This window comes from Xyrauchen texanus, chromosome 44, assembly GCF_025860055.1.
Source record: "Xyrauchen texanus isolate HMW12.3.18 chromosome 44, RBS_HiC_50CHRs, whole genome shotgun sequence".
NCBI lineage: Eukaryota > Metazoa > Chordata > Actinopteri > Cypriniformes > Catostomidae > Xyrauchen > Xyrauchen texanus.
In genome coordinates this window covers 16251018-16323106 of record NC_068319.1, presented here as the reverse complement: position 1 = coordinate 16323106, position 72089 = coordinate 16251018, and the positions used below count along the sequence as shown (strand labels likewise).

The 72089-nt window shown below is 39.4% G+C and overlaps 3 protein-coding genes and 1 long non-coding RNA gene across 5 annotated transcripts; 2 read left to right on the top strand and 2 right to left on the bottom strand.

The window, feature by feature from the left end:
- Nucleotides 1-32816: 32816 nt before the first annotated feature.
- Nucleotides 32817-37498, bottom strand: LOC127636735 (superoxide dismutase [Cu-Zn]). The gene is made up of 5 exons (XM_052117430.1): nucleotides 37346-37498; nucleotides 36355-36451; nucleotides 35513-35582; nucleotides 33491-33608; nucleotides 32817-33136 (listed from the first exon to the last, which is right to left on the bottom strand). Exons 1-5 carry the CDS (start codon nucleotides 37418-37420, stop codon nucleotides 33029-33031), a joined length of 468 nt encoding a protein of 155 aa, XP_051973390.1. The 5' UTR covers nucleotides 37421-37498; the 3' UTR covers nucleotides 32817-33028.
- Nucleotides 37499-38208: 710 nt separating this feature from the next.
- On the bottom strand, nucleotides 38209-62257 carry LOC127636724 (SR-related and CTD-associated factor 4-like). Of its 2 annotated transcripts, none has more exons than XM_052117414.1 (20): nucleotides 62118-62257; nucleotides 48302-48385; nucleotides 47800-47844; nucleotides 47507-47668; nucleotides 47238-47367; nucleotides 46914-47056; nucleotides 46535-46693; nucleotides 44441-44529; nucleotides 44180-44273; nucleotides 43940-44092; nucleotides 43016-43092; nucleotides 42660-42850; nucleotides 42467-42567; nucleotides 42237-42350; nucleotides 41912-42068; nucleotides 41703-41806; nucleotides 41154-41313; nucleotides 40953-41033; nucleotides 40407-40493; nucleotides 38209-40266 (listed from the first exon to the last, which is right to left on the bottom strand). In XM_052117414.1, exons 1-20 carry the CDS (start codon nucleotides 62145-62147, stop codon nucleotides 39383-39385), a joined length of 3045 nt encoding a protein of 1014 aa, XP_051973374.1. In that variant the 5' UTR covers nucleotides 62148-62257; the 3' UTR covers nucleotides 38209-39382. The 2 variants fall into 2 exon arrangements, with proteins under 2 accessions (XP_051973374.1, XP_051973373.1); XM_052117413.1 differs by having other exon boundaries at nucleotides 38210-40266; nucleotides 46535-46711.
- Nucleotides 62258-66185: 3928 nt separating this feature from the next.
- Nucleotides 66186-68192, top strand: LOC127636737 (uncharacterized). The gene is made up of 3 exons (XR_007969634.1): nucleotides 66186-66253; nucleotides 67590-67653; nucleotides 68041-68192. It is a non-coding gene; the product is annotated as an uncharacterized LOC127636737 (long non-coding RNA).
- Nucleotides 68193-68451: 259 nt separating this feature from the next.
- On the top strand, nucleotides 68452-70808 carry ugt5d1 (UDP glucuronosyltransferase 5 family, polypeptide D1). Its single transcript, XM_052117424.1, has 2 exons — nucleotides 68452-68483; nucleotides 69170-70808. The coding sequence occupies exon 2, from the start codon at nucleotides 69175-69177 to the stop codon at nucleotides 70771-70773; it is 1599 nt and encodes a 532-aa protein (XP_051973384.1). The 5' UTR covers nucleotides 68452-68483; nucleotides 69170-69174; the 3' UTR covers nucleotides 70774-70808.
- Nucleotides 70809-72089: the final 1281 nt, after the last annotated feature.

Genomic DNA, 72089 nt, shown 5'->3' with positions numbered 1-72089 from the left:
CCTAACTACAAACGAGAAACATGGCTTGATATAAACATGTTACCAAACACACAATACCTGAGAAGGGACAATGGAAAATATGAGGGCTTAAACATATGGACATAGGAGAACACATTACAAATGGGGCTTTTCCACTGCACGGTAGTGCTCAACACGAATTTTGGGTAGTTTTCCACTGTGGATAGTACCTAATACTTTTTTTAGTACCAGCTCAGTCGAGGTTCCAAGAGAGCCGATACTAAATGTGATGTCAAAACCCTGCAGATCACTGATTGTTCAGAGAGAACCATCACTATCAGGGTCACATTATTTTCGATACGGGACTCACTAGTTTTAAAGTTAGCTACAGCGATAGCAGTATCATTTGTTCTCGTGGCCTTTGAATTGTAAAAAGAAATGGCTGTGCTCAAAACCACACCGTGGTCAATAAACGTTCCTCTCGTTAGTGACGAACGAAATGACACAAAACGAAAAAGTCTTTCAGTAAGTGTCTCAGCTGTTGGTTGCACACGGCTACCACCGGACCTACCAACAGTGTAGGGAAAAGTAAAAAATAAATAAAAGTGACTACAGAACCATCAAGGACCACAACAGCCAGACTTCAAACAGAAGAAAGTGGAAGTGGTTCGACCAAATGAACGCTATCTATGGCAATAGACCGACGAGCAATGGAGAGTGTCCGGGACTCGGCAATGGTGTTATTGGAGTCCATGATGGAGGATGGTATGTTTTGTAACATTAACTCTATATTCTGCTTGAAAGCTTCACTTTATTTAGTTGACCAGCTACTGGAAAGCTTGCTTCTAAAACAACCAGGCCAATTTAAGGGTTACACTTGTGTAAAATCACTATGCAACAACTGCTTTATGCAGCACAATGAGCTAGTAGCTAACCGCTAGCGGTCATGTTATTGTTTATGGCCAGTACTGTTTGTGTCACGTTTAAGATGATGCCACATCAGTAAAAGCAGTGCAACTATGACAATCAGCCTATAATTCCACCCACGTTGAGGCGGCACTAAACTGCAGTGGAAAAGAAAGCTCAGAAAAGTAAAGCGAGCAGTGTCGAGTCCAACCGTAACGTGCAGTGAAAAAGTGCCAAAAGATGACCAATGAACAGACAGGACTGATAACAAGACAATCAACCAATGAAAACAAGACACATGAACATGGAGGGAAACATGAAATCACATGACAAGGGAACGACATGACATGAAACAGGAACTAAACTTTTCAAAATAAAAGACATGAAAAATATGAATCAACAAAATACACATGACATTACCTAGGTTACTATCGTTAAAAATGGGTAACTTTGAAGCCAAGGAACAGTACAGACATGTATGACTCCACACATAGTATAAACAGGCCTTGTTCACCCAGGGTGAACAAGGTTCATCCAGCAGAAAAAAGTTTGGCTTCTTCCATAGTATAAATTAGACTTTACTGTTTAACCACAATTTTTATTGTTTTATAAATAAAAGCGGGATGAGCAGAATTTTTTTTTTTTGTGGTAAACAACATTATGCCACAAATGTTGTTGAATCAGCTTAACTTGCATTGTACTCATTGTACTAAAACATTTCATGAAGTGTCTAAATACTTTTTTGGGCCCCTGTATATGGGCCATGGTGCTAGGGGTTGGTGAATTTGTTTCCATATATAGTTCCATATCTGATTCTAATTATTTTTCCTCGCTCACCTATCCCAGGCCTATCTTTCCGGTTAGTCACACACCTATCTTTATCTCTAAGCAAATATACAGTGTGAAATACAAAACATATGTAGGGTTCTCACTTTCTCACTCAAACACAAATGCTTTTGTCTCTGGTCTCAACCTTGCCACAGCTAATAGAGCTGTACACAGCAAGGGCAGACTGCAAGGTCAAGGTAAGTCATAAATAGACGAGAGAACAAAAAACTGAGTTAGACCTAAGTCTAAGTCTAATCTTTTTACACTTTTCATACCGAAATGGATATATGGTTGCTCAACTCCCTTATAATCTGCATCCATACACAAACACAAGCCAACAAACAAGATGAGTTAATTCACGGCTAAAACAAAGACCGCTGGAGACCATTAAGATCAAAGTGTAAACAGTCTCTCAATAAAACTGCTTGTGGACTGTCCAAACATATCAGTGTCCCAATTAAAAATTACACAGACCACACACACAGGTAGAGCACGGTAACATTCATGTGATGAACTCTGTCTCCCTGTTATGCTCACAGCAAGGTTGGTATGGTCAGCCTGCAGCTACAGAGGCACCTGGATAAACAACTGAATAAATTATCTTAAGGACACCTGCGACTGGTGGGAGACTGAATCACAGAATGAATTCTAAAAACAGAAACAACTTATTAATGAGCATTTGTAGAGAAAATAAGCAATACCAATGTAATTTGGTGTGTGTGTGTGGGGGATTCATTGTTTGTAGAATTATCATTGCATACTAATTATACTGTACATTTACAAGTACTGTGCAACAGTCACTGTAATGTAAATATTTAGCAACATAAAATCACTAATACATGTATATCAGAATTATTTGCAAAGTGATAAGTGCAAGGTTTGACATGACCACTGATATTAACTATTTTTTTACGTGTCTTCCTATTGTACAGAAGATGAGGATGCAACAATATGATTCACATAAGCCAGTCATTATAGATACTGTAAACATAAATTCTAGATGCCCTGCTTCACTGCACAGTATGTAGCAGACACAACTTTCTACTTACAGATTGGTTCCTCATGAATTACACAAGCCGATGGGCACCTAACAAGACATGCTAATGAAGGAACAGTACTAAATGATTACATCTGACAGTAAGCTGAAAATTTAGTGCAACACTATTGAGGGCAGGAAACCACTGTCTTCATCGGTCTTCCTCTACAGGGAGATGTATTATTAATGGGATAAATGTATGGAAATGAACAAATGTATGAACAGAATTTGTGTTTAAGTGATAGTTCACACTAATGTTATTCCAAACACATATGGTGAGTAAATGACAGAATTAAAATTTTAGCGTGAACTATCCCTTTAAGAAGAATATGTGTCTGTGTGTGTGTGTGTGTGTTTAGATGCAGAAACAGAAAAATTGACTGGAGAGGATGAAAAATTGAATTTAGAGAGAGAAGAGAAAAAGAGGTGGATTCTAGAGAAGGAGGTCACACAGAAAAAAGAAAGAGCGGGCGAAGATCGAGACAAAGGAAGATGCGGAGATGACCCAGGCCACACTCATTAGGCTGGGCGCCCAGACTGAGTGTCCAAGTGCTGCGATTCCCTCCAATTTACATCAAACCCCCTGGGACACAAGTCCAGTGAGCAAAAGGCTCAAACGCTTAAGTGATGCAGAAGAAAAGAGGTCTGTCCATTAGGGGTTGAGAAAAAAATAATTTTGAGAGCACTCATGCCAATATGGATTTGTTAGATTTGACCGGACAACATCAAGCATGAAATATGCAAATCTATTCAGAGGGAATATGAAGGGCAGGGACAGGGACTGGTTGACTTTGATTGAGATCCTCAGCATGGAATCTGTTAATCTGTGAGAAATGTTGTATGCATACAGTCAGGGTGGTACATGAGGAAACAGACATCCTTACCCTTAACCAATGTCTAAACCTAACCAATAGTGTCCTAAAAGCAAATGCGACATGAAAAGCACATGTTGTCAACATTGTGGAGCGTACTTTAAATACATGACTGCTCACAGGGAAAAGCACAGAGGAAATACTTTAACGCTTAAGGCATAATGCAAACTCTCCATATAGAAACTCCATATAGAATGAACACTGTGCTCTTGGAATTCCAGTGGACAGTGGATCTCATTACCCCAACACAAACACATATTCACACATGAAGAACAAAATGATAGCTGATAAGGCACCAGACCAATGGTGAACAGAGCTAAGGTAACTAAACAAATACATAAATAAATGTGTGAATATGTAAATTCAGTATGTGAACAGCCTGTGGTTTATGTAGGCTGAATCAACATAGTGAATTTAAATATCTTCTGAACAGTATTCATAACCAGCTGCCAAAGCGCAGAAGCTATTCGCTTCACATATTTCGATTTCTGGCTGGTCAAAGAGAGGCTGAAACCAGAATGTAATAGAAACGATAAGGGCCTAAGCTTTGACTTTATGGTAATAATAATCACATATCTGTGACTGGCAATACAATATAAATGTAATTTCACTCTGTCCCTGCACCATTCAGAGAGAGGATAATATAAAAACTAATTTGAGACCAGTTGGTATCATCAACAGTTCAGTTTGAGAGGGGATGGATGGAGGATACTGAATCTATATCAGAATGAGGATTAGCGAGTGAAGCATGTAGTAAATCAAGATAATCAGTCAATTTGGTTGGGTAATCCCTAGTCACAGAAAGCACCTGGAGTTATGATTGAGATATGGAAGTGTGCAGCACTCAGTAGTGCTGCACACACACACACACTAAATGGAGAATTAACTTTGGTTTCCATTGTTCTTAAAATAAGTTAATTCTAATTACTAAAGATATACTCTTTAGCAGTTAGATACATATATTAAGCAAATGTGTCAGCAGATGCAAGTGCTTGGCCAACACATTGCCAACATGCAGTCTGGTTGAACATACTATGAATTCTTGCGTTGATGTGGCGATAATAAACCCCAGTAATCAAAGGGATGATAAAGTTTTAATTCAGTGCAATTAATTACATAAAAATAATGCATTGAAACACTATTAATCACATCCCCGTATGGTAATAAGTAGGGGTGCACCGATACCACTTTTTCTCTTCCAATCCGATCTCCAGGAAGTCCTGTTTGTGTCTGTTTGTAGGCAAGTTCACAGTAGATTAATTCACATCTTACTCAAATTCTGGTAAAATGCACCTCCAGTCCTGTTCTAAATGCAAATTAGAAGTGAACCGAACTATTGAGCATCTACATCTGAGATGTTGTTTGTGAGTAGCGCTCAAATATTGCGCACTGCGTGAAGGATAAAAATAGCCACGAGTGTGTGAGTAAACAGAGCAGCGCCATTCACAGATGCGCTGGAACAGCATGTGCATTTGATATATTTACTTATTAAACACAGCCTTTTGTGATTCACAGAGCTATCACACGTCTTCAAGTGGCTTTGAAGAACATGCATGAGTCATATGAACTACTATAATTGTGTTTTTATGGTTGTTTTATGTAATTTTTGGAGCTTAACAGTAACAAACATGACTAACACACAGTATCAGATTTGGTTCGTGCTCGTCGGACCGATACACGATCCGTCTAAAATCTTCAGTATCGGATAGGTGCATCCTTAGTAATGGAATTTTACCACCAATCAGAGCCATTCAAGCTTGAATTACCACTTTCATTCTTTTAAGAGTTTTTGTAAGGAGGCAGTAAGCGAAACTCCAGCTGTACAAGCAATGCACTTCTGTACAGGCAACAAACCCCACTTTCTAACAGCAAAAAGCACAAGATGAGGTCACGTTCTTGCATTCAAACACAGCTGGATAGAGTGCAACTCTGAATGCAGGGGTCTCGATACATGGTTTTCTAAGTTTCAAACTACATCTGAATTGACAGCATCATAAAAATGCTGTTTATGACACCATGCAACCAATGTAAGACACTTCAAAAGCGTCCATTTGATGCATGTGTACATAGACCCATCCTTAGAAAGTCCTTATAGTAAGTCTACCTCTGACCAATTGACAAACTCATTTGCAAAATGTTCAATGATATGTATCATGTAATGAATGCTTTGCTCGTCTGCCACAATAATGTAATGCATTTTAATTATCTGAATTATTATATTTACAGAGACAAGAAAAGGTATGTGTGGAATTAGCTGGTTTTCTGCATTAATTGGTAAAAAAATGTGAACTCATCTTCATCGAATCACAAGTATATAAGCTAACAAACTGTTATAATCTTTCATGTCTTATTGAACACATCCCATTAAACATTCACAGTGCTGTGTAAAATGTAAGTGAACCCTTGGATTTAATAACTGGTCGATCCTTCTTTGGCAGCAATAAACTCAACCAAGCATTTCCGGTAGCTGCGGATTAGACCTGCACAATGTTCAGAAGGAATTTTATACCATTCTTCCATACAGAACTGCTTCAGTTCAGCCATATTCTTAGAATATCTGGTGTGAATGGCTCTCTAGAGGTCATTCCACAGCATCTCTGTTAGGTTAAGGTCTGGGCTCTGACTGGGCAACTCCAAAGGTGGATTTTCTTTATCTGAAGCCATTCTGTAGTGGATTTACTTCAATGCTTAGGGTAATTGTCCTGCTGCATCATTCAACGTCATGATGCTCTCGCCACTGTACTTCACCGAAAGTATCTCTAAATCACACCTCCAATCTTGTTTCATTAATTGGATTCCGGGTTTATCAACTCCTGAATCTAATTAGCTGTTGTTGAAGTCATAAGCCTAGGGGTTCACATATTTTTTCTAACCTACACTGTGAATGTTTAAATGATGTATTCAATATGTACAATAACACTGCAATAATTTGTGTGTTATTAGTTAAAAACAGATTGTGTTTGTTCACTATTGTAAATTATATGAAGACAAACCAGTTTTTAAGACAAATTCATACATAAATGCAGGTAATTCCAAAGGGTCCACATACTTTTTCTTGTCACTGTATAATTTAAATATAATTAATGGTAAGTATTTCATCTTAATATATTGAACAATAAAATTTTTTGGGCCTTTTAAAATTTGCGATGAATTGCATATAAAGGTGTTGTAAGTTATTTTTTTTACGAAATGACACACAGAAAACGTTCCAATTACCTGTTAGATATCACTGAAATAGGTGCCATGACTGTGGGCTGCAGTAAAATTCTTTGTTTAGATAATCAGAAGACGGCTAAGTCTCATGGAAGTTCTTGAATGGCTAACATCGCTAACAGCACCTTTAATTCGATTAATTTATCGGCATAGCAAGTAAATGATTTAATAAAAAAATACAATGTAAATGCATTTGACAGCCCTAGTTTTTATTCATTAAGTTGTCTTAACTTTTTGTAAGTTAAAGTCTTAACTTACTTTCTCAGCAATATTCTCTTCAAACTGTTGCTTCAAAATAACAGTTGATTGAAAGAAAAAATTCACAATAGAAGTGGTCAGTTTACACATTACTAATTGATGGATTTGATTGGTGGATAATTCTGTTTAAACTTTAGTCGTGAACTACTTTTTCTCCCAATTTGGAATGCCCAATTGCCAATGTGCTTTTAAGTCCTCGTGGTCGCGTAATGATTCGCCTCAATCCGGGTAGCGGTAAACGAATCCCATTTGCCTCCACGTCTGAGACTGTCAAACCCGTGCATCTTAGCACATGGCTTGTTGAGCATGTTGCCACGGAAACATAGCCACAGAGGCTTCACAATGCAGCATCCACGCTCAACTCACCACGCGCCCCACCAAGAACAAACCACATTATAGCTGTCACGGTATTTAATCCTATGTCTCTTCCTTGTCTCGTGCCTTGTTCTTAGTGTGTGTTGTGTGGGTGCGTGAATGTGTGGGCGTGTTGTTTGTACCATGATTAGCGCTCTGCCGCAATCACTCCTCTCACCAGCTGTTACTCATTCCCATTCCCTTTAAATTCTCACCACTCTCTCATCTCCTTGTCAGATCGTTGTTTGTGATGTCCGGTGTTGTTCGCTCTTCAGAGTTCCAGTCCAGTTCTCTCGTTGTCCCTGTTTCGTGTCCTGTTTGCTGTTACCCGGATTCGCCGTGTCTGTTCAACACTTCTCTTCACTCTTCTCACCACGATCATCTGACCATTGGAGACTCTACGCCACTAGACCATCACCCGGACTTTTCCCCTATCTTCTCAATTTGACTGTCAATAAACTAATTGTCAACTTGCAACTTGCTTCCTAGCTTCATTACGTCACAGAACGATCTGACCACAAGATGGAAGCAGCGAGTAACAATTCAGACAGCCTAGAAGAATTCGTGATGAACAGCAGACTTCGTATGGAGAACCAGGAGAAGAATCTCAATGACACGGCTCACGCTGTCCAGGCTCTAGTGGCGCAGGTGTCCGGACTCACCCAGCAAATTCAACTTCTGCGAGCTCCCACTGCGCCACCCGCACCGCTGATTCCTCAACCACCACCAGCGCCCCCTCCCAGTCGGAGCCCCGCCTACCGGTTCCAGAGCTATATTCAGGTGAACCTAATTTTTGCCGAGCTTTTCTAACACGATGCTCAATGCATTTTTCTTTACAACCCAGAACATTCTGTGATGAAAGAACCAAGGTCGCGTTTGTCCTGACGCTACTTTCTGGGAGAGCGGCCCTTTGGGGAACGGCGGTGTGGGAGAATCAAGATGAATGCTGCACCTCTTTTCAAGCACTCTCCGCGGAGATGAAGCGAGTTTTCGACCGTGCTGTCTCCGGTAGAGAGGCAGCCAGAGTGCTGGCCGACTTGCGTCAGGGGAGAGATCTGTATCAGACTTTTCTATCGAGTTCGGACGCTAGCGGCGGAGAGCCAATGGAACGAGGAGGCGCAGTGGGACATGTTCCTGCATGGGCTGGCTGATCGCGTCCAAAAGGAGATATACGCCATGGATCTCCCCACCAAGCTAAACGATTTGATCGCCTTGGCGCTTAGAGTGGACGCTAAGGTTATCCAGAATGGAACAGCGAGTACAAACCAACCGCCCCTTGAGAGGATTAGGCGGTCAATGTTCTGGAGGCGGGGACGCGTTCAGCCCCGTCTGTGATCCCGAGCCCATGCAGGTGGGTCGAGCCCGGCTTTCCGGGAGGAGAAGGAAAGGCGGAGATCCCAGGGACTGTGTTTGTACTGTGGTGATGCTGGACATTTTGCCTACAACTGTCCTTTAAAAGGATCCGCCCGATAGCAAGTATGAGGCTACTATCGGGTGGGATCTCCGCCAGAAGACCTCATCCACATCTACCCTCCTTCCGGTAAGTCTTCAATGGTCTAATCACCGTCCACGACTGTCGAAGCACTTCTGGATTCTGGGGCCGAAGGAAATTTCATGGACTACACTTTTGCACTCAACCACCAAGTCCCCCTCAAGTCTCTCACTCACCGGATCGCTGTTCACGCCCTCAATGGCCAGAAACTTCCCACCATTTCCCTAGCCACTGAAGACATCACTCTCGTCACGTCAGGCAATCACACCGAGACCATCTCCTTCTACATACTGGACACTCCTCTTGCCCCCATCGTCCTTGGTCATCCCTGGCTCACCCATCACAACCCTAAAGTGGACTGGCAGTCTAAGTCTGTGTCAGCGTGGAGCACTCAATGTCATAAGTCTTGTCTTGTTTCTGCCTGTTCGCCTGTTTTTGTCCCTGTTTTTCAGGAAGAGGCGGTGGATTTATCTAACGTGCCCGCGGAGTACCTGGACCTGAAGGAGGTGTTCAGTAAGTCTCGGCGCTTCTCTCCCTCCACATCGTCCCTATGACTGTGCCATAGAGTTATTGCCAGGTACATCTCCGCCTAAGGGCAAGTTATATTCACTCTCGATTCCAGAGAGGGAGGCTATGGAGAAATATATTTCTGATTCTCTAGCTAATGGATTCATCCGCCCTTCCTCTTCTCAGCGGGGCGGGATTCTTTTTGTGGGGAAGAAGGATGGATCTCTGCGACCTTGCATTGATTACCGGGCTGAACAACATCACGGTAAAGAATACTTATCCTCTACCGCTGATGTCTTCAGCTTTTGAGAGGTTGCAGGAGCATCCATCTTCACTGAAATTGGATTTACGTAATGCTTATCATTTGGTCCGCATCAGGGAGGGGGATGAATGGAAAACCGCTTTTAACACCCCCAGGGGCACTTTGAATACTTGGTCATGCCGCTCGGCTTGTCCAACTCCCCAGCGGTCTTCCAGGCACTCGTCAATGACGTGCTGCGAGACATGGTTGATCAGTTCATATATGTTTACCTGGATGACATATTGATTTTTTCTTCTTCTCTCCAGGAACATGTGCAGCACGTCCGGCTAGTGCTTCAGAGATTGCTAGAGAATGGGCTTTTGTCAAGGCGGAGAAATGCGCTTTTCATGCACAGTCTGTTCCTTTCTTAGGGTACATCGTGTCGGTTGAGGGAATGCGCATGGATCCTGAGAAGATCAAGGCTGTGGTAGATTGGCCAAGTCCAGAGTCTCGTAAGGCCCTACTGAGATTCCTGGGGTTCGCCAATTTCTACCGGCGCTTCATTCGCAATTTCAGTCAACTAGCCACACCTCTGACCGCCCTGACCTCCCCAGAACAACGTTCAGGTGGTCAGACGCAGCTGAGGCCGCGCTTGCCAAACTGAAAGGTTGCTTTGTTTCAGCCCCCATCCTGATAACCCCTGATCCATCACGTCAGTTCGTGGTGGAGGTCGATGCATCAGAGGTGGGGGTAGGCGTAGTGCTATCCCAGCGTTCTCCTTCAGACGACAAGATACACCCTTGCGCTGCTTTTTCTCATCGCTTGTCCTCGGCCTAACGTAATTATGACATTGGTAACAGAGAGTTGTTGGCAGTCAAGTTAGCTTTGGAGGAATGGCGCCACTGGTTGGAGGGTTCGGGGTACCTTTTATCGCCTGGACCGATCACAAGAATTTGGAATATATTCGCACAGCTAAAAGATTAAACTCCAGGCAGGCTCGGTGGGCTCTTTTTTCGGGTCGCTTTGATTTTACTCTCTGCATCGCCCGGTTCCAAGAACATCAAACCCGATTCTTTATCACGTATTTTTGATCACTCAACGCTCGCCTACTCCCGAAAGTGCATTTTACCAGAGACTCTATTCATCTCTACACTCACATGGGAGATCGAATCGAAGGTCAAGACGGCCTTAGAAGGGGTAACGCCTCGGCTCGGTGCCCACCGAACCGCTTGTTTGTGCCGGAGGGGTTACGGTCCAGCGTTATTCAGTGGGGACATTGTTCTAATGTGGCTTGTCATCCAGGAGTTAATCGAACTAAGTTTTTAGTCAAGCAACGATTCTGGTGGCCTTTGATGGTTCGTGACGTTCACAGTTTTGTTTTGGCTTGCTCAGTCTGCGCCACTGGTAAGAGTTCCAATCGACCCCCAGACGGGTTACTTCAACCGCTGCCGGTGCCATCGAGACCCTGGTCCCATATCGCTCTAGATTTTATCACCGCCTCCCACCCTCACAGGGACACACGGTAGTTTTAACCGTGGTGGACCGGTTCTCAGGCTGCCCACTTCATTCCCTTGCCCAAATTACCCTCTGCCAAGGAGACAGCGGTGATTGTCATTGACCACGCCTTTCGGCTACATGGCCTCCCGACAGATGTGGTCTCTGACAGAGGACCCCAATTTGTGTCCAAATTTTGGCGAGAATTTTGTAAATTACTGGGAGCGACTGTTAGTCTGTCCTCAGGGTTTCATCCCCAGAGCAATGGTCAATCTGAGCTGAGCCAACCAGGATCTGGAGAGAACGCTACGATGTTTGGTATCCAAGAATCCTTCCTCATGGAGTCAGCAACTGTCTTTTGTTGAGTACGCCCACAACACGCTACCAGTATCATCCACGGGCCTATCTCCGCTTGAGTGTAGTGTAGGTTACCAGCCACCTATTTTTCCTAGTCTGGAATCTGAGTCGCGTCCCTCCGGCCACGCCTTCGGTCCAGAGGTGTCACCGCGACTTGGACTAGGGCCCGGAGACTCTACTCCAAGTGGGGTCACGCACCAAGGCCAAAGCTGATCGCCACCGGTCTAGGCCTCCCGTGATACGCCGTTGGTCAAAAAGTGTGGCTTTCTACTAAGAACATTCCTCTACGCTCCGTATCTAATAAACTTGCACCTAAATTTATTGGCCCGCTCGCTGTCACCAAGATCGTTAGTCCGGTGGCAGTCCGCCTCAACCTTCCTCCAGCGCATAGGAGAATTCACCCGTGATTTCATGTATCCAAAATAAAACCCGTCTTTTATTCCCGCGATTAACCCGCCGGTTCCGTTCCCCCGCACGACTCGTAGACGGGAACCTACTTATTCGGTCAACCGTATTCTGGACTCAAGACGGAGGGGACGCGGATTTCAGTACCTGGTGGACTGGGAAGGTTACGGTCCGGAGGAGAGAGGTTGGGTACCGCCAGAGACATTCTGGATCACTCCCTTATCGATGACTACAATCGGCAGGTAGGGAGCCTGGGAACGCCAGGAGGCGTTCCTAGGGGAGAGGGTACTGTCACGGTATTTAATCCTATGTCTCTTCCTTGTCTCGTGCCTTGTTCTTAGTGTGTGTTGTGTGGGTGCGTGAATGTGTGGGCGTGTTGTTTGTACCATGATTAGCGCTCTGCCGCAATCACTCCTCTCACCAGCTGTTACTCATTCCCATTCCCTTTAAATTCTCACCACTCTCTCATCTCCTTGTCAGATCGTTGTTTGTGATGTCCGGTGTTGTTCGCTCTTCAGAGTTCCAGTCCAGTTCTCTCGTTGTCCCTGTTTCGTGTCCTGTTTGCTGTTACCCGGATTCAGCGTGTCTGTTCAACACTTCTCTTCACTCTTCTCACCACGCATCATCTGACCATTGGAGACTCTGAGCCACTAGACCATCACCCCGGACTTTTCCCCTATCTTCTCAATTTGACTGTCAATAAACTAATTGTCAACTTGCAACTTGCTTCCTAGCTTCATTACGTCACAATAGCGACCACAAGGAGGTTACCCCATGTGACTCTACCCTCCCTAGCAACCGGGCCATTTTGGTTGCTTAGGAGACCTGGCTGGAGTCACTCAGCATGCTCTGGGATTCAAACTAGTGAACTCCAGGGGTGGTAGTCAGCGTCTTTTATCACTGAGCTACCCAGGCCCCCCATTAGTGGATTTCTTTTTTATCTTAAGAATCATCCTTGTGGGGAAAAAGAAGACGTGTAACAGTCTAAGCTTGCTAAGATTGTACATTAATCCAAACATCTTTCTTAGAGTGTTTCATCAGTGTTACTGGAAAATGGCACAATAGCTCTGCTCTAGTATCATCCCCTTACAACACCAAAACACAAATGCAAGTTCTCAGAGATATAGAGCATGCAAATCAAAAGTGATGCGCTAGTGCTAGAAATGGCCGCCCCTGGCATCTCTCACTTCCTTTCTCTCTAATTCTACTGTCCTCTCTCTCTCACTCTTTCACTACATAATGTGAATCTCTTATTTCCAGGTCAGGCAGAAGGATAAGACCGGTCTCTAATTGCACACATAGAGTTCTGCTTGTCCCTGTACATCAGTCAACTAGGGATGAAATGTGTGTTAAATTCTCACTCATGCACATATTAACACACACACACACACACACACACACACACACACACACACACACACACACACACACACATGTTGTGTTTCCATGTTTTATGGGGACTTTCCATAGACATAATGGTTTTTATACTGTACAAACTTTATATTCTATCCCCTAAACCTAACCCTACCCCTAAACCTAACCCTCACAGAAAACTTTCTGCACTTTTACATTTTCAAAAAACATAATTTAGTATGATTTATAAGCTGTTTTCCTCATGGGGACCAACAAAATGTCCCCACAAGGTCAAAAATTTCGGGTTTTACTATCTTTATGGGGACATTTGGTCCCCACAAAGTGATAAATACACGCTCACACATACACACACACACACACACACACACACACACACACACACACAGTGCACACCTTTTGGTTATGCACCATATAGAATTGAATTTTTGAATTCCTTTTAAATTCCAATTCAACATCCTGTGGGGCATTGCTAGTTCAATACAAATTCCAACTAATGAATTTAAAGGGAGCCCATTCTTAAATTCAGAATTTTGCTCAACCTTGACACTTTCACACTTAAGCAAGATCCATTATGATTAAATACTGTATGCCAGCATTGTAAATCCAGCTTTAAACATTGCCAGTAATAACAAACAGTCAGACACAGAGATAAACACACCCATAGCCACCCAAAAACACACAGACACCCATAATGCAAGGCAGCTAAAATGCCATCAAAACTTCCAATTGCTTAAGCATAATTTTGACAAGGATAGCAGAAAGGGGGGTGGGAATGTGTGGGCAATGAGGGAGAGAAATGGGGGGATTAAAACATCAGAAGGTAAAACTTCCTTCCAGTCAGACTGATGTCATGTCCCAAAGGAAAGAAAGGTAATAATCCCTTCCTTATATGGACAGGATGCATTATTACCACCCAAAGAGTACTCCAGTGCTACACACACACACACACACACTGACTGAGTAAGCAAATTGATACACTTCGACTTGTTGGTTTGTCATAAGAGACTTAAAGTGTCACGAATGAAGCTAGGAAGCAAGTTGCAAGTGACAATAAGTTTATTGACAGTCAAAATGTGAAGATTGGGGAAAAGTCCGGGGTGAAGGTTTAGTAACGCAGGGGCTCCAATGGTCAGATGAATGGGGTGAGAAGAGTGATGAGGAGTGCTGAACAAACACGACGAATCTGGGTAACAGCCAACAGAACACGAAACAGGGACAACGAGGGAACTGGACTGGAACTCAGAAGGATCAACACAACCGGACATCACAAACAAACGATCTGACAAAGAGATGAGAAAGTGGTGAGTATTTAAAGGGAATTGAAATGAGTAACAGCTGGTGAAGAGGAGTGATTGCGGCTGAGCGCTGATCACGGTAACGAGTCGTCACGCCCACACATCCACGCACACACACACAAGTAATAAACAAAGCACGAGACAAGGAAGAGACATAGGATTTAAAAACCGTGACAGTACCCCCCCCCCCCAGGAACGCCTCCTGGTGTTCCCAGGCTCCCTTACGTGCCGATTGTAGTTATCGATAAGGGAGTGATCCAGAATGTCTCTGGCCGGTACCCAACTTCTCTCCTCCGGACCGTAACCTTCCCAGTCCACCAGGTACTGAAATCCGTGTCCCCTCCGTCTTGAGTCCAGAATACGATTGACCGAATAAGTAGGTTCCCCATCTACGAGTCGTGGCGGGGAACCGGAACCGGAGGATTAATGCGGGAATAAAAGATGGGTTTTATTTTGGATACATGAAAGACGGGGTGAATTCTCCTGTACGCCGGAGGAAGGTTGAGGCGGACTGCCACCGGACTAACAATCTTGGTGACAGTGAACGGGCCAATGAATTTGGGTGCAAGTTTATTAGATACGGAGCGGAGAGGAATGTTCTTAGTAGAAAGCCACACTTTTTGACCAACGACGTATACGGGAGGCCTAGACCGGTGGCGATCAGCTTTGGCCTTGGTGCGTGACCCCACTTGGAGTAGAGTCTCACGGGCCCTAGTCCAAGTGCGGTGACACCTCTGGACGAAGGCGTGAGCGGAGGGGACCGCGACCTCGGATTCCAGACTAGGAAAAATAGGTGGCTGGTAACCTACACTACACTCAAACGGAGATAGGCCCGTGGATGATACTGGTAACGTGTTGTGGGCGTACTCAACCAAAGACAGTTGCTGACTCCACGAGGAAGGATTCTTGGATACCAAACATCGTAACGTTCTCTCCAAGTCCTGGTTGGCTCGCTCAGATTGACCATTGCTCTGGGGATGAAACCCTGAGGACAGACTGACAATCGCTCCCAGTAATTTACAAAATTCTCGCCAAAATTTGGACACAAACTGGGGTCCTCTGTCAGAGACAACATCTGTCGGGAGGCCATGTAGCCGGAAGATGTGGTCAATGACAATCACCGCTGTGTCCTTGGCTGAGGGTAATTTGGGCAAGGGAATGAAGTGGGCCGCCTTCGAGAACCGGTCCACCACGGTTAAAACTACCGTGTGCCCCTGGGAGGGTGGGAGGGCGGTAATAAAATCTAGAGCGATATGGGACCAGGGTCTCGACGGCACTGACAGCGGTTGAAGTAACCCGTCTGGGGGTCGATTGGAACTCTTACCAGTGGCACAGACTGAGCAAGCCAAAACAAAACTGTGAACGTCACGAGCCATCAGAGGCCACCAGAATCATTGCTTGACTAAAAACTTAGTTCGATTAACTCCTGGATGACAAGCCACATTAGAACAATGTCCCCACTGAATAACGCTGGACCGTAGCCCCTCCGGCACAAACAAACGGTTCGGTGGGCACCGAGCCGGGGGCGTTACGCCTTCTAAGGCTGTCTTGACCTTCGATTCGATCTCCCATGTGAGTGTAGAGATGAATAGCGTCTCTGGTAAAATGCACTCGGGAGTGGACGGGCGTTCGGAGCGATCAAAAATACGTGATAAAGAATCGGGTTTGATGTTCTTGGAACCCGGGCGGTACGAGAGAGTAAAATCAAAATGACCGAAAAAAAGAGCCCACCGAGCCTGCCTGGAGTTTAATCTTTTAGCTGTGCGAATGTATTCCAAGTTCTTGTGATCGGTCCAGACGATAAAAGGTACCCCCGAACCCTCCAACCAGTGGCGCCATTCCTCTAAAGCTAACTTGACTGCCAACAACTCTCTGTTACCAATGTCATAATTACGTTCGGCCGAGGACAAGCGATGAGAAAAAAACGCGCAAGGATGTATCTTGTCGTCTGAAGGAGAACGCTGGGATAGCACTGCGCCTACCCCCACCTCTGACGCATCGACCTCCACCACGAACTGACGTGACGGATCAGGGGTTATCAGGATGGGGGCTGAAACGAAGCAGCCTTTTAGTTTGGCAAACGCAGCCTCAGCTGCGTCTGACCACCTGAACGTTGTTCTGGGAGAGGTTAAGGCGGTCAGAGGTGCGGCTAGTTGACTGAAATTGCGAATGAAATGCCGGTAGAAATTGGCGAACCCCAGAAATCTCAGTAGGGCCTTACAGGACTCTGGGCTTGGCCAATTTACCACAGCCTTGATCTTCTCAGGATCCATGCGCATTCCCTCAACCGACACGATGTACCCTAAGAAAGGAACAGACTGTGCATGAAAAACGCATTTCTCCACCTTGACAAAAAGCCCATTCTCTAGCAACCTCTGAAACACTAGTCGGACGTGCTGCACGTGTTCCTGGAGAGAAGAAGAAAAAATCAATATGTCATCCGGGTAAACATATATGAACTGATCGACCATGTCTCGCAGCACGTCATTAACTAGTGCCTGGAAGACCGCTGGGGAGTTGGACAGGCCGAACGGCATGACCAAGTATTCAAAGTGCCCCCTGGGGGTGTTAAAAGCGGTCTTCCATTCATCCCCCTCCCTGATGCGGACCAAATGATATGCATTAAGTAAATCCAATTTCGTGAAGATAGATGCTCCCTGCAACCTCTCGAAAGCCGAAGACATCAAAGGTAGAGGATAAGTATTCTTTACCGTGATGTTGTTCAGCTCCCGGTAATCAATACAAGGTCGCAGAGATCCATCTTTCTTCCCCACAAAAAAGAATCCCGCCCCCGCTGGAGAAGAGGAAGGGCGGGTGAATCCTGTAGCTAGAGCATCAGAAATATATTTCTCCATAGCCTCCCTCTCTGGAACCGAGAGTGAATATAACTTGCCCTTAGACGGAGACGTACCTGGCAATAACTCTATGGCAGTCATAGGGACGATGTGGAGGGAGAGAAGCCGCCCGAGACTTACTGAACACCTCCTTCAGGTCCAGGTACTCTGCGGGCACGTTAGATAAATCCACAGTCTCCTCCTGAAACACAGGGACAGAATCAGACGGACAGGCAGACACAAGACAAGACTTATGACATTGAGTGCTCCACGCCGACACAGACTTAGACTGCCAGTCCACTTTAGGGTTGTGACGGGTGAGCCAGGGATGACCAAGGACGATGGGGGCAAGAGGAGTGTCCAGTATGTAGAAGGAGATGGTCTCGGTGTGATTGCCTGACGTGACGAGAGTGATGTCTTCAGTGGCTAGGGAAATGGTGGGAAGTTCCTGGCCATTGAGGGCATGTACAGCAATCCGATGAGTGAGAGACCTGAGGGGAACTTGGTGGTTGAGTGCAAAAGTGTAGTCCATGAAATTACCTTCGGCCCCAGAATCCAGAAGTGCTCGACAGTCGTGACGGTGGGTTGACCATTGGAGTCTTACCGGAAGGAGAGTAGATGTGGATGAGGTCTTCTCGGCGGAGATCCCACCCGATAGTAGCCTCATACTTACTATCGGGCAGGTCCTTTTGAAGGACAGTTGTAGGCGAAATGTCCAGCTCCTCCACAGTACATGCAAAAGCCCTGGGATCTCCACCTTTCCTTCTCCTCCCAGGAAAGCCGGGCTCAACCCACCTGCATGGGCTCGGAATCACAGACGGGGCTGAACGCGTCCCCGCCTCCAGAACGTTGGCCTCCCAAAGGACGGTTGGTCTGTACTCGCCGTTCCACTCTGGACAGCCTCGCGTCCACTTGGTGGGGAGATCCATGGCGTATATCTCCTTTTGGACGCGGTCAGCCAGCCCATGCAGGAACATGTCCCACTGCGCCTCCTCGTTCCATTGACTCTCCGCCGCTAGGGTCCAGAACTCGATAGAAAAGTCCGATACGGATCTCTCTCCCTGACGCAAGCCGGCCAGCACTCTGGCTGCTTCTCTACCGGAAACAGCACGGTCAAAAACCCGCTTCATCTCCGCGGAGAGCGCTTGGAACGAGGCGCAGCATTCGTCCTGGTTCTCCCACACCGCTGTTCCCCATAGTGCCGCTCTCCCAGAAAGTAGCGTCAGGACAAAGGCGACCTTGGTTCTTTCATCACAGAATGTTCTGGGCTGTAGAGAAAAATGCATTGAGCATCGTGTTAGAAAAGCTTGACAAAAACTGGGTTCAACTGAATATAATTCTGGAACCGGTAGGCGGGGCTCCGACTGGGAGGGGACCGCTGATGGTGGTTGAGGAATCAGCGGTGCGGGCAGCGCAGTGGGAGCTCGCAGAAGTTGGATTTGCTGGGTGAGTCCGGACACCTGCGCCACTAAAGCCTGAACAGCGCGAGCTGTGTCATTGAGATTCTTCTCTTGGTTCTGCATACGAAGTCTGCTGTTGTTCACAAATTCTTCTAGACTGTCTGAACTGTTACTCGCTGCTTCCATCTTGTGGTCAGATCGTTCTGTCACGAATGAAGCTAGGAAGCATGTTGCAAGTGACAATAAGTTTATTGACAGTCAAAATGTGAAGATTGGGGAAAAGTCCGGGGTGAAGGTTTAGTTACGCAGGGGCTCCAATGGTCAGATGAATGGGGTGAGAAGAGTGATGAGGAGTGCTGAACAAACACGACGAATCCGGGTAACAGCCAACAGAACACGAAACAGGGACAACGAGGGAACTGGACTGGAACTCAGAAGGATCAACACAACCGGACATCACAAACAAACGATCTGACAAAGAGATGAGAAAGTGGTGAGTATTTAAAGGGAATTGAAATGAGTAACAGCTGGTGAAGAGGAGTGATTGCGGCTGAGCGCTGATCACGGTAACGAGTCGTCATGCCCACACATCCACGCACACAAACACAAGTAAACAAAGCACGAGACAAGGAAGAGACATAGGATTTAAAAACCGTGACATAAAGGTGTTGATCTTTGACCAACATTCATTAAATGAACCTAGAATGACAGTTTTTGATAAACCAACCACATCATTATTCTCACGTCATCATGTTGGGGACTTTTCTATTGACTTTTAATGTTGTTATAATGAGCTAAATATATTTTCTAACCAGTAATCCTACACCTACCCCTAAACATAACTCTAAAGACCAAGGGCCAACCCCTTTTATACAGTACATCTGTGTCGAACCCCTGCCATTGGCTATGCATAGCTATGGCGGTTACGGCGTAACCAATGCCGTAGCCTGACGTGCACCTCTTCAAAAATGTAACAATGTGTTGCGTCGACGCAGACCACAACGGCTGTGAATGGTCCGCTTTGTAACCAGAGACTGTCCACCAGGAAAACAAAAAGGATATTTGAGTTAGCGTTACATTTTTTCCAAGATTATTTTAAGATCTATGCATCATATCACATTGCATTTGGACTCATTTGGAGAATTGTTTTAATCATGTTTCATGAAGCAAAAATCAGACAAAAATTCTTTTGAAATCTGTGCTTTTTTCTCAGGGCTTTTCCTTGATATATTTGCAATGTGAGTGACACAATATTTGTTGTATTTTACTCAAGAACTTTTTGATCTGTATGATGTTCTGATCATATATTTGACAGTATGGTGTAAAGTAAATATTCATATTTTGTAAGTTCTGAAAACAGAACACCTCTCATTTGTCAGCAAATTTAAAATAACCTGTTCAGAGTTGGTTATATTTCCTATGTGTATTGTAAAGTCCAGCTTTTAAGCTTTAAAATAACATTCACTTTTGTTGGTCAAGCAAGTATTATTAATTATTATTAATTATTGATGGGTTGTTTTTCTTCAACACAGACTATCAAAAGTATTCCAAAATATTTATTTATTGTATGTAAATGACTGAAGAGCAAGCATACAGTAAATGCCTGATTTATATTCTTTCTGCATGGCAGAAAACAGGTACAATAAATAATATGTGCCTAAATCTCAACATGTTCACACACTTTGATAAACTTGTTTTTAATGCTACAATAATTTAATAAATACTTTTAAATCCATTAATTAAACTGCTTTTGTTTATTTAAGAAATGTACAATTATTTCAGGAATGAAGGCATTTTCCCTCAATATACCAGCACTCGCAGAATGACACAGACACGTCAGCGGAGAACTACAAATGCAAACCACAGCGCTGGCCAGTACGCAGAGTCTATACGGCTAAGATCGGCCTTTACAGAACAGAAACATTTTTGGGAGCTGACTCATTTTTAATTGAAATTGCACAGTAGCAGAAATGATTGCACTTGCAATGCAAAAAACCCAGGTATGAGTAAAAAAAAGTGTGCAACTCGACGTGCAAGCAGAAAGTGTCATAGGGGCACTACAAAATGATGTTCAAAACAGCTTTTTATGACACTATCAGTTAGGTTTAGGTTTAAGGGTTGGTTTTGTTGATTTAAAAATCGATAGAGCATTATACTTAAAAACCTTATCTTTTTGGGAGTAAACTGAACTCGCTTTTAGCGCCACATAGTGGACATTTCACCTCGGAAATGTAAGCGTAAGCATAGTTCTAGCAGGAAGATCTCTTTTTATCAGGCATCTCATCACAATACAGCCTCCGCTTTAAAAGCCGATGAGCGGTTTTCGTGTTTTAACCCCCATCCGATTTTCGTGTTTTAACCCCCCATCCCACCCCATCTCCACCAGTTTAGGTCCCGTTCTGGGCAGGGTAAGCTCTACTCCTCTGCCGTCATCGCCTCTGACAGGATTTGACGGTTCAAGCAGCATCTAGCACTGAACCGTAGGAGGGGGCTTTCGCCAAATTATATAATTATCATTTCGTTTCTATCAATTCCAATAATCTCAAATCTTTCTGATAGAACTGCCGCAATACGTAATGAGCCAGGTAATGTCATTTTGCTAAAATGTTGCCACAGTCACGTAATTTTCATGAGATCAGGCTACTTTTTAGTTTTTAATAATAGGACGATGAAGTGAGACAGAAATGTTGAGGGAGAGAGGGGGGAGAGATGGGATCGACACATGACTCAGACCCAGTTCAAACCAATGGCTTTTACATCTCACAGGCACTATGCTCTATCGTGACATAGCACTGACTATTTGAAGTTTTACACTCCTTGTGGGGGTATTTTGTTCCTACAAAACTGAACTCACACAGTGAGAGAGAGAGAGAGAGAGAGAGAGAGAGAGAGAGAGAGAGAGAGAGAGAGAGAGAGCTATAAAAGAGGTAATTCCTCTGTTCAGACAGCAGACATCGAGGTCAACTGAAGACATTTTTATGATCTGTAAATAGTATTGGAAAATGGTGATACACTTGGTGTGGAATAACTTCTACCCCTAGAGACCTGACTTGAGTATCCTGGAGAATAATTTTGGAGAATAAGTCAATATGAGAAGACACACATCACACACACAGACACAAAGAACGCAGAAAACCCACCAACAGACAGTCTGCAAGGGTAAATGAGGATATAACAACCAAAAAAAAAAAAGTCTATCAGCTCGATTATGCAGTTAAAACACAGTTGTATTTTAGTATGCTTCATTAGTATGCTGAGAGTTATCAGAAACACACACATCAACACATACACAAACACACACACACACACAGCTTTGTCCAATCACCCCTGCTCTCTCTAAAATCCCATCTACTCTCGCTTATGCCTCCAGGTGTTCATTTCTCTTTCTGTACGCCCCCCATTCCAATTAATGACTTTAATTGCAATCTGCATGCCTTGTCTAATGAGCTTAAAGAAAGAAAGAGGACTGTTTTTAGTACCATGAAGATTTGTATGCCGTTGTGACAATTAAGTACATTTCCCTCCTAAATTCACATAACTGTAATGAGTAATAAATCAATTATATATTGTAGTAGCTTTTTTTTTATACGGCCAACAATAATATAATATAATAATGTAAAAACAACTCATCTCAAATTCTCATTAATGTAAAGTAAAAAAAAAAAAGAATTATATTATTATATTTACTATGTAATCAATAATAATGTAATTCTTTTTTTTTTTTCATTAGTTAGAATGTTTTAGTACTTCCATCAATAATATAACAAAATATAATGCAAAAAATCTAATTCTCATTACCGTAACACAAAATATATTATTATAATAATTTATATATAAATGATATAATTTATGCAGCATAGTAGTATTTTACAACTACCAACAATTATAATATAATATAATATAATAATTAGTGCTGTCAGTTTATGAAATTTGAAACTATATATTTGACACTATATTCTGTCAAAATGTATTTATTTTCTTCATAGGAAAGAAAACAAAACAACATGTAACAATACTGTATAATGCTTTATTAACATATTCAAAAAAATGCCTTCCACAGTATAAAGATAGAAATGCACTAAAGTAACAAGCAACATGAAATGTTTCCCAAAGTCTAAGTGGGAGTTTGACTAATTGAAAGAACTGGTCTCCCCATAGGTTGCATTTTCACTGTATTGGGCAGTGCATCTCCTTCACGCTTATCCTCCACAATATTAATTAGCCATCAGACTGTGGCTATCTGCTTTGTCACAGCAATCGTGAAGCTGCGTTCATGATTCGTATCAAGCGCTGCATTGAACTCCACATGTAAAGCACTTGCAGACAAAAAACATCTCATTCTGCGTTTTAGTGATAGTGACGACTTGCAGTGCTTCTGTGGTAATTAAAATGTTCCTGACTTAGGCTGAATAAACTAGATTTTGGTCAAAAGTCTCATCTAGGCTTGTTTTGTACAACAAATAACTTTAAGAGCTCCTTTTCCCATAACTTGATCACTGACAGTGAATCACTTCACCCCCATAGATTCGGCCCTGTTCTATACTTAAAATCAACAACCTAAAATCAATAGTTTTATATATTTCCATAGTTTTTTATTCGATTACGTCATTCACACTAGATTAAAACTCTTATATGAAGGATTTTATGAAAAGCCTTATGGAAAATGCTTCCGGACCCCACATGGCTGAAAAAGTGGGCGGGCACTGTTGTGCTCTATTCCGAACTTGCAGGCACATTCTGAGCGCTATATTGCAAAGGACGAGGCAGACCACAGTTATCTGACACACTTTGGCAGGAATGAACAGCATCACACACTACTGTAATCCAGTCACCTGAATCATCTCTTTAACATGATAAGAAAGTGTGCTTGACTACAACATCTTGATACTGTATATGCCAGTTTACAACATTCTTCTCCTTGATTTGATCATCATTGATGATTTACTGCTGATATTATTGATAGAAAATGCACACAAGCATCTCTTTTTAATAAAATGTATTTTACCACCTGCTTTCATCTGGCAGTAATCGCGCAAAGTAAATTGCACCAGGCAATTTTTGTAAATGAAGAACAATCTAAAATAAGCTTAATTTAAATAGAAAGGACGTCTGAATGAAAATGACTTAATTGAAATACACAAGATGCAATTTCAGCACTGATTGCTCAAACTAGATTGTGTAGAATTACATGCAGATTTTAACATTGAAATACCACATGGAAAAGTGCGCAACTTTTTCGTAGTAAAACTTTACACACACTATGATAGAATTTGTAGAATATGTTATTTACAAACCAGGTAACCTTCTTCATATGAAACTGTTTCTAGATTAGAAGTACAGTAAATGTGAGAGACTTACTGGCCTCAGTATTACCACAAGGGCCTTTCCTGCATGCAAAGCCTGAACATCTTTTAGAATGAGCACTTAGAGGACTTTACACCTGAGTATAAGATTTCTCACATACAACATCAGCTTGCTATGGTATGTCCACATGAGCTAAACAAAACACACATGCAACTGAAGTGACACCTCAAAAATAACTCTAAATATCTAAGTTAATCAGGCCAAATGCATCCAATTTGACCTATCTTTGTTCAAACAGATCAGTTTCTGCATGGTGTTTATGATTGCTCTCATAAAGGAAAAAAGATAAGACCGAGGCAAGAAAGAGATAATTCAGCTCACCTCAGCACACCTGTTTCTTTCCTCCCCGCTCTGCCCACCTGTCCGACCACACCTGTAACGGTCATTTGCGTTTGTATTTGTATGAGACATTTAAATAACTGCTATTTTACGTTTGCAGTTCTGGGTCAGAATTCTAATCCTCCAACCCCACAGGATAGAAACAGAGTAAATGTGAAACAGGCCCATGCAGCAAAGCTGGTGTGAGCCTGGCCAAATACACTCTGGATTTATTATTATCTTGTGTAATAATTCTGAGCTGCCTTTTTATATTCCACTTCCTGTTTTCACTATGGTGGGAATGGCCCACAAAGTCTTGCAGTTGCACTCATTTGGCATAGGCAACTGGAATTGCGGCCGCAGTTTTATGACTAACAGGCAGGACTGTGTTGTTGTTTATCAGAGAAGCAGCACGCTGTGTGGATAATTGGAACTTATCTTAGATGTCAAGTCATTTAGTCTAATTGTCAGTTCCCTACTGTTGTTGGAAACCCTGGAGGGGTGTGTGTTGAGGACTACCAGAGTGTCTTTAACCTATATATTTGTGATGTATTGACTGGCTTGGCTAATGTATTGATTGATCAGCTTAGGTCGGTTTACAAAAGGGATCAGTTCCTGTCTGCATATTTGTCCCATCATTGCAGGTTCAAAGGTCAAGTTTTGTAATTACCACTGTGAGCACTGGCCCAAAGCAACTTTTCGATAAGATAAAAGGTAGCTAGACACAAGCAGATATCTTTGAGGGTGTGCCAAACTAAACAAGATAAAATGCTGAAGTCAAAGCTTTTATTCATTGGTATTTACCATACAGTTGCCATAACAGCTACACTTATAATATATGAATGTCAATGCACTAAAGGGATAGTTCACCCCCAAATTTTAATTCTATCATCATTTACTACCCTAATGCCATCCCGGATGTGTGTAACTTTCTTTCAAAGATTTTTAGAAAAACATTTAAGCTGTAGGTCACCATTCACTTGCATTGTAAGGACCTACAGAGCTGAGATATTCTTCTGGAAAACTTAATTTGTGTTCAGCAGAAGAAAGAAAGTCATACTAATTTAGGATGGCATGAGGGTAAGTAAATGATGAGACAACATTCATTACTTCTACCCTGAAATAAAACAAAATAATTTCATTTTAGGTAGTTTAGTGTCAATCACTCAACAAAGAGCGGATCATATGTGGGATGGAATGAACGAGCCAGAACATCACTGTCTCAGAACAAGCCGTGAAAATCTACAAGGTCAATAAAAGCCCAGAGGTGAAGTCTGGTTAATGTGTCCTTCACTTCAGATTTGCCTTAACCTGGCAGCTGCACGGAGAGGACACTTTCTCAGGCAGTAAAAAGTGATGGCAGAGCCAGTGAAAGTGGACCACACAGCGGTCCTCCATCCTCAAACATTGCAGACGCATATTGTTTAGAGGTGCTGGCTAAATAACAAGCATACCGGGAGGAGCAAAGGTCTGGTCTGGGGGATTCTGCAGTCATCTGTAAGAGCGCATTCATCGACCCCTGGCTCATACTAGTATGGGGGCCATGTATGGCATCTGACCTCTAGCTTAGACATGCAACATTGGTTCCAAAATATCCCCAGACTGATAAAGAGCCAGTAGGAGATAAATCGAATAAGAAATATTGGACAACACAAAGGATCTCTTGAATGTAAAAACCTGGAAAACAGGTCTTATGAATATTAGAGACAGGCTTGTTGTTTTATTTTTCATATATTTTTCATATATATTGAAAGAACTGGTCTCCCCATAGGTTGCATTTTCACTGTATTGGGCAGTACATCTCCTTCACGCTTATCCTCCACAATATTAATTAGCCATCAGACTGTGGCTATCTGCTTTGTTACAGCAATCGTGAAGCTGCGTTCATGATTCGCATCAGGACTTCAGTGCCAGCTTCAAGAGCTGCATTGAACTCCACATGTAATGCGCTTGAAGACAAAAAACATCTCATTCTGCGTTTTGGTGATAGTTACGACTTGCAGTGCTTCTATGGTATCAGAGACGATGCAACAAATCACAGAACAGGTTTCATTACTTCCACGCTGAACTTTGATGAGACACAACTGCCTGTCAAACTCCTACACATAACATAACATAACATAACATAAGCTACAAAGAAGCTATTTCCACTTCCCAGCCACTTTTTTTATAGCCTAAATAGATAGTACAACCTACATAGTGTCATTTTAGTAGAAAACCCAAATGACAATATTCATATCATACATGTGTTACACTTGCTATAGTTTACTTCCACGGTGCTATTTCATCAAATAACAATGCCAGATGTAAATCAGTTCAATCACTGAAACAACAGCACCACCTTAAGTAAGAAATAGCATGTATAACATCAATGTACATGCATATAGGATAATGACAATTCACTATCATTGTGTGATATAGTGCTGATTTGTCTAGTATTGAACAAAGCTTCTATTGGTGCAGAGCCAACAAATGTGAAACCTCTTCAAACTATTTCATTGAAACCTGTTTAGTATCTCTAGTTTGGTTTAATATGCTGCTTTAAATATTTTGTAAATGTTTCATGCTTTGGGCATGCTGAAAAATATGAAGTACTTGGATAAGTGCTGTGGAACGGTTTTCTGACAGACATTCCAAAAACATGCTCATTATTTTGAATAACTTTTCAAAGTAACAAATGTGTGGGTCATTTTACTTTATTTTAATATAAATTTTGTTTTATTTTATTATCACTGTACAATATGGTTCTATTCATTGTGCATTCCTATATATTTACTGTGCATTTTCACATTGGGAATAAATGTATTCATGCAAAAGCTGAGAAATGTTGCTTTCAGAGGCTTTATATGTAGTTAGGATGAAAATAAGGTGCATTTTGAACAGTTCTGTGACCAGTGCAGACAGACAGCACACTTGAGTTTAAGTCATTCACTAAAGGAGCAAGGGAGCATCCTAAGTGCATTCACTCCTAAAATCTGACCAATAGTTCAGTATCAGGCTGCAGATGATGTTTGAACCACTCAACATATTTGGCAGACATGGGACAATGATAATCAATACATAAATTCGGAATTTTCGAATGCAAATTTTTATTTTAGCATGGTTGGCAGTGATTGGATGATGCTGGCTATTACTTTTAAACAGAATTATTTATTCAGCTTTATAGAAAATCAGCTGTTATCGTTATAACGTCTCAATAACATATCATTATAATCATAATCAACACTCATGGACACATAATAATCTGACTTTTTATAGCTTGGTATTTCTTAAAATTTCACAACTTTTTTTTTCTTGTTTATTAGTTGCTACTAGTTACAAATAAAACAGAGAAATGAAAAATGCACTCAGCAGTCATGCTCGGGTCTTAGGAGGATTTAGATATGAAATAATCATGAAAATCTGATTTATGTAAGTGCAAATAAATGCAACACTATTACATATGTATATATATAAAGATGTGTATGCATAACTTAAAACGATGGATGAGGTACAGGGAGTGAAATTAGTCTATACAAACTGAGAAGTGACAAAGAGATTGGCCGACATCTAAAGTGGAAAAAGGCTCAGTAATTCAGTAAAAACATTGTAGGGCCTACTGTATTCTTTCCTTATGTAATGTCAACATCAAACCAAGACACTACATTCAGTTTCGCACTTACCTCCCACGGTGCTCCAGGACACCTGACCGTGTTGCTAGGAAACAATGGACCAAGTAATTACCTCAGGCAGTGGCGGTTCTGGCTTGCTTGTTGCCCTAGGCAAGATCTGATTTAACCCCCCTTAATATCAACAACATGAGAAACAGATCAATATTTAAGTCCTTTTTATAATCGACATCTCCACTTTCACATCTCAAAGTCACATTTGATGCCTGTTTTGTTCACTTTCACATCTGAAAGTGTAAGTGGAGATTTAAAGTAAAAAGGGACTTAATTATTGATCTGATTCTCACCCACATCTATCATGTCGCTTCTGAAGATATAGATTAAAACCCTGGAATCTTATGGATTAATTTTATGCTGCATATATGTGCTTTTTGGAGCTTCAAAGTTCTACCCAACATTCACGTGCATTTTATGGACCTACAGAGCTGAAATATTCTTCTAAAAAATGTAAATTACTATTCTGCAAAAGAAAGTACAGGTACCCTGTCGTACCGCACAAGAGATCATTGCCTATGCCCGGATCCGCTACTGACCTCAGGCGGACATAATGAGTTTTAAAATTATTTAAAATTGAACAGAGATTGAAAGTTAACGTTATAACCAGACATCATCAGCTTAACTTCAACACATTTTAGAGCACAGACAAATCATAACATTGATAAAAGATTCTGCTATACTGTAATTTAATTTTTCGATATAGTTGCAAATAATGTAGCGCTTCTGAGCACGGTGAGAAACGGTTACAGTAGAATTTTCCACACTGTTCGCCACATTTAAAAACAGTTCCCGGCCCAGGTTTTGATCAACCGTCAACCATCAAAAAAACACATAAATAAAAGGTACTCAACTGTGCTGGTGGAACGACTTTAGTAACCACTCTCGACTGGTCACTTCCTCAGTCAGTCAATTGTAATCCTGACGAGCCCGGATCGGAACAGTCAATCCGCTCATTCAGAGCAAGAGAGCTTTGAGATCTAACCAATGGGCACTACAATCTTTGTTACTTTGGCTAACACTTCACAATAAGGTTGAATAGCAATGTTAACATTAATTAATGCAATAGATAACATGAACTAACAGTGAACAATAGGCCAACTTTACAGCATTCTACATAGGCTAATACTTTTTTTTACATTTAAAGTTGTATTTATATTCCAGGTGCAATACAGGTTAAGCTCAATAAACAGCATTTTTGGCATAATGTTGACTTGTCTTTGCTTTATTATTAATAATAATAAAATTTAAAAAATGGTTTCAGACAGTGACGCACTTACAATGGAAGTGAATGGGGCCAATCCATAAACACAAAAAAAACACTGTTTCAAAAGCCGCAAGATGTAAAAATGATGTACTAACATGATTTAAGTGTGATAAAAGTTTACTCATTTTATCTGTGTAAAGTAATATCCAATATTACAACTTTGTTGCCATGACAACGACTTCCTCTCATCCTGGTATTGGATATAAAGCAACACAGAAAAGGTTAGTAAGAGATTTTATCACTCTAAAATCACGTAAACGTGAATATTGTTCATGTCAAAACATGTTCATGTTTTAGCATTTATGGATTGGCCACATTCACTTCCATTGTATGGACATGAATAAATTAACATATTAAAGATATAACATGTAAAAAAAAAAATAGTTGTTGTAAGTTCATGATAACTAATGCAATGTTAACATATAATTAAATGTAAGCTTATAGATACTTGTTGTATCTTGTGCTACCAACATTTGGTTGGGTAGAGGTTTTACAAAAAGACCCTCCTGCTAAGCCTTTATAGAACCAAAACAATAATTATTCTCAAGCATGTGTGTAACAAAATGCTGACTTGCAAATATGTGATTTATTTTTTTTTTTTTTACACATATTTACTAATTAGGCCTATAAAAGATGGTAAAGGTCAGTTACCAATTCACCTATACAACACACGATTGAAAAAAGATTTTTAGGCATTTGTCAGTGTTGGTGCTTTGAATATGACACAAGATATTGTTAGTGAGTGTTGACATTGTGTTAGGGCCATAACGTGTGCCTTCTTGCTCAGGTGGGATGGGCAGCTTCTTCATTATTCATGGAGTGCCTTGCTGATGCTATTTATACCAGCGTTGTGACTCATCACGCTCCAGTGATTCTGTCTGCTTCTGGAAATTTGTTCATATGAGGACCATGATTGCGCTTCCTCAATACATTTAAGGCCTTTTATGCTGCTGCAACTGAAATGAGAGAGGGTAGAGCAAGTTATTATCTGCAACAAAAAAATACCAGTAATAATTTGTTTCAGACATTTTATACTTTTTTAGAGCAAAATGTAAGCTTTTGGCACAGTAAAAGTTAAAATAAAATGCCAAACAAAATTACAAATTTGAAAACAAAATATCCAAACTGAAATAATGAAAATAATGGCATAATTTATTTACCGTCTTGTTATTCCTCCAAGTACTTTCTTCTGTGAAACACCAAAGGAGATGTTAAGCTGATTTTAAGCTCTAGTCACCATTTACTTTCATGGTAAGTGGGGGGAAAGGTGCAATGAAAGTAAATGGTGACTGAGGCTAACATTCTGCCCTTCATTTCCTTTTATTTTCCATTAAGAAAGTCATACAGGTTTGGAACAACATGAGGAAATTAGTTTTTATCAGGGCCTTTAAAATCAATGACTTTTGAACATGCATTTCAATTGGGCTGTAATGTTTGTATTTGAACTGTGAAACTCATCTGTGGGTTGCAGGTTTTCACTCTCTGGGGATGTGGGGAAGCTCGTTTCCTCTGGAGAGGAAACCGAAAATGCCAAGTTTCTTTACACGGGCCCCATTAAAAGAGAAAGAGGTTTTGGAGCATGTAATTTCAGCAGCAATCCGCCAGCCATCTGCGAAAGCTGGCCTGCACCGACCGCAGCTGTTTAATAGCAGCATCAAATATAGAGTCAGATGTCAAGGGCGCGATCCCACTTTAAAATCATATTCATAGAACAACAATGACTTCAATCTCAAGTGTCTCGGATCTCTTGGAGCTTTATATTGATACATTTCACGAATCACTGCGCACGTGTTTAAGAAAAATGAGCACCGATAACAGCTGCAATAACACGATAAATAAATAACAGATTTTTAAAGTGTTATCTTTTACAAGGCAACACTTTAAAAATCTTAAAAAGTTTTAAATCAAAAGTGCATGGCATCTCTTTTATGGCCAATTATGCTAATTAAACTTCATTTTTCTTGTACCTTTGTTTCTGGCACACAATAACATGAGCAATGCGCCATCTAGTGGTTTAATCAAAGTAATTATCTCTCTAGGCTCCAAACTTCCTCCAATGTAGGCGGAATCTCCTAAAGAGGGCGGGTCTACTCAAGAAGGGGCGTGTTTATTCCAAAAGGGGCGTCAATTCCACTCAAAGTGCTTCAAATTTTTGGTCATCATTGAATGGACCTACAGACCTGAGGTACTCTTCCAAAAAAATCCTCGTTTATGTTCTGCAGAAGAAAGTCATACACATCTTGGATGGGAATAAATTATGTGAGAATTTTTTTTTGGGTGAAATACCCCTTTAAGAACATTGGTAAGGTGTTCATTTGCCATGCAAAATCAGTGTAATGGGCAAAAATCTACCCTTGTAGATCGGTTTATTCTTTTTGCTGTTTATAATCGTACCCCGATAACGATAAAGGAAAGCTGTTTGGTGTTTACATGACCATACACAGTGAGCATATTTACATGCATGTTCCTACACCAATGTTGCTTAAGCCGACAACACGTGCAGTCATGTAAATGCAATAACCCGCGTACCTTTATCGGCAGTAAAAGTATAACCCGGTCAACATGGGAAGACTATGGCCGATTTCGTGTGCTAGGCAAACGCCTTACCCTGACTCATTCAATGTGCGCAAATGTTGAGCACATGCCTCTTCTCGATTTGATTTCAAATGTAATGTAAACACAGATTTTAGAGAGTAATCAGCATATTGGTTTGCATGTGTTTGGGCTCTTGAAATCGGTTTATGCGTACACCAATATACCGATTACTCTCTATAATCCACTTATTTAAAAAAAAACTCTGACAAGGCAAGAAATCTGCATTTACATTCCATTTGAAATAATCGCATTATTCTCTACTTTTGATTTCAAACCTTGAAGAGGCATGCATTCAATACATTTGGACATTGGATGAGCCAGTAAAAACACTAGGTAAGGTGTTTACATGCCACGTGAAATTGGCATAATAGGCAAAACTATACCGGAGTCTATCAGGTTATTCATATAGCCTGTATGCCGATAAAGGAATATGGTTTATTGCGTTTACATGACCGCACGTGTTGTCAGATTATTAAGCATAATCAGTGTAAGAATGTGCATGTAAACACGCTGATTGTCAGTTCAAGCATAAATCAGTGTAAAACCACACATGTAAATGCACTCAAATATTTTACAGCAGAGTATAAGTAGAACACTGTATTTTCACTGAAGAAATTTCAAATTTTCCAGGCCTGGGAATCCCTTTTGGGAAAAAAATCGGTGAAAATCTGTGATAGCTCCAGGTATTACATGACCGTGGGAACCCCGATTATACCAGCAAGACATTTGACTGTATCTGCATTTTTTTTTTATCCATGAATGTAGCTCATACAAAAGACAAACAGAGCAAGTCAGTAGAACGTTTATTGAGTAAAGCAGAAATTAGTGGAAATTAACATCTATTGGCTGCAAGCAGACAGATGCAAAAGACAGCTTTAAATGAGTAGAGAACCGCTATTCTTAACACATTAAATTGCAAAAATAGAAATGTACTAAGTGCTTATAGGGGGCTTCCACATTGGTCACAGACATTTCTAAACTGGCTTGTGTGTTGAGCTTCACTGGGTGATGCCAATAACCCCACAGGCCAGACGACCTCCAGCGTTGCCAGTTTTAAGACTTTCCTCATTACCTCCTTTACCACAGTCATCCTCCTTCTCGTGAATCTAGAGTAGAACATCCACAGAATAAAAGCATGCTAGTTTTATTGATTTAATGAGCATTTACTAAATGTTCTTGGTTAGGTTCACAGTGATTAAAAATATGCTTTTGTCAGTTGCTTATTATGGGTTGATGTAGCAAGTAGAACTTTACAATAATAGTTTATTTAGTGACTTTGCAACAACAAAAGGGCTGGCATTCATTTCTGGAACAAAAGCAATAAAAAAAAAAAAAAAAATGCGGACAGTACTGGCAAGTGCATGTTTGTTGAAAAACACAACTAAACCCCAAAAATGTGCCCTGTGGTATGGATCATTAAGTTGATTTCAAATTATTTGAAAATGGAGCCGTTGTCTTACCACCATGGTCCTTCCAATAATGGAGTGTTGCCCATGTAGTGTCAGATGTTTGTCCACAATGTCGATTTTTGCAACACCATCATCACCAGCTGTCACATTACCAAGGTCGCCAACGTGTCTGGAGGAGTTAAATAACAGTACTGAAATCAAACAACTACTAAAACATGACTGGTGTGTGTGTGTGTATATAATATATATACACACACACACACAGTTGAAGTCAGAAATGGTGTATATAAACTAATGACCCACTGGAATTGTGATATAATCAATTAAAAGTGAAACAATTTGCTGTAAACAATTGCTGGAAAAATTATGTGTCATGCATATAGCAGATGTCCTAAATGACTTGCCAAGTGGTAAAAAAAGACTACAACCAAAGTGTATGTACATTTCTGACTTCAACTTTACATATACGTGTGTGTATATATATATATATATGACAATATTTTTATTTGGAATTTGGGAGAAATGTTGTCAGTACTTTATAGAATACAACAACAACAACAACAAAAAAAAAAGTTCATTTTACTCAAACGCATACCAATAAACTGTAAATCCAGAGTAATCTCTTAATATTTTCCAGAGCTGTATGTAAATGCACAGGTGCATCTCAAAATTTGAATATCGTGGAAAAGTTAAGCTTTTTCTGTAATTTGATAAATTCTAGATTCATTACACTTAAAGTGAAATATTTCAAGCCTTTTTTTTAGTTTTAATCTTGATGATTAAACATCTTACAGCTCATGGAAATCAAATATTAGAATTGGTGTTGGTCCACTGTGTTTTCTCAAGGCGAGTGTCAATGCAGTCATCGACCAGGAGATTTTAGAGCACTTCATGCTTCCATCTGCTGACAAGCTTTATGGAGATGATGATTTCCTTTTCCAGCAGGACTTGGTACCTGTCCACAGTGCCAAAACTACTAGTAACTGGTTTGTTGAACATGGTATTACTGTGCTTGATTGGCCAGCCAACTATCTAGAGAATCTATGGGGTACTGTCAAGAGGAAAATGAGACACCAGACCCAACAATACAGACGAGCTGAAGCTGCTATCAAAGCAACCTGGACTTCCATAACACCTCAGCAATGCCACAGGCTGAATGCCTCCATGCCACGCCGCACTGATGCAGCAATTTATGCAAAAGGAGCCCTGACCAAGTATTAAGTGCATAAATTAACATACTTTTCAGAAGGTTGACATTTCTGTATTATAAATTCTTTATTCTAATATTTTGAGATACTGGATTTTTGATTACCATAAGCTGTAGGCCAAAATCATCAAAATTACACGTTATGCATATGCTTAAATGTTTTAAATTAGTTTTGTAGACAAAAATACAATTGTGCCACCATATTATTTAATTTAATTATAAACAAAAAATTTATAAAAAAATAAATAAAAAGGTTTTGAAATTGATGACTTGGACCAAATTATAAAAGAAAAGCAGCCAATAAGTGCCCAACACAGACGGGAACTCCTTCAATACTGTTTGAAGCATCCCAGGGTGATACCTCAAGAAGTTGGTTGAGAAAATGTCAAGAGTTCATGTCTGCAAATTCTAGACAAAATGTGACTACTTTGAAGATACTAAAATAGAACACAATTTTGATTTATTATGGATTTTGTCGCAAAATAATTTCCATAGTTCCATTTCTATTATTCCAAATTTGTGATGACTTTACTATTATTCTAAAATGTGAAGAAAAACGTATAATAAATAATGAGTAAATGTTTTAAAACGTTTGACCTGCAAAAATGAATTTGAGGTTTTATATAACCAGTAATTCTGACAAAAGTTCTATTGACGGGGGTACACTGCTTTCATGATTGAAATCCAGATGATGAGGGATATTCACACAATTATCCCATGTTTTTTCCCAACTTTATTTCTTGTGGCATGGCATATTTTCAATGTTTTGTCAGCTGAACAATTGACAAGGATATTAAAACACACCCTGACTAAGGTCTACTAATAATATTTGTTGTGTCTTTTCAACAGCACCATGTCAAACTCACCTCTCTTGATCATCAGGTCCACCATGACTCTTATTGTGGGGGTTGAAGTGTGGCCCTGCACTGATACAGCCTGCAACCAATGCAGCAAAATAAATGTCAATAGTCCATGTTCATGTCTAGAATCAAGCGCATTTACATGCATGTTTTTAAACCGATTGTGCTTAAAAGAAACAGTTCACCCAAAAATGAAAATTCTCTCATCATTTACTCACTCTCGTTGCATCCCAGATGTGTATGACTTTCTTGCGCAGAATACAAACTAGGATTTTTAGAAGAATAATTCAGCTCTGTAGGTCCATAAAATGCAACTGAATAGTAACCAGAAGTTCAAAAGCATATAAATGCTGCATAAAACAAATCCATAATACTGCAGAGGGTTAATCCATATCTTCTGAAGCTATCCAGTTGGCTTCGGGTGAGAACAGAACAAAATTACCTTTTCACTGTACATCTTGACATTGCAGTCTCAAGGCTTGATCATGATTTTAAGCTCGATTACACTTCCTATTGGTTGACGCATGCGCAGGAAGTGGGAAGTGTAATAGAGTTTGAAATCATGATCGACAAAGACTGCAGATGCAGTTAAGTTTTGGATCATTTGGATTGATATAGAAGATATGGATTAAACCATTGGAGTTCTATGGATTACTCTTATGCTGCCTTTTTGTGCTTTGAGCGACAACATTTTGGTCACTATTCACTTGCATTGTATGGACCTATAGAGCTGAAATATTCCCCTAAAAGCTTTGTGTCCTGCTGAAGAAAAAGTCATACACATCTGGGCTGGAGGAAATGATGAGGATTTTCATTTTTGGGTGAAATATCCCTTTAAGATTGCTAACCATTTGTGTTGTCTCCAAAAGCATGAACGTGGAAGCCATGCTTTCCTTTTGTAAGGCCAGTAATTTCACCAGTGACCTTCACTGGAGCCTTTTCATTCTAAAACACACAAATCAGTCATGTGTTTAATGATGATTTCAGATCACTTATGAAAACAGAAGCATTGAGTACTTGACATGATGATGGACATAAGTGATAAAAGTAGAAAACATAGGATAGGTGAATGTTTTCACTATCGTTTGCACTAGATTAGACCATGTGACTAAAAGTGTCTAAAAATGGTGTTCCATTACCAAAATCTTAATGAAATGCTTTTCCTATCTGCACAACAGTGCAGTTTAAATCTTAGTCTTGCACCATTTATGTAAAATTGACAGCAAACATAGCATGACTCAGCAAAATTTCCCTTCTGGCCATAATTTCAGACATTTTTCAGAGAAAGTCAATGGCATCTTTAACATCACTCTGGTTTTACTAGGTTACCTTTCAGGGCAAACAGTGGATCGATTTCAGGAGCAAATTGCATTTCAATTTTATATATTTTTTGTTTATATTTAATTGGAATAAACATGCACGGGGCGTTGACTAAAGGCTGACCTACCACCGTATCAAAGGTAATTTCACACAGCAGCTATGACTGATTCTAAAGCATTTGCCAGGTTCATGCACTTATTTAATGTGGAATTGGAAAAACATGTAGCATACATAACTCAGTTATGTCCTCTTTCATATTAATCCTTTGTAGTTCATGACCTGGTTTAGCCATAAACACAAATTGCGTTAAGTAGTGTACAATGATTCTCAAACAACTGAAAACAAATCGCACTTATGCACAAATTATTCTCTCTTTTAATTTCTGTGATGCACATACATGTTTCATATTGCACTATGCATTCTGAAAGAGCTCGCGCAGTGGTTGCAGGCTAGCTTGTAGCGCGCGTGATTCTGGTATCATACGAAACAGTTTTACGAGAATAAAAACAAAACGTTTACCTGTTGGTCAAAATAGACGGTGCCGGTCACTTCACCGGTGCCTTTGAGCACGCAAACAGCCTTTTTTGCTTCCATGCTGCCTCTGAATTATACTAACTAACGTAGTTGTAAATGAGAGAACTCCAACATATTAGATGAGAGGCGGTGCCTGAGCTGCACTGACCAATCAAGAGGCAGAATAGGTTGATTGGTCCACAGTCAGGCGTGTCTTGCTGTCGTTTGGAAGTGACGTAAATGCATTATTTTTGTATAATTATGCTTTACATATAATCCATATAATAAAATGCATTTAAATGAAGAAAAATATCTGCAGACTGTGTATCGTCATTATCGTATTTAGACTGAACTTTTAAATTGATAATTCACACAATAATGAAAATTGTCAGTTTGCTCACCTTAATGTTGTTCCAAACCCATATGACTTACTTTCCTCCGTAGAACAAAAAAGATGTTAGACAGAATGTCAGCCTCAGACACCATTCACAAAGTATCTTTGTGTCATCTTGGACTTAAACTCACACCTAGTGGCTTGGATGCAGCATCATTCAAAATCAATAGTTTTCAGTTTCAGATGTTATTGTAGAACTTTAGTATTCAAAGTCAGACATGATTCCTTTAATCAATGAGTGAAAGTGTCAAATAACAGGATGGTTACTGAGATTAATCGAGTAGTATTCGGCTGGTCGTGTGATTCTAACATGGCAGCCCCCATGTGTTGACCCTCTCCATGTAGAATAAAACAGCTTTTATAAGATTACTGATATGAATGGTGTCTTCATTTAAATGTGAGTGCTCATGATTTTATACATATAATGCAAAATTACAATTCATGTCTTTAGGAGTTAAACTGTTTTAATGAGGAAAAAATTACTGAGTGCACCTTTAAGAGTTCCCATAAGTAGCCTGTGATGTTCTTATGGTCATATGGAAGAGCTGCTGGCTGCTCATCAATAAATCCAACAATATGGTTGTCACTTTGACATAGTCATGTGTTCACTGATTCCACACTACATTAAAAGTGAATAACATAAGTATAGATGTGGTTCATGACTGAAAGTTTGGAAATAGGGTCACATGATAAATTGACAATTCAGAAGCAAATCGTTGTATATGCCATGAAGTCAGCAAACAGTGATCTGTTTATTCATTATCAGTGTTTTAAACTTAATAACCATACCACTAGGATTAACAGTTGGCACAAACTTATCAATAATCATAAGACATTAGAGTAAACATTAAAAACAACTGAAGCAACTTGCATGTAAGTCAATTCATTCATTTGGTATGAAAATACTTTATTAAAACCAAATCCTTATCGCTGAAATATTTGGAGCTCTTACCTCCAAAAACTTAATTATAAAAACATCTTGCTTTTTGTATGTTGTAAACATTAAGTTAAAAAATTTACAGCAAAAGGGGTCTTAATATCTTATTTTAGTCCATGTTTTTTGAAACTCAAAGAAAAAAAAAACAAATCCTGGTCAAAATCGACAAATATTATTCGAGTAATGTTAGCATATTTACAGAATTTCTTGAATCGCTTCTTTTCTTTATCTTTTGTTTTAATACAACATTCAAGCTTCATTGAGGTGGGACAATAATTCACAAGGCAAAGCTCCACATTTGCCAAAAATGTACTTAAAAAACAAAGCATCATATGTATAAAGCATTCCCAAACAGGTGTACTGACACTGATGTTTATTTTTAGCCAGCAGTATTCAATATTAATATGGACATTGAAGTAGCTCACACGTTCTTTCAGTCCAAGACACATAAAGGGATATTTCACAAAAAAAATAATAATTCTGTCATCATTTACTCACCATAATTTTGTTCCTAACAGAAAAGGAGATGTGAGGCAGAATGTTAGCCTCAATGGTGACTGAGGCAGAAAATCCATAACATTCAGCCTAACATCTCCTTTTGCATTCCACGTCAGAGAGAGACATCAAGGTTTGGAAGAACATGATGCTGAGTAAATGACGACAGAATTTTTCATTATTTGGGTCAACTATCCCTTAATGTCTAAAGAGCCCTCTATGACTCTTCTACATGCGTTTGTTCGGCAGATTTGTTCTCTGCTACCGGTTCTGAGGCTTTAGAGTCTGCTGTTGCTAAAGTGGAAGTGTTCGGAATATCTGACTTGGCATTAGGAAGTTCTTCAGTTGAGTTTGCATTGGGTTCGTTGGTGGTCGCTGCACTGTCTCTATTGGGCTCTTCGCTGGTTTTACCCAACCGATCGAGTCTATCGTCCCTGTCCCAGCGTGTGCTTCTCTCTCGAGTCCCTGGCTCTCTGTCTTTGCTCGCAAACGAGCGCCTACTACGTTCTTCAACGTCCCTTCCTCGCTCTCTTTCTCGATCCCTGTCTCCTTCCGGACTCCTCCCCCAGTCCCTACGTTCTCTCTCTCTATCCCACCCTCCTTGCTTTTCTGGCTCCTCATGCCAGACCCCGAATTGCTCACGGCCTTCCGACCTCTCCCCTCCACGACCTTCACTGAAAGGTTGCCGTCCTCCGAACCAGTCCTGCTCCCGATCTCTTCCCCTTCCTAGGCCGGGGTGCTCACCCCTGAACGGTCTTCCCTCGTGATTATCTGGTCCTTCAGGTCTTGGGCCGCAGGGTCTCATAAAGGGAGGTCTAGGAGGAGGGAAGGGGCCCCTCATGCCGTGGGGAGGTGGCGGCACGCCACAGGCCCTGGGTGGAGGCTTGCGATGCATCATCTGAGGTGGACATCTGGGTGGCATCATCTGTGGAGGCATAGGTGGCATGCCAGGGCGGTGAGGTGGCATGGGGAAACGCTGCATATGTGGAGGTGGCATCCCTGGGGGCCGCTGTAGAGGCATCATTCCTGGCCGTAGACCTAGAAGACCTGGTGGAGATTGCATGCCCATCCCTGGTGGACCTCCAGGATGCACCTGGTTTCCTGCAGAGTTAATGAAAAGATGTATATATGTTGCATGCACTGAAATGATTGTGAACTAAGGATTCCATGAACTCCACATTCCAATGACAGAAGTTGAATTCAAAGAATATATCTTAGTGTGGAGGCTTATAGAGACCTACCTGAATTGAAGCCATCTGTTCCATTATTGTTGATTCTTGGGCCAAAACCTGCTGGATCACTCGACATGTCTTCAACTGATTTGCCAACTACAGTGTTTAAAGGAATTATGGGGAACAAAAACAACTTAGTGTTGCTGACAAGACCAGATATTTGAGGATCTATAGAACCAGAATTATTTATGTAAAATTTTGGGACGTTAACTACATTAGGTTTTTTAATTATTATTTTAATTTAAAATGTAATTATCGATTTGTTTCTTACACCAACCTATCGGTTTGCTTCAGAAGACATTAATTGATCGAATGGAGTCATGTGGATTACATTTATGCTGCCTAAATATGCCTTTTGGACCATCAAATCACCAGCAGCCTGATGGCACCTGTTTACTTGCATTGTATGGACAAACAGAGCTGAAATGTGCTTATAAACATCTTAACTTCGGTTCTGCTGAAGAAGGAAAGTCATACACATATGGGATGGCTTAAAGGTAAGTAAATCATGTGAGAATTTTCATTTATGGGTGAACTATTCCTTTAATGTCCTACCTGGTGGCATGTTGATCCCTGCTGTGGGTAGGGGAGGCCCAGCAGTTCCCATATGAGGCATGGCACTCGGGGGGAGAAATCCTGAAACATAACCAGCAAAGAATACTATTCTGACAATACATATTTACTATAATTAAAGGATTAATATTAATAACTTTGACAGACATAATGTCACTAGTATTGCAGCATGATAAACTGTACCTGGTGGCATCTGCATGGGGTTAAAACCAGGCCGTATAAAGGGTCCCGGGGGTGGGGGAACCCCAGGTGGGAATGAGGGGGGTGGGATATTCATGGTTCCTGGGAATACTGGCGGAGGAACACCGACACTATCCATTGGCTGGACAGGAGGAACCTGAGGCTGTTCAAAAATGTGAAAACAATAACAATAGGAAACGCTGGGGAACTATTTGGTCAGGACTTGTAACTGAATATTCAATATCATAAGTATTTAAGCTAGGTAACTTTATTGGAGCTCTTTCTAAACAATTTCTTTTTTAACTGTGTATTCATTGAAAATGTGATCTTGTTAATTATTCAAAAGGGGGGGATGTGGGGGTGTCAACCTAATGCTGTTTAGTTTTTAAGATGGCAGCTGGAAAACCAAATACCTCAATTTATAACAATCTCTACTAATTTGTTATAACTGTACACCAAACGATTACATTCACACAATTTCATCCTGATCAAAACCAAAACCTGAGGGAAACTAACAAAAACTACAAACTCCTGAGAGTTAACATAAGTTACCTGCATAGGTACTAGAGCTGGAGACTCCTCCACATTTCCCACAGGCCTGCCATTCTGAGACAAATCTTCAGCCTTCTCCAGCTCACTCAGAGAGCCTCTCCACTCTGTTAAAAAGCAAATGACCAGTCAAACACTAAATAAAACACACCTGTAAGAAATGTATCCTCAGTGACCACAGGATGCATTACCAAATGGTATCAAATAGTTACCTGGTGCAAGAGATTCAGGGTCCAGCATCCCTCCTTCTCTGAACACATGCAAATCCTCCATCTTGATGTTGGACCACGGTATGTAGGTAACACCCAACTCTACGTCCCAGTGCTGCTTAAACTCGGGCTTAATACCCTTATTTAGAGCCCAGGCAATCTGGATAAACATATTGATATTATTCACATGAAAATACTTTCGCTTCTCATAGATGCTGTGTTCTTATATACGTCAACATGCCCAATCAAATGAACACTAGACAGATTTGATTACAGCACCTTTAAATGAATTACATCTAAAAAGCTATTTTAAATATTTATCTAGTACCTTAATGGCTTTCTGGTTGACTTTGTATGGACCTCTGCTAAGCTTCTGCAGGGCCCGATAGGCATCTTGACGATGGATCATGACAATGTAAGCACAACCACGAGGAGGAATCATCTAACAAAAATTACATCAACAAGAAGTGAACTTCGCACAGAAATCCAACGTAATGTGAAGAAAGCAGTAATACTCAAAAAAGATCCTTTACACTTTTTTAATTCTCATTAACTTACATTAATTGAATCTATCGGTCCAAACTCCTCTAGTAAACAGGCCACGTCCTGCTGCTGCGTCCTCTTATCCAGCTGACCCACCCATAGAGTTGTACTGCACACTGAAAGAGAGGGATACGTAATATATCATTGATCACACAATCTAACAAAAGCATATAATGAGAGCACATCTTCCGCCTCCTGGTGGGCTTACCACTGAGTGTGTTATTCTTAACCGGAGGAAGGCCTTTCTGTCTTCGCTCTCGTTCCCGCTCTCTATCTCTTCTTTCCTGAGAGCGAGAGCGAGGGGACTGCCGCCGGCGTTCTCGAGAACGTGAGCGAGATCGCCGGTGCCGCATTCGTCTGCTGCGGGAATTTGAACGAGACCGTCTCCTTTTTGGAGATCTGAAAAAAAAAGAAAAAACATTAGCTTTCACGGTAATGATGTCTAACCTTGTCTAACCTAATAAAGTTTATTTTTGTTTGATAGATAAGCCTGTGATGTCAGTGTTGTTCCAAATAATAATAATAACAGTAATAACAGGTCTCTCTTAGGCTTATAATACGCACCTTGACCCAGAGCGTGACCTTGACCTCTTCCCATCTGGGCAATTCCTTGCGGATGCGTTTGAATTCATCGACATTTCCTGTGTCATGGGTTACATCAGGGATTTTTAATTAGTTTACATCTTAACAGTCAAGAATCAGTTGCTGAAAACACATTGCCTTGATTTTTGACATGATTTTTAAATTCATTGTAAAAACCACATTCACAACCCATTTCACTTGGGTAATGTGAGTGCAACAGGTTTAGGGCACTTTATTTTTTCAATGGAGAATTGATTTGGTTGTGAAAATGTGGTATTCCACATCAAAATGGAGCCAGAACTAAACATGGGTTTGCTAATACAATGCCTAAATAGCTTTTTGGCTATCGGTTGACATTATTCAACAGCCCACAAGACCTAAGTGATTTAAACCAAAAAGAAAAGTCGACAGCTTTTTATTAAAGATTATGAAGACAATTTTTTAAATCGGGAATACATTTTATTGATTAATCGTTCGCAATAAAACCTTCAACATGCATTTAGGTTGCAAATAGAGTCAACTGACCCTTCGCTAAGCTCCGTCCCCCTTAGTTACAGTTGCTCTCTCTGCAGAACTCCCCATAGGAATGAATGGGAGATTGCGACACGGCAAATTATTTTAACAAACATAATGGATAATATTCTTAAATGGGCTACAATGAAGAGTTTTTTTTTTTTAAAGTGTTGTAAAGTACGAAAAACACAGCGTGTATCTTCTTTAGGTACCTCGTGTCACTATTACAAGTGACCTGACAACAATATGTTTAAAATAATTTTTATAAAATCCTGCTTAAAACTACTCAAAACACAAACCACTCCTGAAGGCTCTCATTGGAAAATAGTAAACGTATGTCAGAGTAAAAGAAACACTTTTCTTAACGAAGAGTCATTTTTACTTGAATTTTACCTGATGTTGATGTCCAGCCATGAGCTGATTGAGAGTGTCATTTTGGGGAGGGAAAGCTGCATGTTGCTGCCCCATCGGAGGCATCATACCTGGAAAGGGCTGAGATGCCATAGGACCAAACACTTGGACCTGTCCATTTGCAGCAATAACACCCTGAGAACACACCAATAAGAAGTGCGACTGTCGGTTTACATCACTGCATGAGAAATAGTCAAGTATAATAAAAAATATATAATGTACCTGTTGGTGTTGTGATATGCCCATAATATGTTGATGGAAGTGCTGCATCTGATTGGCAGGAGGAAAGCCTGCAGTGTTCTGCTCAGGAAATCCTCTGCAGAGATATAAATAAGCTAATAAATAACAAACTCTACACAAAAATATTAGGCATTACATATAACAGTCCAACATACAGATCAACTTTTCCCATCGGTACAAAAAAAGACCCTGATTTCACCTTGTATAAAAACTACATTTGAGAGTAAAGAAGCTGCAACTTGCATGTTAGGTTGAACAGATGGTGTTTCATCCTTCTTGCTTTCCTCTCCGGCTTCTGGCTCGTCATCATAGTCAAAGCGGTCCAAAAGTTTCTGAAAATAAGAAGAGGAATGATTCAGTGAAGGTTGTTACTGCTTTAGGTCTACAAGAGCAATACACATTTTAAAAAACCCCAGCAAGAATTACTCAAAACATTGTCATATTTGCCCATCTAATCTTAAAAATACAGCTGCAAGCAGCAATTACGGGGCCAAGCACCAGCATGGCAACTACTGCACAACCCAAAGATCTCACAGAGCAAGCACAGATCACATTGTACCTGGATGGATTTCAACCCACGACTTTCTGTTCCACAGTTGTGCTATCCACTGCACCACACAGCTACAACATTGCAGTCAACAAAGGGAAAACCAAGCTTAGATGAATCACAGCCGAGCACAGCTGTTACCATGATCTTTATATTCATGTAACTTTTCAACAAAGATGCAAATTAACATTATGATTGGAGAAAAGCCCCACCTCTATTCAGTAAGCACAATACAAAAATGTCCAGAACTACACACTTTTCTAATGCATGACTTGCTGAGGTGGGGATCGAACCAGGAACCTGCCGTTTGACATTTCATGGTACACTGATCTACTCAGCTTCTGGACTAACAGACTAGCTGGACCAATGCTAGCCGATTAGCATGCTAAACTAAAGTTACCCTACAGATAGCATTGAGTTTTATAAGACAGAAAACCCAACAGTTAGCATGCTAACTGATTAGCATGCTAAGCTATCATAGCATATAGGTACGATACAATAACCATGCTAAAAAGACAATGTTCTTTTGAAGTACAGGTGATGCAGTCTCCAAACTTCTCAATCCTTTAAAAGATATCACTTATTTATAAGTCAGAACAACAACACTCAGACAAAGAAGAACAAGAAGTGTACCTGCAAACAGAAATTATCTGTGATAAGCCTTGCAATTATTCAGTTAACAAATACAAAGACCTCCAGTACAATATAACATCAACTCTAACACTGATCCAAGTAGGATTCGAACCCAGGACTCATGAAACTATAAAACAGAACTTAAACACACTGAGCCACTAAGTTGACATGCCCCAAGTGTGGGTTATCTTTTGAAATATAGGTGGCGCTGTCTTGAAACTGCTTAAGTATCATCAGGACACAATGTCGATGATGCATACCAATTTTCTTTGAAATTCGACAATGTATTTAAAAAATATATAACTTTTTTCTAAAATTCAATATAGCAGAAAGACAATATAGACGATATGGGGAGAATTTTTATCATTGAAATCATCATGATCTACAGACACCAACTTCATGATTTTAGGACATACGGTTCAAAAGTTACAGGCAAAAATAGCCATTTTTCATATCTTTTGACCCATAGGTGGTGCTGTTGCAAAACTCTGCATGTGCCCTTAGATCATGGTGCTGATGAAGCATAGCAATTTTATTTTGATAAAACACTGTGTTCATGAGATACAGCCTAAAATCTGTTTTTACGTCCACCCTTGTTAACTATGATTCTGCATAACTTTTCAATAAAGGCAAAAATAAACATTTGCATATATTCTGTGCAGATCAGTTTGGAGATTGTTTTGAGACCTTGATTGGTAGAATTGGGTAATGTTTGTAGGAATAGTAATAAAAAAACAATGAATGACATAATCCAAGATGGCAGCCACTGTAATGGGCAGAGTTTTAATACAAGGGGTCCACTTGAATCATCAAGATGAGAGGAATCATACAAAATTAGATTTGTGTCTCTAGGCCAAATGGTTCAAAAGATACATTTTAAAAGTACATTTTTGGTATGGTGGTGGCAATATAGAGTTTGCCCTAAAGACCAGAAATTTTGTGCCGTGTCTATTCATGCCAATCCCAATCAGTGTGGCAAATTTCATAATTTCCAGGTAAGGAAGAAGAAGCAGCAGAATAATAATAATACTAACGGATACAATAGGGGCTACGGCACCTTTGGTGCTTGGCCCCAAATCAGCTTTAACTACCAGCAAAAAGATCACTACCAGCTTTTTAACCGCCATCACTGTCGCTGAAGGTAAAACTGCTCTCACCTTATCGAAGGTGGCTTTCTTATCCACAGATTGCGTTGCGTGATGGATGTGCTGCTGTGTGATGGTGGAGGCAGCAGTCGTTGGCTGGGCCTGCAGGTGGAGTTGACTCCTACTGTTGTCCACAGCTGGAGACTGAGGTGTCCCCGGAGGCTGAAAGTTCTGAAGTATTTGCTGAAGCTTTAGGAAATAGTGTATGTATGAATCTCAGGATTAAATCCTTTCAAATTATTTACAAAATCTAAAAGCTCAACAAGCAGAAGAATCAATTGCAACTAAATTATTTTGTGGTTCATACAGAACCTGGCTCAATGCTTTATCCTTCACACACAGTGAATATGCAGTAAATCCTACACATTTATTCAGTGTCGGTGTGACTAACCTGCTGTCCTTGAGAGGACTGAATTAGTTGAGCAACAGCTGCAAAGGCATCTGAGTTCTGAAGCTGAGGCACAGCTGCAGCAATGGAGTTTGACTCCATAACCGGATGAGACTCCTGTTCTCTCACAGGAGATGCTGGAGATGCTGTTGTAATACATTAAAAATGAGGTTATTGGCTCCTAATTTGAAAATAGTGTAAACATACTATACATGCTATTTGATACTCAAGGTGGCCCTGATGTATCACTGATTGACTTGATTAACATTTGACATTGCTATTTGATGAAAAATCAACATGGAAGTAACATGGTAAACAGTGTCTTACCTCCATCAGGGCCGTTGTCCAACTCCGTTGAGCTGCTGGATGCAGCAGCCATGTCCAAGAGAGGCTGAATAACCTCAATTTTAAACACTCCATTCTTCTGCCACAGGTTCAGAACTCTCACTATCTTACTCTGAATGGAAAGGGATAAACATTCTTAAGAAATTATTCTGGAAAAATTATTAGAAAACCTATTCAAATAATTTAAAGCCCACAGCAAGGTCTGTAAAAAGATGAGCAGCAAAGAAAAAACCATGAGCACATGATCTCACCCGATCCTCTATGGGACACAAGCACAGATTCTCAAATGTCCCTGTGAAGTTTTTGGTGAACCGGGGCCCAAACACATCTTTGTCTGCTCCAAACTGATGGCGGGACTGCCTCACAATGGAGTCTACTACATAAAGACCCGGGACTTTGTACTCAGGCTTGCACTGATGTGAGGGGAAAAAAGTTCGAGAAAGTACAGACTGGCATTTAGTAAAAGAGATTTTCTGTGAAAGAACCTACAATAATTGAGAATCAATTATTGATCTACTCTAATTCATTTCAGATGTGCACCTACCTTCTTTATGAATTTTTCCACAATTTGGACAACATGTTTGTATAACTGCAAAAATGGAAAATTGAAAGGATTAAGAGAAGTGTTTTCAGCTCATGTCACTGACAGCATATCCTTGTTTAGAAAAGGAAATATCTAAGGCACATATTCAAACAGACAATAATAGATAATACTTTGTGATCTACATAAGCTGAAGTTGTTTGTAAAGTTTACAGTGCATCTGGACTGTGATCTGTGTCATTCTTCCTCTTATCAGTCAGGCACAAGCAGCAGAGCTGCTCTCGTGCGCCATCATTAGAGTTTAATGTGATCTCATGTTACGTTAAATTAGATCAAATTACTATCCGACAACAAATATTTTTGTCGACAATTTTTTACTGTGGACGTTGTTGATAACGTCAACTAATCATTTCAGCCTTACCTCTCTGTACTATAATATTACCAAAACAGCACCATATATCAGTTCTGTAGGCTGAAATGCACTGCAACTTCAAGCTGAACTTACTTTAATGGCTTTTATGGCAGATTTGGTGATGTTGACCATCTTGGCCCTTGAGATGGGAGGCTTGGTGTCCATCAAGGAGAACAACTGCAATGAAGACATACAGTAATGTTAATGCATAGGCTGCATAAGATGTTATTGCATTGGGGCTCAAAATACAGCATGTGTATGGCAATGATATTTGGGTAAATTTGCACTGAAAGCTTAAGAGATGCTATTTATAAATTCATGCATTGTTAGGGTGGAGGTAAACACCAAGAATTTCCAGAAACAGACTCCCGACCCTCATGAAAAATGACTGTGACATGTAACATGTAACATGGCACAACAATGGTATCTAATGGCAATACCATGGTACTTTGTTATACAAAGGTGATGAATGGTTAGAATATTCACATACCATGATATGTACTAGGGTTGAACAATGCCCTTCAATGTAACCAGAGTCCTCTAAGTTGCTTCAAAAATGCATAACTGTAAGAATTTTGTGGTTAGGGCTGTGTCGATACAATAAAATATTGATATATTGTGATATTTTCTTTTCACAAAATTGTATTGATACTTTAGATCCATATATCAATATTTATACAGTGTTTCCCATTAATTACCAAGACTGTGGCAGCCCGCCACAGTATAATTTGTCCCACCACAGTTTCATAATGAACCAAAAATATTTGTAAACTTCTCATAATAACATAAAAGTTCTCTAATGTTGTGTTCTCCGCCTTCGGCAAAGCATCTCTCAATCCCAGTCCCCCTTTATTGTTATTTTATTACTGAATTTTTTCTTCTTTGTGGTATTAAGAATCGTCAAATTTCAATATCGACAACTAAAAGTTTGGTATTGTGATAATGTAGTTGTGATATAGCCTTTATTGTACAAGGTAGATCTTGCTGCAATAACATGAAAAAGTAGAAGTGTGAGCACTCCTGCTGTTAATGATGGCAATGGAGGTTTTTCTTTATTTGACTACCATACGTAACAAAATAATTACTATATGACAATAGCCTCCTCCCCTACCCAGTGCAATTTACATTTCTGTCGCAGAGAATTGAGTTGATTGCATACGTACGCAATAAGGTTGAGCATCGGTCATAATTTTAGAACAATATACAACATTAACTTTGACATGCTACTTCAGCATGTAACTTAAATGTCCTTTTTTCTCTCAAGTGAATGACCAATTTACTTGTCTGGAGGACAATCACATGACAATGCTTACTGTGACCAATTGTGAACTGCTTTGTGGGTGTGACTTTTTTGCCATGTGATTACCATTCATATCTATACAACCAATGTGTTTATGATTAAATTACTATAAGGGCACAGAATTGTTTACCAGAGCACAAAGTTCTTCATACATCTATTCTCTTAATATTGCTCTCAGGGTGCACCAGATTGATGCATTTAACTTTAAAAAACTTTCACAAAATCCTGTGGGAAACACTGTTATATTTAACTATTCATGCATTCACATCATATCCAGCATTTGAAAAAAAAAGCCAAGTGCAAACTCTGAAAGTGATGTTCCTCAGTGCAGTCAGAGACACTTCTATGGAGGCACCAGAGAGACTAAAACTGAGCATGTTTCTCTCACAGACACGCTGGGACCCTCATTCCATTTGTCTTTGCATACTGTATATTTTAACACCTTTTCTGTTCTTTCTGTTGATCAAAAACAACAAAATAAACATTTAATTCTAATCAAACATCAGCACGGATGCTGTACTACCATTCTGCCAAAACAAACACTTCTATCAATAGTTGTAAATATTACAAATTAGGCATGTAAAGTTTTTGATGGAATGCATGAACTTTGTATATTTTCAAAAAGCAAAAATGTAACAAACGATAAAGAACTAATGATAAAATACAATTTGTAAAATGAATATCTCTATTATTTTTTCCAAGTTAGAAGGTCCCCTGTATAATTTATAACAGCATTAGCTGAAAGAAGGAAAACTGACATTATAACTGTAATGTACTCAAATTAATTGGAATTGAAAGCTTGTAAATCAGAATTAAATCATGATATCATGATATATCGAATTGTGACATGTGCTTCACAATATGTATCGTATCATGAGGTGGCTGGCGATGCCTAGCCCTAGTGTGTGACATGAAGTTCACAGCATTTCTACAACAGTTTATTAAAATAATCAGACACCCCAACATAAAGAATCGGCAACAGACTCCATAAAAATACTGTCCTTTAATCTGTCGAACTCCAAAATATAGCAAGAGTAATTTGATTTACCAGACTCATATCCACCAAAAAAGCTACTTAAAAGCTGCTGTTTTGCTCATTTGAATGACATGAGGCCTTTGCACCCCAAATGTGAATGTTCAGCGTGATTTTTGGCATGATCAAAATTTTGAATCGAAACAATTAATTCCTAACGAGCCATTCTCATCTGGAGCGTACATTTGCACCGAATTGTGTGGTGGAAAAAAAAGCTTTTTTATGGTGAGTGTGTCGATTTGTTTTTCTTTGCCCAGTAAAGAAATGCCCTGACCAACAATATACAGTATAAACTTTAGATAACATAATAATAATGCATTTTATTTATAGGTGCCTTTCAAGACACTAAAAGACACCTTACAAGCATGAAAAATGAAATACCACAATATAAAACAGAACGCTATATGATCCAAAATTCACCTCAAGACTTGATTTAAATGTAACCATTGAATCAAAGTTTATGAGAAAAAGCCAGTTTAAAAAGATGAGTCTTAAGATGGGATTTAAAAGTTTGGATACAATCACTATTACAGATGTCATGTGTAAGTGAATTCCAGAGACGAGGGGCATCACTGCTACAGGCTCTGGAGCCCATGGTGGTCAAATGGACAGAAGGTAGATTAAGAGAGATAGACGATGAAGATCTAAGAGAATGAGTGGGCATGTATATTTGAAGAAGATCAGAAAGATACCAAGGTGCAAGATTATGAAGGGCCTTAAAAGTAAGAAGCAATATCTTAAAATCAATGCGATATTTCACAGGGAGCCAGTGTAACTGTTGAAGGACAGGGGAAATATGTTCTATGGAGGAGGTTCTGGTAATGATCTGAGCAGCTAAGTTCTGGACTAAATGAAATTTATGAAGAAGCTTGAGGAGGAGATCTGTAAGAAGAGAGTTACAGTAATCAATATGTGATATGACCAAGGCGTGTATAAGAATGGCGGTAATATTTGATGTGAGAGAGGGGCAGAGACGATTAATATTACATAAATGGAAATAAATTGAAGCTTGTCAATATTATTGACAATAGAGGTCGACCGATTAATCGGCGGCCGATTAATCGGCCGATTTTTTGCATTTTTTACATAATCGGCATCGGCCAATATCCACGCATATCATGCCGATTATTAGGCAGGCGCATCTGTGGGCAGCCTAGTGTTGTTGTGGAAAACGTGTTCGACGCACACTGCCCCTAGAGTCATTTTCCAGCAGAGTGAGCAGACCTCATCCAGTGCCTAAGGAAGGAGCTAAGTTCCTTGTAGAAAACAGTAAGGATTAAATTTGTATAACTTCTTTATATTTAATTAAAAACTTTTGATATGTTACTGCCAACTGCGAGAAAAAACGCGACATGACATTCGGCTACTTTGGATATTGATAGCGTAGTTGAAGTTGCATTATCCCAGCAGAAGGGTTGCTATCATGTCACAATAAGTAAGCAAGAATTTTGCAATTACAGACAGTGAATCTGAGACTTTTATTTGTTCTGTTTGTTTGTCTTATATTTGAGAGGGTTGTCACTCAATGCAGATAAATAAGTAATAAAAAAAGATACCAACGCACTATAGGCTATTGAAGGACTGGCTTTGGTAAGCTCGGACGTTATCGGTTCTGCTGTCGGTACTGGAGAAATTAAGAAAATACATTCTTTATTGCTATAAAGAGAAAGTTATTTTATCTCGCCAGCCATTTCTATGTATAATAATATGAAACCATTTGTCTGTGATGCAATTTAGCTATTCAGCAGTCAGAGAGAGAGAGAGAACTCGCTCACGCTGTGCCACAGCGAGCACAAAACGAGCCCTGCTTAATGAGTGACAGAACTAAACATTCAAACATAGCCTGGTTTAGATCTGTGATTATTAGTCTGATTTTATTTTAGATTTCGCCTTCCAAAGATTATAAAAATAATATTTACACATAAGCCGCATTCTGTCTAGCACAACTTCCTTCCCTTCACAGCGGTGCACTGACATTTCTCCCTAAAACTCAAACTTAACGTCAGAATCAGCACGATCGGTGATTGTTGTAAAATGCAGTCTAGCTACTGTTGCTAAATTGCGGGACGCGTTTAATAATAAAGAGCGCAAGAGATACCGGTCCCAAGGCGGCGCGCGCTCCGAAACACACCGCAACGAGACAAGCAAAGTATAGGCTACTTTGGGTTTCATGCGTCTAAACGATCAACTATACACAAAAATATGTAAAAACGACCGGCTTGGAGATTCATTTAACACAGTTTATGTCTTAAATGGACGTAGTTATGGAAATAGTTGGGGAGAAAATATGCTGCATCAGGAGCCTATTAGATCTGAACTCGGTCTTAAAGGGGAAGCTGTCTATTAAACATGTGACGATTGAGCCATTGCTGCGAATCAAACAACAAAAGGCAAAGAGAAAATCACTTACAGCTCTTGAATGAATAACTTCTGCATTAATAAGCATTAATCTATCTATGAAAAACTATGCAGTGTTATTTTACAATTGATTACTTTATTAGATTTCTTTTAGACCACACCTGAACAGTAATGTTAGTACACCTTCCTGAAATAAAATTATATATATATATATATATATATATATATATATATATATATATATATATATATATATAACAAAAAGAACCGTTAAGAATACCGTTAAAGTACCGGATCGATAAGCAGTATCGGTAAGATAGTAATACCATTAAAACCTTAACGATACCATCCCTAGTTATGCCTGTGCTTCTCTTGGATGCTCTGAATATTGGATTACGTGTCTGGATTGCCCCTTAATTAAAGCTGCATTTGGATCTCAACCTTCGTGTCTTGGAGCAGTTCGTAACACCTGCTTTGTTTATTTAATATATTTCTTATACATTATTTATACAATATGTTTTTACATTATACATTTTTAATTTTAAGTGTACAAGTGCAGATTGGTCAAGTGTTCAATAAATGTATTTGTTGAGAAATGTTGTCTATCTTAAGTAATTATTTGTGTTACATTTTATCTTTCAAATAAAAGGTTCAAATAAGAGATTAAAAACAAGCACATATCGGCCAAAATCAATCGGCAGCATTAATCGGCCATCGGCCGACCCGGATTTCAAAAGATCGGCATCGGCCTGAAAAAACCAATATCAGTCGACCTCTAATTGACAAGCTTCAAAAGATAAAGTGCTGTCGAGAATGACAATCAGACTCTTAACCTGAGCATATGAAGAGACTATGGAATTGTTAATAATCAAAGAGAAACTGTCAGTTTTGGACAAATTAGATGTAGTACCAACTAGGAGAATCTTAGTTTTATCACTGTTGAGTTTAAGGAAGTTACATGAAAACCAAGATTTAATTTCAACTAAGCAATCAGAAAGGATGGAGGAAGGGTAGAGTTAGGTTGGGAAGACATGTAGAGCTGGGTGTCATCTGCATAGCAATGGAAATGAATCCCAAAGGAAGAACGTAAATAAGAAATAAAAGAGGGCCTAAAACAGAACCCTGAGGAACACCTGTAGTGAATGGGGAAGGCTGGGATCAAAGTTGGAAAATCTGAGTGCGTTCAGAGACATAAGATCTGAACCAAGAAAGAGGAATACCAATATATCCCAATAAAGGCTAATCTCTCTAAGAGGATGTTATGTGAGATTGTTTCGAAGGCTGTACATAAATCGAGGAGAATAAGTATAGTTAAAAGTCCCGAATCAGCTGCCACCAACAGATCATGAGTAATTTTAACCAGGGCAGTCTCTATACTACGAAACGGCAAAAACTCGACTAAAATTGTTCAAACAGGTTATTTTCCGAAAGTTCAACTTCAACCTGTGCTGCAACTATCCTTTCTGATATTTTAGAATGGAATGGTAAATTAGAGATAAATGAACACCTACATATATATATATTTATATCTTATGGGTTTTCATAACATGCAGAAGTGATATTGCTGCATCACTACCTTGCATCCCCTTAAAATGATCTGATCTTATGTGGATTGGCTTCATAATTTATTCCATATTGCCTCATTGTTTGACCTTTGAATTTACTCTAAACGTGAGTTTTGTTATATCTCTATTATAATATACACAACCCTTCAAAAGTTTGGGGTCACTTGACTGAAATGTTCTCATGATCATAAAATCGTTTTGAGCTGAAGGCATATGCTTACATTTTTAAATGATTTGTGTAGACAAAAATATAATAATACCAACATATTAATTTATTACAAAACTAAAATTTTATATATATATATATAAAAAAAAAAGAGAATCCTTGAGATTCCTCAAGAAGTTGGTGGAGAAAATGTCAAGAGTACATTTCTGCTAAATCTAAAATATAACATAGTTTTGATTTATTTTGGGGTTTTTTTTTTGTCACAACATAATTCCCATTTATATTATTCCATAGTCGTGATGACTTTACTATTATTCTAAAATGTGAAAAAATAAATAAAAAAGTATGAGTACGTGACCCTAAACTTTTGAACGGTAGTGTATATTGCACCATCTTTCATTTTGAATCACTTTTTTAATAAACATCTTTATGGATTTTAAGTGTTTTTCTTTGCCAAATATTAATAATGCTATTGCTTTGACTTGGAGTGCACTCTGTGTGCCTTTGAATACCAAAAACAAATGAAGTTTTTTGTGCTATTTTTAAAAGTCCTGAACAGACTTATCTGTCAGTAGCTGTATTAAAGTATCTAATAATGGCCCAGACTGAAGATGGGTTTTGTTGGGTCAGATCTGTATTTTATTGCTTGCACTCATGGAGCGTTTAGATTTCATCATGTTTAATTAATAATATGCTGGATTTAGAAGCAAATATAACACAAGTAGATGTACATGGCAAGAAAATACAGTTATACTTATATTTTAACAGTCATTATGAGTGTGCATTATGCAGTGATTTTAAACAAAAGCACTTAACACAAGTATATAAAGTATGAACAACAGTGAAATATAATTAATATCGTTCCAAATGATAACACGTTTTAACCAAATAATACTAGCCACTTAATGTAGGAGGGTTGGCACTCCTAAGAATCAGAATGAGCTTTACTGCAATGTATGCTTGCTTACACATACAAGGAAACTGTCTTAGAAGCTTCCAGTGCACAAACAAAACCACAACAAGACAGAGATAATAATAAAAAAAATAGAATAAAAATAAAAAGGGAATAGAAAATATAAGTGTTTATATAGAAATGCACAATAAGACAAAATATATATATATATGCATGTACAAATACAAATATGTTATATACAGATGCAAGGGAATGTATGGCAGAAGAGGTAAGGTATGTTGAATAAATACAAGTAGAGTAAGCTGTGTATTGCACATAATTATTGCTCAATTGGGGCAGTTTTAACTGTTCAAGAGATGGACAGCCTGAGGGAAAAACTGTTCCTGTGCCTGAAGGTTCTGGTGCTCAGAGCTCTTAGCACCGTCCAGAAGGCAACTGTTCAAAAAGATAATGGGCTGGGTGAGTGGGGTCCAGAGTGAGTTCTCCAGCCCTTTTCCACACTCTAGAAGTGTACAGGACTTGAAGGGAGGGCAGGGGGCAACCAATAATCCTCTCAGCAGTCAGAACTGTTCTTAGTAATCTTCTGATGTCTGATTTCATAGCTGAACCAAACCAGACAGTTACTGAAGTGCAGAGGACAGACTCAATGACTGCTGAGTAGAACTGTATCAGCAGTGCTTGTGGCAGGTTGAACTTCCTCAACTGGCAAAGGAAGTACAACCTATGCTGGGCCTTTTCACAATGGAGTCAATGTGGGTCTCCCACTTCAGGTCCTGTGATATGGTAAGGCCCAGGAACCTGAAAGACTCCACTGCTGCCACAGTGCTGTTTAGAATGGTGAGTGGGGTCAGTGTTGGGGTGATCCTCCTAAATTCCACTATCATGTTTACACTGCATCTGTTTTGAGTGTGTTCAGCTTCAGGTTGTTTTGACTGCAGCAGTGAGCCAGCCGTTCATCCTCCCTTCTGTATACAGATTCATCATCATCTTGGATGAGGCCGATAACAGTAGTGTAGTCTGCAAACTTCAGGAGCTTGACAGAGGGGTCCTTGGCAGTGCAGTCATTGGTATACAGGTAGAAGTGTAGAGAGGAGAGCACTTTTCCCTGGTGGGCACTAGTGCTGTGCTGGAAGTGAAAGTTCCATTTCACTTGCTGCTGCCTGTCCATCAGAAATCTGGTGATCCACTGACAAATAGACGTGGGAACAGTTGGTGAAATTTAGTCCAGAGAACAGCTGGGATGATGGTGTTGAAAGCCAAACTTAAGTCCAAAAAAGGATCCTTGCATATGTCCCTGTCTATCCAGATGTTGCAGGATATGATGCAATCCCATGTTGACTGCATCATCCACAGGCCTGTTTGCTCAATAGGCAACTTGAAGGGGATCTAGAAAGGGTCCAGTGATGTTCTTCAGGTGGGCCAACACCAGCCTCTCAAATTACTTCATGACCACAGACATCACAGTGATGGCTCTGTAGTAATTAAATCCTGTGATTTTGGGACAGGAATGATGGTGGGGTGTTTGAAGCAGCAGGGATCTAATGAATCACACTGCTCCAGTGATCTTTTGAAGATCTGTGTGAAGATGGGGGCCAGCACAGGACTTTAGACAAGTGGGTGAAACCCTCTGTCTAAACCCTCTGAAAGCACAGGTGTAGGCCCTGTGCTTTCCTTGCCTTTTGTTTCCGGAAGACATGGCACACCTCCTCTTCACAGATCTTAAGTGCAGGTTAAGTAGCAGGAGGAGGGTTGCAGGAGGTGTTGCTGTTTGTGTGAAGGAAAGGTCAGAGCGGTTGTGAGATGTGAGACTGGGCCTTTCAAATACAGTAAAACACATTCAAGTCGTCAGTCAGTTGCTAATTCGCTACAGTGTTGGGGGATGATGTCTTGAAGTTAGTAAAGTCTTTTATATGTCTCCACACTGATGCAGGGTCGTTAGCTGAAGCTTTTCAGAGTAGCTTATTTTAGCCACTCTGATTTCCTTATTCAGTGTGCTTCTGGACTGATTGCCAAGATTTTATCCCCACTTCTATAAACATACTATTTAGCCTGACAGAGCTGCCAGAGTTTTGCTGTAAACCATGGTTTGCCATTAATGAATGTTAAATAAGTCCTAGTAGAGATGCACATATCCTTACAGAAACAGATATATGATGTCATAGTATCATTGAGTCTGCAGCCTCAAATACACTCCAAACAGTGCAGTTAAAGCAGGCTTGTAGTTCCTGACTGGTTCATTGTTCCATGTCTTTACAGTCTTTATTACTGGTTTAGCTGATTTTAGTTTCTGCCAATAGGTTGAAAGAAGATGAACCAGAGAGTGATCAGAGAGTCCCAAATCTGCTCTAGGGACAGAGCGATATACATCCTTTATTGTTGTGTAGCAATGATCCAATGTATTTATGTCTCTGGTGGGGCATGTAATGTGCAGTCTGTATTTTGGTAGTTCATGGTTAGCTTTAGTAAAATCTCCCAGAATAATAATAAGTGAGTCTGGGTATTGTGTTCCATGTCTGTGATCTGATCAGCCAGATGTTGCAGCACTGCATTCACGCACATGTGGAGGAATATAAACACTCACCAGAATAAACATGGAAAACTCCCTAAGAACATGTAATATTTCATTTTTATTAATTGTTTCCAAAATAAATAGGTGACAACCATCATTATGGACATGACACCTCTTTGTTACAGATGTGACAGTTGTGAAAGAAGCAACTGACGAGGGGAAACCATCCAAAACACTAAAACTTGTTGACTTTGATCACGGAGACATTGAGGTTTGTGATCCTCTCAATTACATACATATGATTTGATATAAAGCATCCGTAAAGGTCACATCTGTAATGAAGAGAGACCATTTAATCATCATACTTTAAATAAATATTGTTTGAGTGAATTAAACTGTAAGCCCGTTTATCGGTCCAATGACGGTCTTCAATAATATGGGTGAAGGTCTCTGCGCGTTACTGTCTTTCCTTTTATGCAACACAACAAGATTAAATTAAATACATTTTCTCTTATGTTATTTCATCTGACTCAATAAATGAAAAAGGTTTTAATTATATCTGAGCATCATTAAAAGTGAGTGAATGTTTGATCATTCTTTTTAACTCTTTAATTATATATTAACCGTTCAGACTAGGAAACTATGTCGCTTTGAGGTCCTCACACATAAATTTTTCTCAAACATAACCTTTAAAACGTTATGAATGTGGCACAGCGCTAAAACACAGCGATATCATAAATGTGGCTCTTATAATTTTAAAAAGAAGTGCTGTTTTAACAAAGTGTGCATATTTTTAAGATAAATCCTTGTCTCTCTGGAAAATTATTTTTGTTAACGAAGTGAAAACAAACAGTCCTTTGATCCCTCTTTTGCAAAAAATATGGCAGATTGAAAATTTTGTTTTAGAAATGGGGCACCCCTCATGTGATGTGGATAAACAATGGCATTTCCTAAAAAATCACTATAATACAGTAAAATATAGATCTAAATGAACAATTCAAAAGGGATTTTGTGCCTTATCTTAAAACTTTATTTTTCCATGGTATGGTTGACATTTTTGTGGAATTGCTCATCTCTCAATTTAGCCCTTTAAAAGCGCCACAGCTAAATAATTGTATAATGAAGTTGAAATGAAAAGCAAAACTATCCTGTCACATGTCAGCAATTCAATTATGTACAGTGACTCATAAGGCCAAAGTATTGACCTGTTTCAGTAACATCACTTTTCCCCCGCAGCCGCCCTAATATTGACCATCAGCGGGTTTTTGGAAAAATACCCATAAATCGATATAAAAAAAATAAAATGCTTTTGATCCATGCCAAGTCCCAAGAAAGGTGTATACAGGTCTGAGGTCTGCACAAATATTGCCAAATGTGACTTTCACGGACATATACATTTAATCCACGATTTACCTCCGTACGCCACAATTTATCGGTACATCACCGTAAACATCTCTCATTCAGAAGTTACAAATGTCTTTCAAATGTTGTTTTCTGCTCTTATTTGGTCACAATATTAGAAATATATCCCATCTGTATGAATGTAACAGCTATATACTATATAAAGTGCTTTTTATTTATTAATAGCATCATCCTATGCGCATTTCAAGTGTAATTGTACCCAACTCAATAATGTTATGAAAATAAGTAGACATGTTTATGATAACTATTATGTCTGAATAAGCAAAAAGCAAATGAGCAAAGATGGGTGGCCATGGCTCAGGTGGTGGAGTGAGTTGTCCACTAATCGCAAGGTTGGTGGTTCGATACCTGGCCCACACGTCTCCACATACCGAAACATCCTTGGGCAAGTCACTGAACCCCAAGTTGCTCCCAATAGCAGGATAGCACCTTGCATGGCAGCTCTGCCATCATTGGTGTGTGAATCCTTCATCGCTGCTTGACTTTGGTGAAATGAAACCAAGTCACTTAAAACATAAATCTTTATTGAAAAACAGTTCAAATTTTGGCCCTGGATACTACACAGCAGATATATAGAATTATGGTAGCAAACATGGCGGCGCCGTCATATAGTGACGTCACATGAAACACTTGGGTTATATATATTAAACACTTGGGATGTCCATGTTGCTGATTGGAATTTGCACATTATGTGTATCGCAAATGTAATCATCAGTACAGTCTGCATGGACTGTCCGCGTCAGCGCATGCACTTGCCGTTGACTGTTCTAGAAGATTATCACAAAGCAGTTGTAGCTAGCATGCGTAGAATGTGTATGCATTATCTCATGGTCAAATGAGTATACTTTGAAAGGCAACACGGTCCACTATTGACTTTTAAAGCGTGTTTTTTTTTCCGCTTTCATGTTAAGTGACGCATGTAAAAAATAATGAACGTTTCTAAAATTGCTCGTAGAAAAGCTCTTAACTGCCAAGATCAAAAGCCAAGGTCCTGGCCAAATTTATCTAAAAATAACAAATAATTACATAAATTTTGGATAAAAAAATGGAGCCTACATTCAGACTTTATATTTACCCCCAGTTCTGATTACCATAATGCATGCTGACATTTTACTTTGAACATTTTCATTGTTAATGATGATTCTCATTGCAGAACGATCCTTTTTTTCCAGGTATTACATAAAAAAATAAACTGTACAAATCTGCGAAAATGAAAGGCAGTACCAAGAAAGTACTATTATGATTATATTATATTATTTGTTTACATTGCGGTAATGAAACTACCAAAACAACAATCTTTTTCTCAATCAAATGTAATGTAAATGTGTGTAACTGTAATAAAAAACACAATTTAAAAAATATTGATGGCAATAAAGATGGGCTTCATTTTCTTCTAAGTTTCTTTAGATTTTAGAGTAAAATAAGACCAGGACATTTGTGAGTCATCCATCAGCATTCACAACTTGGCAGATGCTCATTCACGTGCAATAGGGTTAACCAGAGATTATTTAACAGAGGCGGGCCACTTCTATTTAAATGAATGGGAGAAATTGGAACAACAAACTTTGGCGCTCAACGGTCAACAGATGTAGAACGAAAAAAGTCCCGCCTTACAGATAAAAGAGCCAATCACCTTTTAGATACAGATATCACCTGTCGATAAACTCTCTAATGCGCATGCGCTTTAGCTATACAAACCGGGAAAATGTTTTAGTCATATGAGGTAAAGCAGCACAATTTATGATTCCAATATAATCAATTTTTATTGCTGATTGGAAATGTGTTCTTTGATTGTAATCTTTACCAACCGTTTTTGAGATTTTGGTGTTCCCCAAATCAAGTAACGACCTTGGACTGTCTTGCTATAAAGTCTTTGGGTTAACAAACAAAACAAATGTAATTTTCATATGCAAGTCTTAAAGGTACAGTAACAAAAACAGACTGTTTAATTCATAGAGGGTGTTGAGTTCTGACGTAAACACGACTGTTTTGGTGAAAGAAACATTGAATAAGCTTACAATTGGACTTTCTAGAATAAAGAAAAGCTATGTGTAGATTATTGCCGATTTAAAATCAAAGCTTTAGCACAAGTCAGTTCTATGTGTTTGACGGGACGCCGTTTTAAGATATTTTCTAGTCACAAACGTTTGGCAACATTGTTTAGACTCATTGCAGAAAGACAACACGGATACTCGGATAGTGTGACTACAGTCCGTACTCTATACACAAAATGTAAACAACGTAAGCCTGGCACAAGTCTCTGTGTGTCATTCACAACTTTGGCACAGACATATATTACACCTCTTAGATCAGGCTTGGAAATAAAGCAGAGGAGCAAATTATCATGCAAAGTGGCTTTTTGCGCAAGTCAACTGTGTATTACCAGCAGCTAGCCGCGCGACATGGCAATCAAAATGTCAAAATACAACAAATGTAAACATAACGGCTAACATTTACAAATTCACTAAATGCTGTTAGAAACCACAGCTTCATATGGCCCACCAGATTCAACTTGAAAGCACGCAACTGCGTGTTTTAATCATTGAGGCCTTCATCAGGCTTGAACAAATGCAACACACTGATAGCTAGTGCTCATCAAAGCGCGATCTTACAGTCATTTTAGTGTTTTGAACACACACAGACCTCATGGTTAAAAGCGTTGACGGCATCCATGGTGTCCCGTCTCTGCTTCGCGGCTAATTTATCCGGTAAAATCAGAAATACATGTGGTACTGTCCTACAGCAGGCCGCCCCAACATGTCCGCCCCTGGCAGCAGCGGACAGTCCCGGAGTCGGCGCGGCGCTCGCAGTGCAGGATGGGATTGAGAAACTGCTGTTTTTAGGACGGCCACTAGATGGCACTGAATGTACGTACATATGTAAAGTCGAGTCACTATCTATCTATCTATCTATCTATCTGTCTGTCTGTCTGTCTGTCTGTCTGTATATCTGTCTATCTGTCTGTCTGTCTGTCTATTTGAAAAAAACAAAACAAATATTTTGAATACAACAATAATGAGCATTCACCAAGTTTACTATACTACTAAAAAAATTAATGGCAAAAGTAAGATTTAAACAAAAATGTGTTTTTATTAGCTGTAGGTGACACATCACATAAATGTTCCCTTTCTTAAGGATTTATAAAGAGGTTAATGAATTATTTAAAGGTAATTTACAAATGCATTATAAATAATTTATATGCAGTTGTAGCGAAATGCATTAAAAAGGGCAACCTTTTTTCAATACTTGCCAAAAAGTGATTAAAATAATATTAAATTACATGTTATAAATGCTTAATAAATACTATTATTCATACTTGCACTAAAGCAAAACATAAAGTTCCCTGATTTATGATTTATGTCACAATGTAGCATAAATAGACTATTATAGTTAAATTAAAAGGAGGGATTGGGTCATTTTGCTACTGTCCACTTAATGTATCTATTACTGCAATGTCTTGAATCACTAGTGTTGTCACTATTCTTGTGACGTTCATGACTCAAAATAATGGTTTTATAGAGTCCTGATCATCTAAATTCCTCTGCTAAAACACATTTCAGGTCTTCATGCTCATTAACGGAATATATCATATAATAAAGCCTGATGATTTTTAATACAGAACATTTCTGTCTAGGCTTCTAGTGCTTGAAACTCCTTAATAAAGACTTTACAGGTGTTCATTTTACATTTCGGTAATTATTTTTAGGTCACTAATGTTGAATAAGTATTATTAAGTATTTTTAACATGTGAGGTAACATGGCTCACTATTTGGCAGGTATTGAAAGTCACTATTTTTATCCATGTTGTAATAACCACATATTAGTTATTTATAATTCAATTGTAAGTGAATTATTATTCATTAATAAACCCTTTATAACCCATTAACTAAAGGAACATCAATGAAAATAAATGTATTTAAAAATGCTACATTTGGAACACACTACGCACCAGTGCACCCCATCAACAATCAGCACCTGCATACCACATACACACCTGAGAGCGCACACACAAACAATATGGCCAAGAAGGCAATCACAGTGGGGGACACGGTTAAGAGCGCGAGATTTGGAAAAAATGCAGACACTAAATGACACTGATGACAGCTGCAATGAACACTAATTATAACATTAAAAAAAACACATCGCCAGTTGAAACACACAAAGATGAAATAGAAACTCCTACTCAAGATCTGGAGATGTTTAATCTGGATTATACACCTGACGTCTCACCCGTCTCAACCCATAACTGTCAGCGATGCATGTGGTCATTGTTGTTGAGGAAATAAGCTCATCAAACCATGAGAACCCAAACACATACATACATTTATGCTTTGGACAGATGCTTTTATTCAAAGCGACTTACAGTGCACTTATTACAGGAGCACTTGCCCCGAGCAACCTGGAGTTAAGTGCCTTGCTCAAAGACACAATGGTTGTGGCTGTGGGGATCGAACCAGCAACCTTCTGATTACCAGTTCTGTGCTTTAGCCCACAACGCCACCACCAAAACATTGTATACTGTATGTTCTGATTACCAGTTATGTGCTTTAGCTAATATTATATGATGTGATTGGCCGCTGCTGCTGCTGTAAGCAATCACGGGATTGGTCGCTGCTGTAATCAATATGCTAAGGGTCTGTAGTCATTTGTGCGTTCTGTGCGAGTTTAGGCAGTTTGGCATGAATAAACCCCTACACAATGTCAACATCAACTATAATATACTTAATATATTATAATATAATATACATTTGGATACTTATGTTGGGGTGGCAGATGGGGTTTTCTTAGGGTGGCATTTTCCACCATATCCGCCCCTGAGCAGCCCATCCAGCCCGGCACAGCAACATTGCTCGATCAATGGCATGAGTTTGGGGTATAGCCTATAAGCAGGCCCAGATGAAATCTGTGGACATTTTTCACTTTTTCTGTGTTGATTTTGAGGGAAAATCTGCAGAATTCTGCGGAAGGTATTTAAACAGAGTAAAATGTATTAAATGCTGAAAGTAAATACTCTTATTGGAAGCTGAAATCATCATGAAATTAGTAAAAAATATGTAATAAACAAACATGTTCATTACACAAGTGGTGGGGAATGCATAAAACTTTTTTTCTGGATGCTCAGATTTCTTCTTGGCCTGCCTATTATAAATAAAAACATTTGTATTTTGATTACAATACATCTGGTTAATCAAATACTTTGGAATACTATTCATTATCATTTGAATATTCTGAACATCAAACACAACATAACTCATTACACATTCATTACACCTCCATTGTAAATCCAACAGATGGCATCATTTACAAACAGTGCCGCAACTCACATTTGATTTATGAAATTATTGTAGCAACATTTATTCTCACATTTGAGTGCAGTTCAGAAAATAATGGTAATCAAATGGGGTGATTTGTCATTATATCTCCTTTGTAAAGTCACCGTTCATTTGCATTGATCTTTTTTCCATACAATAAAAGTCAATAGTGACTTAGGCTGTCATTCTGTCTAACATCTTCTTTTGTGTCCATGGAAGACAGAGAGTAATACATGTTTGGAACAACACGAGGGTACGTAAATGATGACAGAATGTACATTTTTGTGTGAATTGTCCCTTTAAGTACAAAAACAGCCAAACATCCATAAGTCACACACATTCATCCATTTTCAGAAAATGTCAATGTTTGATAAACATATTTGTAAAAGAAAAGTGGATTACAATTACTAGATATTTTCCTTCTTTTAAAGGGATTGTGAACCCAAAAATCTAAATGTACTCACCCTCATCCCATCCCAGATTTTGTACGAATTTATTTCTTCTGCTGAACACAAAGATATTTAGAAGAATATTTCAGTTCTGTATGTGCATTCAATGCATGTGAATGGTGGCCAGAACTTTGAAGGTCCAAATAGCACATAAAAGCAGCATAAACATAATCCATAAAACTCCAGTGGTTTAATCCATGTCTTTTAAAGTGTTATGATAGGTGTGGTTGAGAAACAGGCCAAGATTTAAGTAATATTTGTTTTACCATAAATCTCCACTTTCACTTTCTCATTCTTCTTGTTTTTGGCAATTTGAATTCTTCATGCATATCGCCACCAATTGGGCAGAGAGGAGAATTTATGGCAAAAACGATGACTTAAAAAGTGATCTGTTTCTCACTCACACCTTCATATCACTTTAAAAGACATGGATTAAACCACTGGAGTATTATGGATTACTTTTATGCTTCCTTTATATGCTTTATATGCTGGCCACCATTCACTTCCATTAGAAGGACCAACAGAGCTGAAATATTCTTCTGCTGAAGAAATAAGGTCATACACATCTGGGATGGCATGAGGGTGAATAAACGATGAGAGAATTTTTATTTTTAGGTGAACTGTCACTTTAAGTGTTTGTTTTGCGTATGTTTTTGATGGACATGCCATGGCTCTGTCCCAAGAAGAGCTTGTCTTGGCTTTATTCCAAGAGTGAAATCATCCAGTTAAGCATGAGTAAAACCGCTGTAATCATCCTCATGTATTTAATAAACTAGATTGACATAGATAAAAACCTTTTTTTTTTTTTTTTTTTTAAATCACGAGCTGATCTTTCATGGAAATTCTGTTTTAGAAGGGTATTTATGATCTCAAGACTTTTCAATAGCAGACTGGAGATGAGATCAAGATTATATAAACACTGTTCCTGCCTCTGGCTGCTTGGACCGTTCCCTGTCATTGTCTTAATGCAGAAAGAGGAGAATAGTGAGAACCTGCAGAGAAAGAGTTCAGCTTTATGGTTAGTATTGCATGCCTTTTACACAGAAACATTGTGTAAAATCATGTACTTTAAACCATGGTGCTGTACTTGAAATTGTATTTGGCTGTAGATGATACTGGGAGTGATTAGGAGGAGAACAAGCTTTCTTTGAAAACAAAAGGACAAAACGTGGCTCAACATGAACCTTCATATTGAATAAGTTTGATATCTTTTTGCATTACCTTAATCCATGTCAAGGAATCTGTGCAGAACACAATTTCTAGGTTGGGTTGTGAAAAGACACCTACAAAATAGCCTTGTAATATTCTGTATCCCTTCTTTGTAAAATGATTCTTCTTGGTGACCTATTAAATTTGCTTTGCAGATTCTTTGTGTGAGCATTTTATTTTCATGGATTTTGGAGGCAGTGTGCTTACTCATTTTTCAGAAATACAGTTTGTGTCCTTTAAAAAATAGTCTAGACAAGTAAAGAATATATATATATATTAACTTACTATATCTTAAAGGGACAGTTCACTCATCAAACCATCATTTACTCACCTTCATGTTATTCCAAACCTGTATGACTTTCTATTTTCTGAAACACAAAAGAAGATATGCAGAATGACAGCCTGAGTCACCATTCACTTTCAATTCATCTTTTTCTTTATATATTTCCATATACTTCTATTCTTTAACTTTGGTTCACAATTTGGGTTGTGATATTTCCTGCCAAAAGAAACAATCAGTATCAATCCTGTCTCATGTTAAGTGTGTGCTGTGTGCATGGAACTATGTGTGAGTGTATGTACAGTTCCCAATGTATGTCTCTGGACATCTTTATGTATTGCATGCATGCCAAATTAGCTTTTGGTTATACTGAATAAGGATGATTGACATTACTTGCTTTCACAGTGGGGAAAATGAGCATATGCAAATTCACATCGGCAGGCAGATGGCACATAATCCCAAAAATTGTTTGTGCTATTTGTGGGTGTATGCGTGCAAACTGTGGATGTATTGTATGTAAATGAAGTTGCGTGAAGCGCAATTTGTTATTTTCCTAAGAAATAGGTCATTGCGCTTCAACGTTCCAAAAGCAGGTCTGTTTTCAATGCAAAGTCTAAACTCAGTTCCTGCATTTGCAGTTTGGAGAATCCACTAGTGGGTTGTAATAAAGTTCTTGTCCAAACTCTGAAAATAAATTGGAACTTCAAATTATATCCATGACGATCACTGTTGTAGCCGTTTTATAAAATATATATTTATGAGATCTTTAGGTTATGCTTTAGTTTTCAGTTATTACCATCTTTGTATTTACAAATGTATTAATAATCTCATTTGTATTGGTATTTTTCCACCTGTTGTATTACAGTGATGTTTAAGTCACTGCAAAAAGTGCCGATGGAAGAAGTTGGAAGAGTAAAAAGTGTGGATTGGTATGAATTTTCTTTTCACCACTTCGTTATTTTGATTATATTTTCATTTAGTTTGAAGTGTAATTTGAAATCACACTTGTAAAGGGAAGTGCTATCCGATACAGTTACTGTTAATATAGTCATGAATTGTGCGTCAGTAGATGAAAATAATTAATAATGCTCACATTCTCTATAATTTAACGGTGCGTAAATCCAAATCCTGACCAGAAACACATTTCCCTTGCTTTTAAAGGACTGTGTCACTGTCATAGAAATATGCCTGACATTTATCATTTAAATTTGTTAATGCTCAAAAGAACATAAGTGCATATTACTATTCTTCTAATTCATTGCGTACAGTCCATTTACACAACCAACTTCTTATAAATGTGCTCTCTATGTTTACAGTATATTGCTGGTGCTTGGGGAATGGACAATATAATAGGACGCAGATGGTGGAACAACCAGAGAAGAACATCAGAAATAAATTGCCCTTGACCCAACCTATTAATGCTTTTCATATGCAATTTCACCAAACTCACCAGTGCCTAGACTTACCGCATACTTGCAGGAAAATACAGAATATTCATGGCCCTGCCCTTTGACTTTGTGTGCATGATTTATGGTATTGCGCCACGCTTAGTGCAATAGCGCTCTTAAAATAAGGCCCATGATGTCTTACATAATGTATTTCTGCCATGCATGTTAGCCATGATAATGTTTTGCCTGTTAATTATTGATTTTAATGTTAATGATTGAAATGGACATTACAAAGGCTGAAATTTGAACTCAGTGGCTCAGATGAATGGAGAACTGGAATTTCTTGGCAAGTGGTGGTCTTGAACAATTAAGTAAGAGGTTGTTTTTTAATCATCAACTATTTTGTTGGGTTAGCTTGCTGAGTAGATTATAATTTTTGTGTGGTAATGATTGGTTTAAAACATTTGTAAATAGTAATAGCAAGAGTCCATTGAATTAGCATGTTGTATGTTGGCACAACTCTTAAAAATCAGTCATTTCATATGGTCAAAGTCAATTTGTATTACTTTTTCAACAAACTGTACGTGAAAGGAGGTGATTAACCTTCAGAAAATGTTCGTTGTCAATTCCAGGAGGTTAAAATAATTGTAGCTAATTTAAAAGTTGTATGTGAGGTTCACAATGTTTGCACATGTTACTTAAATGTGGGACATGCCTAAAAGAGTTTAAAACCCTGATTTCTGTGATTTTGAATATACAAGGGTTCAAAACACATCTAAAGTAAAACTACAAAAACCTGAAATTGTTAGCTAAAGGAATTGTTTAGGAACCTGACCCAACCTTTAACTTTAGCTTTATTGGTGTAACCATATATTATCAGTTTGACTCAGACATCAATGAAACAAACCTGTTAATTGAGATGTTCCCACATGCAGCTTTTTCCAGTGTTTAGTACACTGTGAAACGTGTTTTGTCAGGTAACCTAAAATGTGCTTCATGTGGGAACATAGTTTTATTCAGGTCCACAAGTTTACCCAATTTGTATTTATTTTTTTAGGTACAATGATGACATTTTCCAAGCAGATATATTTCACCATTGTTGGATTATTTATGGGTTTGTCTATTTTCACCCTGAGTTGCAGCGGAGGTAAAGTTCTTGTGTATCCTGTTGATGGAAGCCACTGGGTCAATATGAAAGTTCTGATAGAAGAGCTGCACTCCAGGGGCCACAGCCTCACCGTGATACGACCCAAATCCAGCTGGTACATCACGGAAAACTCCCCTCTGTACACTTCCATCACCATCCCCGATCTAGTTAATGAATTTGAGGACTTTTTTGACGAGTATTTATCGCTAACAATGGAGATAGAGCGAGGCGAGTCTTCTGGATTGTCATTCTTGAAGCTTCAGGCTGATTTGTTCTCAATGCTATCAACAGCACATTATATTGCATGTAATATGGTGTCAGCCATCTTAGAGGATAAGATGCTTGTGAAAAGACTTCGTGAAGCACAGTACGACTTGGTGCTGACTGATCCTGCCATTGCAGGTGGTGTAGTTTTAGCCCATTACCTAAAACTCCCTCTTGTTCTCAATGTACGCTGGACCACCAGTGGTGAAGGACATTTTCTTATTGCACCATCTCCTATGTCTTACATACCTTTACCAGGCACTGGCCAGACAGACAAAATGACTTTTCCTCAAAGGCTTAAGAACATTTTATTTCACAGCTTCACTTATTACCAGGATCGATTTGTGGCGGGTCCACATTATGATGCACTGATAGACAAGTACTTAGATGAAAAAACGAACATTGTCAGCCTCATTCAAGCTGCTGATATTTGGCTCATGCGGGTTGATTTTGTCTTTGAGTTCCCGAGGCCCACCATGCCAAATGTCGTCTACATTGGTGGATTCCAATGCAAACCTTCAAAGCCTCTTCCTGAAGATCTGGAGGCTTTTGTGCAGAGCTCAGGGGACCATGGATTTATTATTATGTCTTTGGGGACCCTCGTTAAAAGTCTACCCATTGACATGGCAAATAAAATTGCTGCCGTTTTTGCGAGTTTACCCCAGAAAGTCATCTGGAGAAATTTGGGACCTCGTCCATCCGCCGTGGGCAACAACACACTTATAGTGGAATGGATGCCGCAAAATGACCTCTTGGGACATTCCAAGATCAAAGCCTTTGTTGCACATGGAGGAACCAATGGAGTGCAAGAAGCAATTTACCATGGAGTACCGGTTCTGGGCATCCCTTTGTTCTTTGACCAATTTGACAACTTATTACGCATTCAAGAGAAAGGTGGGGGCAAAGTCCTTAAGCTGTCAGAGATGAATGGTCACACTTTTGGACAAACACTACTGGAACTGATCAGTAATGCCTCCTACAGGACAAATATGGGAAAGCTCTCTAATCTGCACAGGGATCAACCGATGGGACCTTTGGACACAGCCATCTTCTGGATCGAGTATGTGATCAGAAATAAGGGAGCCACCCATCTACACTCTGAGTCTTACAAAATGCCATGGTACTCCTACCATTCTTTAGATGTGCTTTTTGTTTTGTTCTCTGTTGTAGGTGTGTTTGTGCTTGCCATAGTTGCATGCACCAGATATGTGTGTTGTAAAATGTGCTGTAAGCGAAGACTGAAAAATTAATGATCCTATTCAAATGATTTGTATTTAAAGATTTGTATGGGAAATAAAATTATAAATAAAATGTCAAATGACATGTTACATTACTGTGGTCTAATATTATGGAGTGACTACTTGCAAAGGGTGGAAATAGCATTCATTACCCAGTGTGGCTATTTGCACCCTATGAAAAAATAATATAGTATTAAACTTAATATAATTATAATCATACTATATATAATATACAATAAGATAGGGTATGTATGTTCCTTTATACAACAGTTAGTTCTGGTCCTCTAATTTGAATTTGTTTTGACATGGGTTGATCATGCTTTGGCTTCATTTGGAACTATTTTAGATAATTATGAACAGTTACATCCATGTAGAGTAAAACCATACATATCAAGTATTAGGCTACTGATATGACGTCTTTATTTCATATGAGTGTACATGATTGTATATTCATTCACTGAGCACTTTATGAGGAACATCTGTACACCTACTTATTAATGCGATTATCTAATCAGCCAATCACGTGGCAGCAGTGTAATGCATAAAATCATGCAGATATGGGTCAAGAGCTTCAGAATGGTGAAAAAATGTGATCTCAGTGATTTTGACTGGGCATGATTGTTGGTGCCAGATGGGCTGTTTTGAGTCTCCAGAGTTTACTCAGAATGGTGCCAAAAACAAAAAACATCCAGGCAGTTCTGCAGACGGAAATGCCTTGTTGATGAGAGAGAGGTCAACGGAGAATGGTCAGACTGGTTCGAGCTGACAGAAAGTTACTCAGATAACCGCTGTGAGAAGAACAGAATCAGAATGCACAATAATATTTAATAACCAATAATGTCAGACAATGGTTTCAGGGGACCATCTTGAGTATGTCATGCATTTTTATGGGATGAAGAATAACTTTTAGGAAACATAAATGTCACAGTATAGGGGAGAGAGGGGCTAGTTGTCACAAAGGGAAGTCACAAGGGCTCACAGAAATTATGAGATGTGTATGTTGTTCAAATCAACTAGTTCAAAAGTAGTTCAAATTACAATAATTATCTTTTCAATTTGTGTCGTTTCGTGAATTGTTTTGCATAATTGCTTTACCTTTTAAACTGTGCTGACAAGCCTATAATAGACAGATTTATGTGGGTATAGATTCAAAGAGAGATGTCGATTTTTGTATGCATGTTGTCACGAACCCCGCTCCCTCGCTCCGCCCCCTCGAGCTTCCACGCTCGTTTTGCTCCCTCGAGCTCGCACGCTCGTTTTGCTCCCTCGAGTTTCCACGCTCGTTTTGCTCCTACGAGCTCTCCTGCTCGTACACTATCTCCCCCCTC

Excerpts from the sequence above, each read along its gene's own strand:
- LOC127636735 (XM_052117430.1), bottom strand. The coding sequence starts at position 37,420 with ATGGAAGCAAAAAAGGCTGTTTGCGTGCTCAAAGGCACCGGTGAAGTG. Across the intron at positions 35,583-36,354 it reads TTTTGGAGACAACACAAATG|GCTGTATCAGTGCAGGGCCA; the intron begins GTTAGCAATCTT and ends CATTGGTTGCAG. Across the intron at positions 33,137-33,490 it reads TTATTGGAAGGACCATGGTG|ATTCACGAGAAGGAGGATGA; the intron begins GTAAGACAACGG and ends GTTCTACTCTAG.
- LOC127636724 (XM_052117413.1), bottom strand. The coding sequence starts at position 62,147 with ATGGATGCCGTCAACGCTTTTAACCATGAG. Across the intron at positions 47,669-47,799 it reads TGGAAAAATTCATAAAGAAG|TGCAAGCCTGAGTACAAAGT; the intron begins GTAGGTGCACAT and ends CCCTCACATCAG. Across the intron at positions 47,057-47,237 it reads GGACAACGGCCCTGATGGAG|CATCTCCAGCATCTCCTGTG; the intron begins GTAAGACACTGT and ends GTATTACAACAG.
- ugt5d1 (XM_052117424.1), top strand. The coding sequence starts at position 69,175 with ATGATGACATTTTCCAAGCAGATATATTTCACCATTGTTGGATTATTT.